General features: G+C 36.0%; 1 pseudogene; it reads left to right on the top strand.

Moving 5' to 3' along the window:
* The first annotated feature begins 27346 nt into the window (after positions 1 to 27346).
* On the top strand, positions 27347 to 29322 carry LOC131808429 (Y-box-binding protein 1-like; annotated as a pseudogene).
* Positions 29323 to 72089: the final 42767 nt, after the last annotated feature.

The raw sequence follows: 72089 nt of genomic DNA, 5'->3' as shown, positions 1-72089 counted from the left end.
TTTGCTCAGATTCCTCAATAGCTTTCCATTTCTTCCAGAATGAAAGTCCAAATCTTTTCTCTTGTCTACAAAGCCCTATCCACTGTGGCTTTTCACTCTTTCTCTGACAACTTCAACACCTCCTCTCCTGTTTCTGCTCCAGTCACACTGAGCACCTTCATATTCCTCCATAATGCTGGATCTTCTCCTTGCTTGACAACTTTGCTCTGGTTGTTTCTTCTATATGGAGCTCATTTTCTCCAGATACGTGGTTAGGCCAGTCTCCCTACTTCAAGTTTTTGCCTGGATGTAATTCTACCAATGAAATCTTTTATTGACTTTCATTCCCCCTTCACCTTATTTTATTTTTATTTCTTCATCATTATCACCATTCAATGTACTACATAGTTATATATATGAATATATGCATAATCACATACCTATGTGTTTTCTTTCTGCTTAGTACACTTTTATATTCCCATTACTTAGAATAAGGCTACCACTTAGTAAAGACTCAATAGATACCTGCTCAATGAATATATTTAATTCTACTCTTTAATTCTACTCTTTCTCTTACAGAGAAAGGTAAATTGAAATTCCAATGAGATGCCATTTTCACATAACAAATTGGCAAAAATCAGAAGTTGGTAAGATGTTCTGGAAACATACTTTCATAAATTACTGGTGGGAGTATAAAATGGTACAAACCATATGGAGGGAAATTTGGTAATATCTCCAAAAACACACTGGTACATGTCCTTTAACATAGCAAGTCTAATATCAGTTATGCAAAGAGGAAATGACATATGCTCAGGTTATTCATCATGTTGCTGTTAAAATTTTTTAAAAAAAGAAAACAGAAAAAAACTAAATATTAATAAAGAACTGATTGAACAAATTATATGATACATTAATACACTAGAATACTATATGGCTGGAAAAAATTATGAGTAGTTCTCTGTGCATGGATTTGAAAAGCTTTCCAAAGCATCTTGCTAAATTTTAAAGAAGCGCAGAGCAGTGCATGCTGTAATCTAGCATTTGTGTAGTAAAGGAAACTAAGCAAATATATATTTACATTTGTTTGTATCCATCAACTGTGGAAAGATACAGGAGAGATTAACTGGTGTTTGTAGTATGGAAGTAGCAGGAAAAGGAAAACAAAGGTGAACAAGAGATAGTTCTCTTTATATTTTAATTTTTTTGGAGTTTTGGACCATGTTAAAATGATATATTTAAAAATACTGAATATATAAACAATTTTAAAATTACTATAAGATCATATAGACTAGAAACCACAAGAGAGGAATAGAAAAAGATTGACTTTTCAGTCACATTCTAAAGAGTAACAAAAAACCACAGACTGGGCGGCTTATGAACAATGACAGGCTGGGAAGTCCAAGATCTCAAGCATCAGTTTTCTTCAGAACTTAAGTCTATTAAACTTTTGAAAATAGATCGTAGAAAATCAATATGTAAATGGACGAACTCAGCCATATGGAAAAACACCCACCTAAGTAATTATTTCTTAGAAATAGGCGGTCTTAATCAAGAGATGGGGGTGTACTTTCTATCAAAATATGACTACATTAGCATGTTTAAATTGTGACTAAGACAATGCTATTAATAAATGAAAAGGAAAAGGATAGCCACTGAAGGTCAATGGTTGATTAGAAACGGAAATGCCAGAGTCAGATTGAGAAGCTGGCAGTTTAACCCACAGTGGCTCATGGTGGAGGTCCTCTGGACAATGGTCATTAGCTTGTGGTCTGCTTAGCATATGTACTGACTGTGGAGATGGATGCAACAAACTGTTAAAATCTGAAGTCAAAAATCCATAGAAAGAATCCCACTTCACTGTGTTACTTTAATTAAAAACAACTTTCTAATTATTATCAGATGCAGCTTTCAGAAAGTGAATAAAGGGTAAGGCTCATTTGAAACATTCCATTTTATTTTATGGTATTTTTCTCCCGGTGGAAATCAATACATGTACGTTTTGTTCTCTGGATGTTTTGGTGAATGTAAATCCATTTCCCTGCCTTAGATTATCTTAGGGATACTAACAAATGCTAAAAAACCCATGAAACTGAAGGCTAGGTACAAAACTGATGTCATATCAGAAAAGGTACTGCCAGAAGGAATTGTCTGGATGACCAGCTAGTGACATTACTGATGTTACCTTCTATTACTGTACTCCTCCTCCTCCAATGATGAAACCAAAGGTAATTTGCTAGAGGAACACAGGATTGAAAGAATGAGGTAAGTGAATAAACATCCATAATGTTCCAGTTGTTTTTAAAGTTACTAGGATGAAAATGTGAAAAGTTTTTTGTTTTCCAGAATAAGTAGCCGTCAAAAAAGAGAATTGTGTAATTCAAAAAAGAGAATATATTATATCCTATTCTGTTAATATAGAACAACCATGAAATGCACTGTCAATTACTTACCAAGTAGGGCACCTTTCATAAAAAACTGAATTCCCTCCTTCTCAATCACTGTGCAAATAAAAATTGATAAGAAAATCCATGTCTCCTTCTGTTAATGATCACTCTTGCAAAGAGTATTCCATTAGGAAAAAAACAACACTTCCCACACAGCATCACTTTTTTTCCCCAAAGTATGGGTATGGTGACTAATAGCTTTCTTTTAAGTATAGAATCACGGAGGTAGAGAACTTATAAGAACATAGTTCTAGAAGCTCCTCATCCCTAATTATTCAAATTATTTTTATGGAGTTTTATTTTATTTCTCTTAAACCATTTTCTTTTAAATATTTGGCCACGAGAGTTCTTTTTTGCCTCATATGGTGAATTTTTTAAAAAAATTAAGTATTTACTGAATACTAGAGAATGGAGTAGGGTAATGGAGGCCTCTGTCCTAAGTTCTGCTCTGTCTCTTAAAGCTACTTGACATTCTGGGCCATTTGATCTCTTCTTCCTCCCAAACTATAATCTACTGACTGTTGCATACCTTTTGGTTTCTTTCTTTCTATTATTCTTATGCTACTTAATTACTCACTGTTGCAGGCAAAAGATGCTACCTTACATATTATGTGGAGAATTAAATAAGGTAATAGTTGTAAACATACAAGGAAGTGCTCCTTATTTTCTGTAACAAGTATGCACTTCACAAATATTACTTCAGATAATACTCAAAATCAGCTTCCGTATCTCTGTATTGCAGAGGAAATACCAGCAATCACTTCTGACCACAGTTAGTAAGAGGCAATCTCATGTTCAGAGCTCATTTCTATTTTTTTGTTTGTTTGTTTTTTGGTTTTTGTTTTTACTCCATGACATATTCCTCCAAGAAGCAAACAAGATTGTTGACTGGCTTTTCTTTTTCTTATTGATCCTTTCCATACTACTCCTTTCCAGCCCTTCTGAGATGGGTGCTCTGGGGATGAGTTCCAGATTCCTAGGTACCAACCCTTATCCATGGATTGCACTTCAACCTGGATTCTGCAAAAGGAGACTGATTAGATGATCTATCACAGTCTCCTTAGCCACCATAACAGTGGAATCCAACTCTGTTATCTTTGCTTCGGTACCCCAGGAATAAATTCTAAGAATGATTATAATGCAGGACGTTTATCAGGAAGTGTCTGTGTTAGTTCAGGGAGTTTTGGTGGGATGCCATAGATTGGGTGGCTTATGAACAACAGATAGGCTGGGAAATCCAAGATCACAGAGCTAGCATATTTGGTGTTTGGAGGAAGCCCATTCCTGGTCTGTAGATAGTCATCCTTTCCCTGTGTTCTCACAGAGAGTAAGGGCCAGATTGTTCTCTGGAGTCTCTTTTATGAGGTACTAATCTCATACATGAAGGCTCTAGCTTTGTGACCTAATCTCACCTCCCACAGGCCCCAACTGCTAACACCATCTCATTGGGGGTTGGGATTTCAACATAGGAATTTTGTTCAACATTTAGTCCATAACAGTGTACTTGATGACAATAGGAAAATGAAGAAAGCAGGATTCATTTCAGGGGGAACCTGTTGTTCAACATTTAGTCCATAACAGTGTACTTAATGACAATAGGAAAATGAAGAAAGCAGGATTCGTTTCAGGGAGAACCTCAACTATGATGCAGTAGCAAAAGCCTCAGCCCATTCCACAGTGAACCTTGGGGCTTGACTGGCCTTTCAGAGTTTTCCCAATGTTAGGCAAGAGGTCAGGTCCTTGCATTCCCACATCAGAAGTCATTAGATGTAGGCTACCTGGGAAGAGGCATAAGTTTGACAAGGTATATCCCTTTATCCTGAGGCAAAGCCTGGGGAGGAACTCAGCTATAAGCCATCAACAGAAATCATATCTTAGTGGGTGGGGAGAATGAAAGCCTTGGCCCGAAGAGTGAATCTTGATGGCACACAAGAGTATTCACTATACCTGATCTCTCTTCTCCACTGTGGTATGCCTGGGCTCCTGCCTAGATTTTATCTGTCTCTTTGCCCAGAGTCATAGTCTAGTTGTATCCTTTATTTCTCTAATTGGTTCAAGTCCAGCAGTTGGTGATGTCTTTTTTGGAAGGAAGCCCATGAGGTCTAACCATAAACTGGTCATATATATTGGGTTTTTCAGGATACTTCACCCCATTATGAACATATTAACAAGAGTTTATTAGCTATTCTTAAATTGACTGCTCATTCACTATACAATTTGAAAATAGTCAATATTGACCTCTCTGCCTCATGTCTTTACTGAGCTTTGGCCCAGTCCACATTTCTATAAATTTTGTGGATTTCAGCTTTGGTATATTACTTGTAAACTGGTCTTTAACTTTCTGGGACTCACATGTTCACTTGGACATGGATTGGGAAGTGTTAAAAATCTCCAAAAGTTGTGATGCTGGACATGTATGATTTGATATTTTTATCAACATTTGTTACTACTTACTTTAATATTTTGCAAGATTAAAAGAGCTTTTTTTTAAACACAGGCTACAAGAAGGCAAATCTCTACAAAAGTCATCCCAAATGATAGACCATAGGCTCTAAAACACTGCGAAGACCACTATGCCTATGTAAGGCATTAGAAGTTGACATAGAGGGTCAGGATTCAACTAGCAAGTATTTCTTTATTTGCCTTCCTTTCTAACACACTTAGTTCCCTTTTGGCCATTTCTTTCCCTTGAAAAAATCTCACTTCTCTTATGTAAATAGGAAATCTGGCAGAGTATTTCAAATATGAATACTGACATTTGAGAGAAAGGTTTAATTGGTTGGGTGCCATTATCACTGATGGGAGAGTTGTAGAAGGAGTGGGGTTGGTTAAGAAGGATAAGATGATTCATGAACTGTAAATAGCTGTGAAGAATGTGACCATAAGGCTTAGTAGAAGGGCTGAGGTATTGTTTTTATAACATATTTTTGGCTTTAATAATTAAGTCTTGTGAGGAAAAAATTGCTGGGGAGGAAAGTCAGACGGTAGGGACTTAAGGACAGAGCCAGTGGAAAGAAGATGGCAAGAGCTGGCAGAGATGGCAGGAGAGAGTGTGAACTCACTCTTCTAAGACTAAAAGAAAGAAAGACAAAGGCAAAGAACAGAGAGAAAATGTGTTGAGGTAGGGGACAGTGACAATGGAAAATATAAATGCTATGTGCAATAATATAAAAAAGAGAAGAGGTCAACTCAACTTTTGAGGTTGTGAGATGAATTAAAAATGAATGTGGGACTGCAGAAAAATGAAATTAGACAATTTCCTTATACCACACATGAAAATAGACTCAAAATGGATGAAGGGCCTCAATGTGAGAAAGGAATCCATCAAAATCCTTGAGGAGAACACAGGCAGCAACCTCTTCGACCTCAGTTGCAGCAACGTCTTCCTAGGAACATCGCCAAAGGCAAGGGAAGCAAGGGCAAAAATGAACTATTGGGATTTCATCAAGATCAAAAGCTTTTGCACAACAAAGGAAACAGTTAACAAAACCAGAAATCAACTGACAGAATGGGAGAAGATATTTGCAAACGACATATCAGATAAAGGGCAAGTGTCCAAAATCTCTAAAGAACTTAGCAAACTCAACACCCAAAGAACAAATAATCCAATCAAGAAATGGTCAGAGGACATGAACAGACATTTCTGCAAAGAAGACATCCAGATGGCCAACAGACACATGAAAAATTGCTCCATATCACTCGGCATCAGGGAAATACAAATCAAAACCACAATGAGATATCACCTCATACCAGTCAGAATGGCTAAAATTAACCAGTCAGGAAATGACAGATGCTGGTGAGGATGCGGAGAAAGGGGAACCCTCCTACACTGCTGGTGGAAATGCAAGCTGGTGCAGCCACTCCAAAAAACAGCATGAATTTTCCTCAAAATGCTGAAAATAGAACTACCCTATAACCCAGCAATTGCATGACTGGGTATTTACCCTAAAGATACAAACATAGTGATCCGAAGGGGCATGTGCACCCGAATGTTTATAGCAGCAATGTCCACAATAGCCAAACTATGGAAAGAACCTAGATGTCCATCAACAGATGAATGGATAAAGAAGAGGTGGTATATATACACAATGGAATACTATGTAGCCATCAAAAGAAATGAAATCTTGCCATTTGCGACGACGTGGATGGAACTAGAGGGTATCATGCTTAGCAAAATAACTCAATCGGAGAAAGACAACTATCATATGATCTCCCTGATATGAGGACGTGGCGATGCAACATGGGGGGGTTAAGGGGTAGGAGAAGAATAAATGAAACAAGATGGGATTGGGAGGGAGACAAACCATAAGTGACTCAATCTCACAAAAAAACTGAGGGTTGCTGGGGGGAGGGGTGGGGAGAGGTGGGGAGGGGTAGGGAGAGGGGGTGGGGTTATGGACATTGGGGAGGGTATGTGCTGTGGTAAGTGCTGTGAAGTGTGTAAACCTGGCGATTCACAGACCTGTACCCCTGGGGATAAAAAAACATTATATGTTTATAAAAAATAAAAAATAAATTAAAAAAAAATGAATGTGGGAGTGATGCCTAGACAGCTTAGATTGTTGGGCATCCAACTCTTGGTTTTGACTCTGGTTGTGATCTTGGGGTCATGGGATCGAGTCCCACATCTGGCTTCATGTTCAGCATGGAGTCTGCATGAGAATATCTCCCTCTGCCCCCTTCCTGCTTTCTCTCTCTCCCTCACTCTCTCTCTCAAAATGAGTAAATAAATCGTTTTAAAAATGAATGTGGGGATAAGAATGGATTTTGAATCCATGATTCAAAATGGATTTTGTTTTTCAAAATGGAAATGCAATCTTTTGCTATACAAAAATACCATGACAAAAAAAAAATTGCATTTTGACCCAGTAAATCTCAGTGATTTACAAGAAGCCTACATTCTATGGTTCTAACATTTAAATGAGGTCATCTGAGAATTAAGTCTGAAAGCCCTAACCATACATGTGTGGGGCAGGTAGCAAACAGCCATGTTACAAGGAGAAAAATGAGATTTGAATTGTGATCTAAAAGAAAAAGACTACATGGTGCACCTGGGTGGCTCAGTCGGTTAAGACTCTGCCTTTGGATCAGGTCACGATCTCAGGGTCCTGGGATCGAGCCCCATGTTGGGGGCTCTCTGCTCAGGAGGGAGCCTGCCCCCCCAATCTGCCTCTCTGCCTACTTGTAATCTCTGTCAAATGAATAAATGAAATCTTTAAAAATAAATAAATAAAAGAAAAAGACTACAAATTCAAGTCCAATAAGATTACTGCACACTAAAACAAAAATATCAATACTTTGTAATAATAAAAAGTAATCCTGAGTTTCCATGATACTACATTCACATAGTTCTGGATATAGAAATAACAATACTCTTGACATAAATAAAACAGGAGAGGGCAACACATTTTCAAGAAAAAGTATACTTAACAGAGGCCAACTCTGAGATGACCCAGATATTGGAATTAACAGGAAAAGACTTTCAATTTTACTATTTTTTTAACAATTTTATTTATTTATTTGACAGAGAGTGACAGTAAGTGAGGGAACACAAGCAGTGGGAGTGGGAGAGGGAGAAGCAGGCTTCCTATCAAGCAGGGAGCCTGACATGGGGCTCAATCTCAGGACCCTGGGACCATGACCTGAGCTGAAGGCAGATGTTTAATGACTGAGCCACCCAGGCACCCCAGACTTTAGACTTTAAATAGCTATTAAAAACACTCGGAATGTGGTAAAGCATAACATGCTCATAGTAAATAAAGAGATAAATCTCACATAGAACTAGAATCTATTAAAAAATAATTAAATACAAAATCAAGAACCAAAGAATACAATATCTGAAATTAAAAATTCACTGGATGGGCTTACCAGCCCCAATAGAGTGGGTGGTCAATAAATTTGATCAATAGTATTTTCTGGGTTTTTTTTTTTAAGGTTTATTTTATTTTATTTTATTTTCAGTGTTCCAAAATTCATGGTTTATGCACCACACCAAGTACTCCATGCAATATATGCCTTCCATAATACCCACCACCAGGCTTACCCCCCCAAAAACCTCCGTTTGTTTCTCAGAGTCCACAATCTCTCTTGGTTTGTTTCCCCCTCTGATTTCCCCAACTCACTTCTCTTCTCCATCTCCCAATGTCTTCCGTGTTATTCCTTATGCTCCACAAGTAAGTGAAACCATATGATAATTGACTCTCTCTGCTTGACTTATTTCACTTAGCATAATCTCTTTTAGTCCACCCATGTTGATGCAAAAGTTGGGTATTCATCCTTTCTGATGGAGGCATAATACTCCATTGTATAAATGGACCATATCTTCTTTATCCATTTGTTTGTTGGAGGGCATCTTGGTCCTTTCCACTGTTTGGCGACTGTGGCCATTGTTGCTATGAACATTTGGGTACAGTTGGCCCTTCTTTTCACTACATCTGTATCTTTGGGGTAAATACCCAGTATTTACAGGGTCATAGGGTAGCTCCATTTTTAATTGCTTAAGGAATCTCCACACTGTTTTCCAAAGTGGCTACACCAACTTGCATTCCCACCAACAGTGTAAGAGGGTTCCCCTTTCTCCACATCCTCTCCAACACTTGTTGTTTATTGTCTTGTTAATTTTGGCCATTCTAACTGGTGTAAGGTGGTATCTCAACGTGGTTTTGATTTGGATCTCCCTGATGTCTAATGATGATGAACATTTTTTCATGTGTCTGTTAGCCATTTGTATGTCTTCTTTGGAGAAGTGGAAAAAAGACAGCCTCTCCAATAAATGATGCTGGAAAAACTGGACAGCTATGCGTAGAAGAATAAAGCTCCACCATTCTCCTACACTATACACAAAGATAAACTATAAATGGATAAAAAACCTCAATGTGAGGCAAGAATCTATCAAAATCCTAGAGAACATAGGCAGTTACCTCTTCGACATCGGCCACAACAACTTCTTTCAAGATATGTCTCCAAAGGCAAAGGAAACAAAAGCGAAAATGAACTTTCAGGACTTCATCAAGATCAAAAGCTTCTGCACAGCAAAGGAAACAGTCAACAAAACAAAGAGGCAACCCATGGAATGGGAGAAGATAATCGCAAATGACACGACAGACAAAGGGCTGATATCCAAGATCTATAAAGAACGCCTCAAACTCAACACACACAAAACAGATAATCACATCAAAAAATGGGCAGAAGACATGATCAATAATATTTTTTAATCTTAAGAACAGTTAAAGGAAAAACTTTTTTAATGTATAGAAGCTTAAGGACCCATGGAGTATCAAAATGCTAAATATATTTGTAAATGGAGGCCCTGCCAAAGAGAGGTAAATGGAGAAAAAAGGCATTTGAAAAAATCTAACAGAAAAATTTCACAATTAGGTGAAACAGGAAAATCCTACCACTTGTGACAGTGCATACACTTCTCAAGGACATTGTGCTAAGTGAAATAAGCCAGACACACAAAGATAAGAATGAGGTGACTGAGTTAACTCTCAGTATGTCCCAGTTTTTTAAATGTTATTTTATTTAATTTAATATTGAATTTATGTTGAAGTTCTGTTGCAATCCCCTGCCTATTTGATCTTCATATTCTTGGTGCCCATGGAGACCAAAGAAAGGCAAATGATAGTAATCCAGTATCTCTCCAGCATTTAAGAGACTTTTGCCTCTAACTCATAATTCTCAACTACTAAAATCAACACTTAGAAAACAAAACTGTCATGAAAAAAATTGATGAGAAATGAACACTGTCTAGTTACTCTAACCTTACAGCTATTTTTAATATTGTCTCAAAGGACAGATCATATTCTTCGGAATTTCTGCTCCCCTTTCCAAAGGTTGGTAATTTGTTGAACCTTACTCAAAAGTGAAAGCAAAAAGTTATTTCGTTATCATTTCCTCTGATATTCTCAGTCAGGATTTTCTACCTAGACACTGAATTGGTTTTCTTCAAATGGAAAAGTTTTTTTATTAATAGTTCATAATCAACAGCATCTTTTAACATGTTTAAACAAGAGCATGATTCTTTTTCCTCTCATGGTAGGTAGGTAGGTATCATATGAGACCTACTGATTAAATATTATATGGTTTCAAAACACGGTGAATGCTATTGACTGAACCAGTTTAATTAGGACATGATGTTGAAATGACTGAAATATTGTTAGGATTTGATTTAGTACCTCCATAAGGAGCGGCAAATATAATCTGTCAGAATGGGTTCACACGTAGACCCACAAAACTGGAGAGGCAGAAGCATCCAGTACTACAAAAATGATAGAGCCTGACTGTAATAGGGATGTTTTGTTGAAAAGTTTTATGAAGGAAGCTGATGACCCTTGATTTTATCCTGAAATCAACACTGAACCATTGAACGTGTCATGTAGAAGAATAGTTCTTTAGGGAAGAACAAACAAAAGCAAATGGTATGAAATACAGATATCTGTTAATTTTTTAAAGAATCCTAATTCAAAATTTACATTTTCATATCAAAGAAAATGTAGCTACCTTAAATGTATGAAATTTTTACTTCAAATCAAATCTTTCCTATGGAAGGGGGTTGGGAAGAACTTAAGTAATGTTATTTGATCACAGAAGTAGTATCATCTTTCACGGTCCCCAGTGGTCTCCAGGAAAATGACATTAGCAAGAGCAATGAAAATTACCCTAACTGCCATTTGTGCCAAAATAAAACCAGTTGCAAAACTTATTTCCACAGAAGGGCCTATTGCTTGGTCTAGGTCTCCTTGTATATTTGTCCTTTGAGAACCCCAGCTGAAGTGATACCTTTGGAATCTGACTACATTTTACCATGCTATTTAAACAGAATATAGTTCAATGCAGCAATGAGTTAGGCAGTTTTGGACCCATTCTTGGAAATATTAACATACAATCTGATAGGCAAACCTGTTTATAATGCCATTTTCCCCTTAGTATTTCTTATTTTGAAGCACATATATTTAAGTGATAATTTTAAGCAATTACTAGATAAGATACGTCATCAAGAGATTTTCCAAATCATAAACATCACCCTTCAGAGCTTCGTATCTTGTAGTACTATTTTCAAAATACGCTGGGAGATCCCTCAGTGATTTTTAACAAAGTCCTCCACTTCTGACTTTGAGGAGACTGTGAGAGGGAGGGACGGCCTCCAACTTTCACCTGTGTATTTTTTTACTAGAAAAGCTGGCATACTTTATATTGGACCACCTCTATGTGAGATTACTTTTGAAGAAACAGACCTTCTCCCTTAAAAAAGAAAAAACATTACTTTTTCTCCTTTACAAACTTACTGTCTTTTTTTTTTTTTTTTAATTGGAACTTTTTTTTGAGCTGGCACCATTGACCTAGTGTGCTTTATTTAAATAACTCATTTAATTTCATGTATTCTCCAGGGAGTCAGTAAAAACGGAGTGAAATGTTTCTTTTATTATTGTCCTTTTCCACAATAGTAGGAAATTCATCTTCTCCAGACCTGTCACCACTACTTACAGATACTAACAGTCGTGTCGGAAAGAAAGGGCAGACAGGATAAAAGAGGTGTTTGGTCTGAAGAGAAGATCACTGTGGCTGGCTGTAACTCCAATTTAATAAGACTGTTTTTGCTATTTGAATTAAGAAAAGAGTCTTTACATCTAGAGCCCTTGTCCTAGTAATGTAAATAGCAATGTCTCCAAGAGGTAAAGATGATTCTCGAATGACATTAGGTAGAGCATGTAGGATGTGTGAGTGGCAAAAACAAAAAAGAAAAAAAAGATGATCAAATTCAAAGAATGGATCCTTTTGTTCCTTTTGAGAAACACAAACTGAACTAAAGAACAGAGTCAATAAGAAGATGGAGTTTTATGAGTATTTAGCAAAAGGGGAAGTTGGCAGCTTGGTAAAAGATGGCTCCAATAAACGAGAGCCCTGCCACGTGGGGATGGGGGAGGCAATATCTGAGGCTTCTTATTAAAGTGCTGCAGTTCCAATACAATTTGGTTTATGTGCTTGGCAAGATATCCAGGACTCTCAAAATTTAAAGAGAAGAACATTGAATGCCATCCAAAATATCAATTCAAAATTTTTTTTTAAATTTACTTGATCTGTGAAGAAAAATTAGATATTCAGAAGTTTTAAATATATATATATATATATATATATATATATATATATATATATATAAAATTTGGCATCTGTTCTTCTCTCAAGTAATAGCTTTGAAGAAAACATAATTCTGTGATAAGCATAATGTGCCAGAGTGAAGCAGAGATTGTCCTTGGAAACTGAGTTTAGGCATCCAGAGAGGATTTTCAGTTTTGTAAGGACAGAAACCACACAAAATAACTGTGCCTTCCTTTTCAGAATAGACCCGGTTTTCTCTTTCCCTCTGAGAAGTTTCAGGATTCTCCTATCAGTTGACCCCCCCATGTCTATAGTGGTTTATATGGACTATGGGTATGCATACATGCATGCAAATGTACATTCATAAATGCATCATATTCTAAAAAAATGTTCTGGATCTTTTCAAAGATCCAATTGAACCCTATATGCATTGCTGATAATGTACACGTTACTGTATAGTTATTGTTGTAGAGCACATAGCTATCTCCTAGGACAGTTAGAACCAGTTTTGCATTCTTCCATTTCAAAGATTATCCTAGGTCAGCCTTCATAAAATAATCTCTCCTGGGAATTCTGTCTCTTCATCCACATACCTTCTCTACCTTATCCAGTAGAAGTTCCTCGATCCTCTGAAAACACATCCACACAAAAACACACAGCTCCCTTGAGGTCCTCCGGTGAAAGCCATGGAGCTCTGCACAGGTTTGGCACATCATCAAGGTTTTGACTGACAGGTTGGTACCCCAAGCTAGCTGTGTTTCCCAGGTAGTGCTGCACAGAAGGGGTGCATAGCTCTGGTATTGAAACTATAAGATCATTTTTCTAAGGATGCCTGTGGTGATATAGGATAATACATATTTGTATAATAAAATACAATTTGCCCTTGAATTGGCTAAATCATGCCTCTGAAAGTAGTTCTTTCATAATATTTCTTTGTTTGTGTCTGTTATTGCTGGGGGTGGAAAGGGAATGAAGAGGGAAGGATATGTCTTGTAACAATGTTCTGGGAACCCATCATTTCTCTATGGGTACAGCCCTTAGGCATGTAATTTTTCCCCAAAGGATAGTTCAAAATATAATGTTTCAAAATATATCAAAAAGTTCCTCTGAACTAACAAAGAGAAAAACCTTGTCAAATGATGCATAAATTGCATCTAATTCATCAAATTCTTTCATAACCCACTTTGGGGTGGGGAAATCACCAAGGCCTAAGTACTGGGGAAAAAAAGGGGCCGTCGCTATAGAAAATAATAGTTTTTAATGATACCCTTTTTTTGGGATTGGTCTTTAAACTTTAAAGCACACAACATTTTCAGTCATCTAGGAAACTTAAATATGTCAATAAAGTCTTTGGTTTTTCACAGAAATCATTTTGCTAATATCTGTAGACTTACCAAAAGCCTGATTTGGAAGCACATGGTTATCTATTTTGTGTGTGTTGAGTTTGAGAAGTTCTTTATAGATCCTGGATATCAGTCTTTTGTCTGTACTGTCATTTGCAAATATCTTCTCCCATTCTGTGGGTTGCATCTTTGTTTTGTTGACTGTTTCCTTTGCTGTGCAGAAGCTTTTGATCTTGATGAAGTTCTGAAAGTTCATTTTTGCTTTTGTTTCCTTTGCCTTTGGAGACATATCTTGAAAGAAGTTGCTGTGGCTGATATCGAAGAGGTTACTGCCTATATGCTCCTTTAGGATCGTGATAGATTCCTGTATCACATTGAGGTCTTTTATCCATTTTGAGTTCATCTTTGTGTACAGTGTAAGAGAATGGTCGAGTTTCATTCTTCTGCATATAGCTGTCTAATTTTCCCAGCACCATTTATTGAAGAGACTGTCTTTTTTCCATTGTATATTTTTTTCCTGCTTTGTCGAAGATTATTTGACCATAGAGTTGAGGGTCCATATCTGGGCTCTCTTCTCTGTTCCTCTGGTCTATGTGTCTGTTTTTATGCCAGTATCATGCTGTCTTGGTGATCACAACTTTGTAGTAAAGCTTGAAATCACGTAATGTGATGCCGCCAGTTTTGTTTTTCTTTTTCAACATTTCCTTAGCAATTTGGGGTCTCTTCTGATTCCACACAAATTTTAGGATTATTTACTCCAGCTCTTTGAAAAATACTGGTAGAATTTTGATTGGAATGGCGTTAAAAGTATAGATTGCTCTAGGTAGTATAGACATTTGAACAATGTTTAGTCTTCTGATCTAAGAGCATGAAATGGTCTTCCATCTTTTAGTGTCTTCTTCGATTTCTTTCATGAGTGTTCTGTAGTTCCTCGAGTACAGATCCTTTACCTCTTTCGTTAGGTTTATTCCCAGGTATCTTATGGTTCTTGGTGCTATAGTAAATGGAATCGATTCTCTAATTTCCCTTTCTATATTTGCATTGTTAGTGTATAAGAAAGCAACTGATTTCTGTACATTGACTTTGTATCCTGCCATATTACTGAATTGCTGTATGAGTTCTAGTAGTTTGGGGGTGGAGTCTTTGGGTTTTCCATATAAAGTATCATGTCATCTGCAAAGAGAGAGAGTTTGACTTCTTCATTGACAATTTGGATACCTTTTATTTCCCTTTGTTGTCTGATTGCTGTTGCTAGGACTTCTAATACTATGTTGAACAAGAGTGGTGAGAGTGGGCATCCTTGTGTTCCTGATCTCAATGGGAAGGCTGTAAGCTTTTTTCCATTGAGGATGATATTTGCTGTGGGTTTTTCATAGATAGATTTTATGATGTTCAGGAATGTTCCCTCTATCCCTATACTTTGAAACATTTTAATCAGGAACGGATGCTGGATTTTGTCAAATGCTTTTTCTGCATCAATTGAGAGGACCATGTGGCTCTTCTCTCTTTTCTTATTGATTTGCTCTATCACATTGATTGATTTGCGAATGTTGAACCATCCTTGCAGCCCAGAGATGAATCCCACCTGGTAATAGTGGATAATCTTTTTAATGTGCTGTTGGATCCTTTTTGCTAGGGTCTTGTTGAGAATCTTAGCATCCATATTCATCAGTGATACTGGTCTGAAATTCTCCTTTTTGATGGGGTTTTTGCCTGGTTTGGGGATCAGGGAAATTCCGGCTTCATAAAAAGATTCTGAGTTTTTCTTCTGCTTCAATTTTTTGAAACAGCTTCAGCAGAATAGGTGTTCCTTCTTCTTTGAAAGTTTGGTAGAATTCCCCAGGGAATTCATCAGGTCCTCTGCCCTTGTTTTTTGGGAGGGTTTTGATCACTGCTTCAATCTCATTACTAGATGGTCTTTTTAATAAATCAGGTCTAGAGAGTATTATGATTTTCCAACATGTAACATAGGGTATTTCTTTTGGGGGCTGAATTAGTTTTTGTTTTTTAAGATGTTGTAGGTCCAATCTCTTTGTTAACTTTCTATATTACTGTAGCCATGTAAGACATATTTATGTTTCTCATATGCATTGAGCTTGTTCAGAAAGAATGAAGTAATTTACCTGAGTTGTTTCAGGCAGGTTCATATAATCCATTCTCTTTAATGGCTTCACAGAATGTTAGTTACCTTTCTCTACATTGTCTCATAGTGTGAAATACAGCGTTTCCTACACCTAGGTTAATCCTACCAGTACTTTTTTCCAAAATCAGTCATGATCTGGCACCAAATTAGGGTGGTCGACTTTTTTAAAGTATCAGTCAGGCAGTGCGGGAAAGGCAGAGGAATAAAATCGCCTGTCTAGTCATAGAGCAGAGTCCTGCATGATCAAGTTATCTCATTTCCCATGGGCTTCACATTAGCAGCACCCTGTCTGTCCTGTTAATTTATCACCAGCGCCTCCCATCTCCTAGGGCTGGATCAGTGTTGGCTAAATATATAAGTAAATGAATAAAACTCTATTAGGCATGTATGTATCCTGCAAGGAAAGCACTGGGAGCAGTTTAAAGGACATAAATACCATGACCGAGTTTAAGAGTCATGTCCAGGATGAACATGCTTGATATTCTATCATTTTAGGCATAGAAATCACCTTCAAGCACACAGGGGCAAGTTAGGCAGCACATATTATTGAGAACTCGGTGCATGTTTCACATTTATCTAGATCATGGGTATATATAAAAGAATCGTAGCTATAATTCTCTACCTCCAACCTCTTGGTTGTAACTGGCTAAGGAACAAACTTAATTTATTTAATTAGAAAAATTAAAACTCTCCATAAGGCTTTATGACATTATTCACAAACTTGAATAAGCATTAAAATCACCTGGAGGGCATGCTATAACTGTGAATGCTGGGCTCCATCTGTCAGAGTTTCTCATTCAGTAGGTCAAAATTGGACCAGAGAATCTGCATTTCCAGCAGGTTCCCAGGTGATGCTAATGCTGCTACGCCACACTCCGAGAATCATTGCTCTATGGTTCACAACTCTGGTTGCCTGTTAAAGTCATCTGAATTTTTCTTAATTAAAAAATATGTATCGATGTCTAGGCACTGAACCTACAGATGTATATTTAATTAGTTTAGGGTAAACCATCATCAATTTGATTATGTCAGTCCACTGAAGCATCACTGTTCTAGAAATATCCAGAATTACAATTTTCATATTCAACCTATAGATCACAGAAACACCGTTCAAGGTCAATAGGCCCTTGGCAGTGAGCAGTGCATTTTACCAGTCAATTGATCTTGTTTCCTTCTAGCATAATTTTTAGACTTTGAGGAAATAATTCCTTCTACCATAATTTTTGGACTTTAATTTGAGGAAATAAGCTAGGACATTATCTTCTTTTCAGTTTCCATTCTATTCTAACTTATAGTAACAAGACTGGAAAGGAAAATGCAAACTTACATATCTAGGTATATTCCCTTCAGGGTTCAATGACCTTTTGAGCAAAGTTCAGTTTTGTTTTTTCCTTTTTATTAATAATTTCAATTAATAACTCCAGGAAGACCAGCATCATCCTCTTAACTTTCTACACTCTTAGCCCAGAGTTTTTGATGTTCCTCATAAGGGCAAGGGTTGGAGAGCCTATTGTGACCACTTGCCCGATGCTATATACCCACTGCAACCCAAATAGTGTCAACGGTGAGAACTGATGCAACCTTGTCCAATACATTTGCATTCAGTGGCTCACAGATAACTTTACCAGCCTAGGTACCAGTAAATAGTACTGAAGGATGGCACAGTACTCTGTGCTCTGAAGATACAGTTCTTCTGGATTACATGGACATAGTTAAACATTTTACTTAAAATGGACCTGCTCTGTCAATGTGATTGGGTCAGGTAGGGCCTCCACACCTACATAACATGCTTTGTTAAAATAGCCTTCATTCAAGGACAGATAAGGTTTGCTGTCACCTTTATACATTTTAGTTTGAGGTTCGTTTCTTGCAGGAAATATCCATCTGGAACCTTTCAATCTACGAGAGAAGGTCTAATAAGGTGGATCCTAAAAGAGGAAGAAATCTGGATTCCTTTTCCTCGAGGTGCTCATTGGCCCCACACATATTTTTTACGTACACTCCAGCTATCACCCCTGTATACCAGGGAGATTTCAGAATAAGAGCTATGGGTAGCCCCAAAAGTTGCTGTCATGTTCCTTTTCACGGGGCAATGAGCCTTACTAAAAGTACTGTCTATTGGCATTACTAAGTGTGGTCATTCAAATCATTATTTTCTTAGTAATCAAAATCTACTCTAGGCTGATAAAATTTCTATACCATATAGCCACAAAAGGACTGGCATTTTTTTTTTTTTTTAATTCTTCCTTAAAGGGAATTTGTTTTTTGAGCTGGAACTTTCTTCTCCAAACATCCCAAGGAAAGAGACTATGTTTTATTCATTTGATATTTACATTCGCTCTCCTAGTCTAGCATACCATGTGGAAAGCACTGATTGAATGTTAAACTGAATTAAATTCCTCCCATTCATTCTATTTCTACTTACACAAAATATGTCTCCCTGGTGTTTTTATCTTTCTCATTGGAGATACATAAAATAAATATAATAACTCTCAAACATAAAAATTCTTCAACTGTTTGATGGCAGCTATTTTCTTCCTACCCTTTTGGTATTCTCTACTCCAAACTAAACATCTTTAATTCCCTTAACTGTTTTCTTATGTTAGAGAATCAATAATTCTTACTGCTTTGCCACTTGGTCTTAGATCAGACATTCTTTAGCTTAAGTCCATGAACACTTGGGAAATTCATACATGGATTCAGGGATGCTGTAAACCTTCTGAAATTGTATATAAAATTCTGTGTATATGTATTTTTTTCCTGGGGAGGTATCTATTGCTTCTTTTAAAGTCCTAATGAATATTATCTATGATCTCCCAAAGATTAAGACTCACTGATAGAAAAGTTATCCAGTTTGTCATTGTTGACCCTAAAATGTGGTTCCCAAACTTGCATATAATGCTGCAGTACAACCAGAGAGAGCACAGAGGAATTGGTATTTCTCTTGTCAAGACAATATTTTTCTATCAGTGAAACTCAGGCTTCCAGGCACCTCTAATTGTCATTTAATAGTCCCAGTTAACATTAAATTTGTTTGTAAATAAAACTACTAACTCTCTTACCAGCATACACATGAACACATACACACACTTGTACACACAAAACTACACAAGTTGGTTTTCACTAACAGTGAAAACTTTTATATGTCTTTTAGTGTGGAATACATATTCTATGTTTATACCTGTCAAATTCATCATGCTGACTTGGCTTTTCATAGTAATAGACATTTTCTTGCATCTTATTTCTTACATTAATTAACCTTTCCGGTTTCTAGTCATTTATAAATTTGATAACCATGTCTTCTCTCTCATCTTCCAAGTTGTTAATAATACTGTTGACAGCTCTGTACCAGTTCATAAAAGACATCCTTTCCCATTGCTATGAACCCATTAAGATCCACACTCTTTGGGAGTTTTTCAGCAGAGTATATTGCTGTGCCAGTAAATACCTTCCCAGTATTTCAGAAGAGATAACATGAAAGATTTTGGTAATGCCTAAATAAAATTAGGGGCTTTCTCTATAAAAACATGCAATCTGCTAATCCTGTCACCACAGAAAATAAGGTTAGTTTTGACAAGTTCTTACTGAACACAATATAATCAATTAATATCCAGTTATTGACTTTTCAAATTTTTGGTTGGTAATTCCAGAACATCACCAATTTGAAATAATCACTGGAAGAAGATCCTCATGCATAACAATACATTAATCCATAATCACTGCGCGCATAAAATTTAGCATTTTAGAATAGTCTAAAGTTTGGGAATTTTTACCTTTCAAAATGGATTATCTTCAGAAATTTTTTTTTTTAAGATTTTATTTATTTATTTGACAGACAAGTAGGCAGAGAGGCAGGCAGAAAGAGAGAGGAGGAAGCAGGCTCCCTGCTGAGCACAGAACCCGATGCAGGGCTTGATCCCAGGACCCTGAGTTCATGACCTGAGCTGAAGGCAGAGGCTTAACCCACTAAGCCACCCAGGCACCCCCAGAAATTGGTTTTTAAAGCAACAAATTTTCTCTAGGATATAGAAACAAGCATTTTAAAAAGAATGATAAAAATTGACCCACCTTAGTATAAGAGCCTGTTGTCATTCTCCCAATGGCAGAGTGATGATTCTTTATAATAAACACTGCCACACATATCATGGCATAATGTATAGAATTGTCAAATCACTACGGTGTACACCTGAAAAGAGTATAACACTGAACGTCAGACATACTTTAATAAAACAAAACAAAACAAAAAACTACAACCTATGATCCTTATATAGATATATGGATATTGAATTACTTATGCAAAACTGAATATCATGATTTTATTATATTTTCTTAAAAATGAACATTTTTTCTTTGGTTGAATGGTGCATGACTAGAATAAGTAGAAAAAGGAAGCACTTATGAATTACTTACCAAATCAAATATTTTCATTTATTTTAATATCATAGTTGGTAAAAAATAATCATAAAACTTTAAGAATTACCATATATATAAATAACAGATGTCTTATTAATTTTAATAGTATAACTTTAAGATATATTGATCGATTCTATGAAGTGATTTATCTACAAATGTTAATAGTTTTCTAGAACTAAATATAAGTTAAGAGTATAATTTGATTTTTGGCCTGTCATGCAAGTGAAATAAGAGTAGATAAATAATTAATAAGAGAAAATATGAAACAAAATGGAACACATAATTATAAAAATACTTGTTATTTATTTAAAGATCAATACATTGTATCAAGAAAATTTTCTACATTTTATAAATATAATAGCACACAAAAACAAAATTTTAAGGAATAAAATAAAATCAGTTTTGAATTTTTTCTATGAATTTTAAAAGTTTATAAAATATGTTTATAATCAAAACACATTTAATTGCTGCAGAAAAAAAAGCAGTGAACTACTTCAAGAATAATAACTTGGTCCTGAATAATATGTAACTTTATTTGATGAGATAAAAGACATACTTCTGAATAAAAGGGCTGCCATCCAGGTTCCTAGCAAAGGTGAGAGCTAGAGGTATTAAGAAAACAGGAAATAAATCATGATAGCTTAATTACATACAATATGTTTCACATGTTTATCATATAGGAAATTATTTGAAAAACTGGAAAATTATTTGAAAGTTTGGAAAAGCTGAGGGCATTTAGATCAAATGATGTTTAAAGGTCTATTGAGCACAAGGACCCTTTGAACCTGAATTTGTTGAGTTCTTTTGTTTTTTTAGCTATTCTAACTACTTAGCTAAACTACCACCTAATAAAAATTTAAAATTTTATTTATGGTTCCTCTCTTTTATCCCAACTATTATATATAATTTTTATTCCACTTTTAATTTAAGCCACCTTTTAATATTTTGTAACCCAATTTAAAAAATTTTTCCTAAACAGGTATACCTTAATTTTTATTTAACTAGATTCTAAAATAGTGTACTTCATAAATTTTATGAAGATTTTGGGTAAGATTTCAGAAACAGGGTTTAGAAACAGAATCTTACAAAGTCCTTTATTTATACACAAGATTAATTATGATAGAATACAAAAAGCTGTTACCTTTGAGTTTATAAAAGCCAGTGTCCTTTTTCATGACTGAGAAAATCGTGATTTTGAATTAAGAAACACTGTATAGTGTATCTACATAATAACATTTGGCAAGAGATTAACAGAAACATTTTTGCTATATGAGGATGATTTATAGAATGTTTGTGTTTAAATTTTTATTTTATACTAAATAAGATTTTTGGTTAGGCTTATGTAATTCTTCAAATGTGTGGGATGCAGATTAATGAGCCAGGACAGCAAAGAGATTCAAATTGCTGCTAAAGAACTCTATGATCTATAGAACATCTTTCCTGCCCACCTAGTCACATTTAGCTTCTGTACAGGGAGAAAGAAAATATAGAAGGAAGACAACATCCGTCAATATGCTGACATTGCTGGAACCATGCAAATATTTTGTAAAGAAAAGTCATACTTGGCCCCTTGGGTTTACTTTCTCAGGAAAGGCAAATACAGATTTTTTTTTTCTTCTGAAATGTATGTTTCCAAGAAAGTATAGTACTTCTTGGAATTAAACAAAAATCTAAGGAAGACACAATTTGCATATACCATGTAATGCATATGTGTGTGTTTGGTGATGACTACCTCACCCTGTGACACAGAACCACTGTATGTGATGGATCAGTACTGTTCATATCAAAATGAAATCTCTGCCCTGAAAAGTACATACTCTCTTCCTCAAAATAGTTACCTAAGAAGCACATTCCTTCTAATGTTTAAAATCTTATGGGAATAGACTCAACCTTCAAATTTCTTGTTCAGTGAACTTTGTGCTGTAATAGGGGAAGAGGGGAACTGGAGAGATAATTTGTGTGCATGTGTGAGAGAAGACACTAATGCATTCCTATCATAAAAATTGGGAAAGGACTTTTGTGTATTTCTGACTGGGTAAAGGAAGAGGTCCTATATTAGTGCTTAAAATATAAAAATATGGAAGGATTCTTATTTTAATGATTTTGTAACCTGATTTAACTATTGCACAGTATTTACAGATTAACTACTAGCAGTTTTTCTTCATTATTACACGGTTTCTGAATATATGCAAAATGCCCAAGGTTTCAGAATATAGGCAAAGTATTAACTTTTAGGTCAGAATGATCATGTAATTTTCTCCATGGTATGTATAATCTTGGAATATAATAATATGGGATTTCCATTTCCCACCATCAGGCTCATGGAAATTAGAATCTTTGTGGGATGCCCAAGTATTCCACTGCTGGAAGATCAAGAAGGACACTGGTGCTTCCAAAATATATAACGACCAAGAACTATAAAATTCTAGGTTGGTGAACTTAGAATTTCATAGATATTATGATCGCTTTTGAAGCTTGTCCCATTTATTCAGAATGTTGAACACTGTATTTATAAGCTATGGATTCTAAACCATCTTCACCATTTACAGTATTTAGTCTGGCAATATTCCAGCTCAAGTGAAATAAACTCTCCTACGGGGTATTGGAAACACTTCCAAGGATGATATTTTGAATTAAACAGAATTAATAGCATTTAGAATAAGTAGATATTTGTATTTTTATTGACTAAACTTCATAGACAGATTTAAGTTTTCTTTTTCTGGATCTTCATTTATTAACCTTTTAAACAAAAAAATCATAAGCATTCATCTTCATTTATTCATCTTTTTTTTTAAAGAATTTATTTATTTATTTGACAGAGAGAGATCACAAGTAGGCAGAGAGGCAGGCAGAGAGAGAGGAGGAAGCAGGCTCCCTGCCAAGCAGAGAGCCCAATGCAGGACTTGATCCCAGGACCCTGAGATCATGACCTGAGTCAAAGGCAGAGGCTTAACCCACTGAGCCACCCAGGCACCCCCATTTATTAATCTTTTTAACAAATGTTTTTACCTCAGAGAAGATCTTCCTTCCTTCCTTCTTTCCTTCCTTCCTTCCTTTCAAGGAAGAGAGAGAAAGATGGAGAGAGAGGGTAAGGGGAGAGGCAGAAGGAAAGGGTGAGAGAGAATCTTAAGCAGGATCCGTGGCCAGTGTGGAGCCTAACGTGGGGCTCAGTCTTACATCCCTGAGATTATAACCTGAGCCAAAAGCAAGAGTCAGACAATTAACCCACTGAGCCACCCAGAAACCTCTTCTCAGGGCAGATTTTTAAAAATTATAAATATTCCACCTGTCTTAACAGAGTTATTCCCTGAGCTATCAGCATCCTCTAATTAGAAATCTATGTATTTGAACAAACATAGGGATAGTTACACAGTGACAGCTACTGGTGCTCCCCTCTCCCCAATTTTTAACACAAATTTTTAAAGTGTGAGGGGTATCAGGATTTAGATGGAGTTAACAAATCTCTCATTCTGAATGAAACTAAATGACCATTAGCTTTTCAAATTTTTTAATTGTTTTCTTTCCCAGCCAGCATGCCAACACCAGTAAAGAGCTCTCTCTCTCAAATCATGTCTCTGGGTAACTTTCAAAATCAAAGAAGGCAGTGAAACAGATTAAACATCTCTAAAATCATTTGTCTTCAAATATTACAAATAAAGATTTTAAAAAGTCCATCTATGCTACTGAATTTTAATTGCAGCTTTTGTGAGAACATCTCTCCCACTCTTCTTTATTGAAAATGGACCATTTTTACTTTGGCAGTCAAATTAGTTTTCTTTTCTTTTCTCTTTTCTCACTTTACCTTAAAAAGTGTTTCCATGGAAAAGTGCTTTCCATCTCCCAAGTCTCCAACTTATGAACAAATCTATGCCTCACAACCTGGCTTTTAAGTGGGGAACTTATTATATTAAAAATGTCTATCTTTTAGTGACATGCTGGTGTCATTATTTATAGCAATAATAAGTTCTAACTGCCACTTTTCAGCACTAGGTTTAATTACAGATCTTAGAAGGCACCATAGAGAGAATTTATTCTAATAGTTACAAGCACTTAAAAATAGATTTCTAAGTCCACTTTCTCAAGAAAAAAAAAAAAAAGTCCAGCAAACCCAGTCTAGAAATACCTAATAGAGTACTTACTGCTGAGTGGGAGTGAGGTTGGGCAGCAGGTGGACAAACATTTGCCCAGTCACTCTCCATTCTGATCCTTAGAATCCTCTGAGGGGTATCTTTGGAGGCTTTGTTTGAATGTATCAGATCTAGTCTATCCACTTCATTTAAAGATATAAAGTAGAGTAAAAATGGGGAGGGTTGCCTGGGTGGCTAAGTGGATTAAACCTCTGCCTTTGGTTCCGGTCATGATCTCAGGGTCCTGGGATCAAATCCCACATTGTGCTCTCTGCTCGGCAGGGAGCCTGCTTCCCTCTCTGTCTCTGCCTGCCTCTCTGACTGCTTGTGATCTCTCTCTCTCTGTAAAATAAATAAATAAAATCTTAAAAAAAAAGGGGGGGCGGGGAATAACTCACAGAAGTCAACACACAGGTCAATGGAAATAAAGATGTGAGTCTGATCTACGGAATCACTTAATTATCTTGCCTTGAACAGTGTTGGCTTATATACTGTTTAAGCAGTTAAGTCACACAATGAAGCTCAAGTGTGCTTGTTTGTGTACACTCTGTGAGCCCGTCTTCACAGTTCTTTTTTGGAAAAAGTGGTAGAAATTTTATTAGGTGGATTTCAATGTATAAAAAATAACTGGCCAGGGGCGCCTGGGTGGCTCAGTGGGTTAAGCCGCTGCCTTCGGCTCAGGTCATGATCTCAGCGTCCTGGGATCGAGTCCCGCATCAGGCTCTCTGCTCAGCAGGGAGCCTGCTTCCCTTCCTCTCTCTCTACCTGCCTCTCCGTCTACTTGTGATTTCTCTCTGTCAAATAAATAAATAAAATCTTAAAAAAAAAAAAAACTGGCCACACGAAAGGTATCATTGAATATTTCCACTTTAGGTCCTAATAGTTTTGATTAGCTTTCCCATAAAAATAATCTGCTTTTTGTTAAACCCATCATAAGGACTCACTTGGGAAAAACTTCTCTTCTAAAAACAAAGGAATGCTGGGGTGCCTGGGCAGTGCCGTTGGTTAAGCATCAGATACTTGGTTTCAGCTCAGGTCATGATCTCTGGATCATGAGATCAAGCCCCACATTGGGCTCCACGCTCAGTGGGGAGTCTTCTTGAGCTTCTCCCTCCCTCTCTCTCTCAAATAAATAAATAAATAAATCTTTAGAAACAAGGGAATGCTATCTTTTTGTTGACTGTGAAATAGAACTATTTTGAGATTCCAAGGCCTACTGTCCAGTTGTTGTTGGACAGGAACAAAATAAAAGCAAGGGCAGGGAGAGATTCTAATTGTTTTGAAATTTTTTTTCCATTACAACTTTTGGTTTTGTCTAATAGGCATTCTTGTTTTGTTGTTTTTCCTGTTGCTCAAAGTGGAGTGAATCATAGCAGCTTGCTTGCTTCCATTAGAGGCTTGAGGTAGGATTTTCAGGTTTATTGAAATGTAGCACATGAGAAAATCCTCAGGAAATGCCTTTATGCTGGTTTAGCATTAGCGCTAACAAATGGACTCACAGAATTTTCTCAGTCTTCGGTTTTCTCATTAGGTACACTGGTTGGTAAGGAAAATATGGTTGTTTTTTAATATAACCAACAGGGAAATTATCAGAAATATCTGTTAAAATGCAGTTTTCAAGAAAAAAAGTATATTGATGCTGCCAGTTCTTCAAAAATTATGTCCTACATACCTGTAATCCCCATCTGTGAACTGCTTATATTCTGTACATTTGTTGACTGCAATTTAAAAACAGAAATGAACTTTCATAGTGTCTGAATGAAGTCAGTCATTTATCAGGACAAGTCAATAAGTGATATTAGTTTATAATATCACTAAAATATTATATATTTACAATGAACAACCAGAGGGAATATTATGACTTCAAATTAATAATGCTTCCATACTGCATTTTAATGACATACTACTTTTGATAGAAGTTAACATTTGCAGATAAAAATTACAACAAAATTGCCCACATTTTCAAAGTGATCTTGTTAGGTATTTCTTAAATTTGAATAATTTAAAAATTCCTTTTAAAGAAAATGACTTTTAGCCATTCTTAGATAATATTTAACTTGTTAAATATTAAATAATATTTAACTTTAAATAAATATTAAATAATTTTTAACCTGTACAAGTATAAATAATTGTATATGACATAAAGCTATCCTACGTGCTATACATCTATTAAAAAACCTACAAAACCAAAAAGTAAAATTCAAACATTAAAAGTTTTTTTTTCTCTCTCTCACTATATAAGTATGGCAAGCACTTTTGAGGTGAAATGTTAACAACATACTTACTTTGTAGAGATTTAAGAGATAGATTTTTCCCTTTTCTGAACTTCTGCAAATCTTCAGTTGGCTGACACAAATTAACACTCACTTAATTGGAAAAAATAATTTATATATAAAATCTATACCACTTCTTTTCTGATCTAGAGCAACAATGATTAGGATATTATAGCTCTACTACATAGCACCAAAGAATTACAGGCATATCTCAGAGATACTGTGGATTTATTTCCAGACCACTGCAATAAAGCAAATCTCTCAATAAAGCACGTCAAAGGGATTTTTGGTCGTTTCTCAGTGCATACAAAATTTATGTGTACCCTACACCATAGTATATTAAGTGAGCAATAGCATTATGTCTGAAAAACACTGTACATACCTTAACTTAGAAAAAAAAACCTTCATTGCTGTAAAATGTTAACCTTCATCTGAGCTATCCGTGAGTTGTAGTCCCTGATGACAGATCACCATCACAAATATAATAATACTTTAAAAGTCTGAAATACTATGGGAATTACCAAACATGGAGATAGGAAGTGAGCACATGCTGTTGGAAAAATGGCACCAACAGACTTACCCCAGGCAGGATTGCCACAAACCTTCAATTTGTAAGAAATGCGGGATCTGGGAAGCACAACAGAATGAGGTAGGCCAGCACACCCACAAATGAACATGTGTTTGAATAGCACCTATCGGTTCAGAGCAAAGAAGCGGTCATCTCTGAAAAATACTTAAATTAGTCTTTTTACGTTTTGTGATTGAGAACACAGAATGGAAAAATTGTTGTAGAAAGCTTGTAAAATCCAAATAATACATTTGGCTCCTCTAGGGTTTGAGACACTCTAGTCTACTCTTGCTGAAATCTTGAATCTTTATGATTTTTTAATAACTTTATTGTGATAAAATTTATACCAACAAACTGTGCCCATCTAAAGAGTACATTTCCATAAGTTTTAAGAGGTGCATATATCTGAGAAACCACCATCACAAGATATGAAGTTGTTTCCAACAACTTCAGAAGTGTCCTTATGCCCCTCTGCAGTCTATCCCAATCCCCCACCCCCACCCCACACCAAGTCCTAGATAACCACTGGCCCATTTTCTATCACTATGGATAAGTTTGCATTTTAGAGTTTTATTCAGGTAGAACTATTCAATATGTACTATTTTGTGTCTGACTTGTTTCACTAAGAATAATGACTTTGAGTTTCATCTAATGATCAGTTTGTTCCTTTTAAGATTTTATTTATTTGACAGAGAGAGAGAGAGAGAGCAGGAAACAGCATGAACAGGGGGCAGGGAGAGGGAGAAGCAGCCTCCTTGAGAAGCAGGGAGCCTGAGAGGGGGGCCTCATGACCTGAGCAGAAGGCAGACATTTAACTGCCTGAGCAGTTTAACTGCCTGAGCCACCCAGGTGCTTGAGTTTGTTCCTTTCTCTTTGCTGTGATTTTATCTTTGCTATATATCTAATAACACTACAGCTTGAGAACCTTGGCAGATAACCTGGAGACACATGGTTCTGAAGCTGTGAAAAAGGCCCAATAATGGTTCCATCAGTTCCATGGGTAGTAGGAGCAGTGAGCAGACCCCAAAGATCCCAGAGCAGCCCCGTTGCGGCCAGGGGCAGTTACCCCTGTACCACAGGAGAAGGTGCCCCAGTCAGTCACCATCCCCACAACCTAGACCAACAAGGATGAGACCCAACAGCCACCACAACCCCTGCCCTCGGCGCTGCTAACACCAAGCCTGGCACCATTGGCAGCAGCGAAGGTAGTGGTGGCCAGGTGGCCTCACATCACTGGTGCCTGCCTGGGGTGACAAGAAGGTCATCACAAGGAAGGTTTTGAGAATAGTCAAATGGTTCAGTGTAAGAAACAGATAATGGTTTCATCAACAGGAATGATGCCAAGGAAGTGTATTTGCACAACGGACCACCATACAGAATAGGCCTAGGAAGTTCTTTGGCAGTGTAGGAGATGGGGAGATGGTGGGGTTTGATGTTGCTGAAGGAGAAGAGAGTGCGGGGCAGCTTCTGTGATAGGCCCTGGTGGAGCTCCAGTGCAGGGCAGTAAATGTGCAGCCCACTGTAACCATTATAGACCCTCTCCACATGGCTAGGGTCCTCCACACAACTGCCAACAGAACTTCTAGAACAGTGAGAGTGGGGAAAAGGAGGGTTGAGAAAGTGCTCCCAAAGTCCATGCCCCACAGAGCTGCTCTCTGGCAGTGGAGGGTTCCCACCTTACCACAGGCAGAGACCCTAAATTCTTGGGCCACAGTCCTCCAACCTTCCTGTGCTAGGAGAGGTGATGGCGGGAGCTGACAATCAGGGTGCAGAGGAACAGGTAGGCCACTGAGACAATATGTATCAGGGTACAGATCACAATTCTACAGGGGCCTCCTGGCCAATGAGAGCTTAAGGAGGATGGCAATGAAGAAAATAAGGAAAATCAAGGAGATGAGACCCAAGGTCAGCAGCCATCTGACCTACGTTGGTAGGTACCATAACATATTCAATTACCTGCACAGATGCCTAGAAAACCCTAACGCACAAGAGTAAAGCTTGAGGGGCGCCTGGGTGGCTCAGTGGGTTAAGCCGCTGCCTTCGGCTCAGGTCATGATCCCGGGGTCCTGGGATGGAGTCCCACATGGGGCTCTCTGCTCAGTGGGGGCCCTGCTTCCCTCTCTCTCTCTCTCTGCCTGCCTCTCTGTCTACTTGTGATCTCTGTCTGTCAAATAAACAAATAAAATCTTTAAAAAAAAAAAAAAGGAGTAAAGCTTGAGACAAAGCTAAGAGACAAAAGCAGCAAGCATATCCACCAACTGAGAATTCATCAGCTCCCAGGCTGAGCAAGGTAGGACTGAATAAATTCCATTTTACCATCTCCACAACCATCCAACACGAAGACATGAGTATGAAATTCCAGCAATAAGAAATGAACAAAAGATTGAGGCTGACGGCCTTAAATGGTTGCTTTTTGCCCACTGACAAGATAAACAGGAATATCATCATCACCTATGCAGCATGGTTTTTTTATTATTTTTTACCTAAAGACATCTATTTTTGGTAATGACAAACATTTTTTTTTCAATATACCTTCAAAGGTTTATTAATTGTTTCATATCTGGTCAAATTGAGAGTTTTAAGAACCTCATTTTTCATTTGTAATGAAAGTTTATGACTTTTTTTTTTCCAAAAAGTTGACAAACAACAAGCATCTGTTAATAAGGTCTTAAAATAATTGTCAAAAGGAAAAAAAAAAAAGGGACCAATAATTGCTGTTAATAGAGGAGGTCCTCAGAAACCACTCATTTTAATCTTGCTAAGTCATTGGATATTATGGGAGATTACACCTATCTCAGTTTTGTCGTTGAGAAAGCACCATTCCTTTTGTCACTGTAGATGTCTTTCTTACTAAGAATTCAGACTAAGATCAGAACAGTGAAGTTTTTTTTTCAGTTGAGTTAGAAAAAATAAACTCTCACCAGAAATATTTTTCTCTTTATTATTGATAAGTTCTCTCATCACTTAATAAAATTACTCTCAGATGAAGACATGCACATGTATTTCATACTGGAGGTTAAAATCTTAATATCATTTATGTAGTCCTTTGCATGGCAGTGCAATATTGTGAAACATGACTGTGAAGCCAGAGACTATGGAATCTTAATAATTGATAAGAAAGATTATGATTGTTCCCTGATCTTTAAAATTTTTGTCAAATCACTCAAAGCACTCTTACTGTCAGTTGTAAATGCATAGAAGAATGCAAAAAACAATAAAATTAATATTTAGTACACTGTAATTTATAATGCCCACTCACATATAAAAGTGTTGGATTCGCTCCCAACATTTTGGTTTTTTTTCTTCTTCTTCTCAGCCCTGAGAACTAAAGTGTTTTATTTCTTTGTAAAAAACTTAGTAAGGAGGAGAGGGAGCCTGGGTGGCTCAGTTGCTTAAGGGACTGCCTTTGGCTCCGGTCAAGGGATCAAGCTCTGCATCAGGCTCCTAGCTCAGTGGGGAGCCTGCTTCTCCTTTTGCTCCTCCTGCTTGTACTCTCTTTCTCTCTCTCTCTGTTAAATAAATCAATAAAATCTTTAAAAAAAAAAAAAAAAACTTAGCAAGGGTCATTTGAACAACACTTGCCTTACTCTTCTTGTTACATAATTTATATATGAAGGATCTTTCATATATGAAAGGACCATCTATATCGAAGGATCTCTTCTGTGCCTTAGCAAGCTATCATACTTCTTTCTAAATTTGGATTCGCTCCCAACACTTGGGTTTTTGTGCTTGCAATGTTTGAAATACCTTTGAGAGTTCCATTAATGTGGAGTATTTTCCTAGCATCACTTACTCTGGACATGCTGCCAGTTCTTTAACTAATAGGTGAGTAGCGACCACTCATGGATGGATTTGGAGAGAAGTGACATGACTGCTCATGGATTGTGATGTGCTTGTTATTTATACAGTGATCTGTGGGCCAATGAACTTGCAGTAAAGCTGGTACTTTATGCAATTGTTCACAGGTAGTATACCATAATTAAAGTTTAAACTGTATTTCTGGGGAGTGGTATTATTTATCTAAATCACCATAACTAAAATTCATGCACACTGGAACTGAGCAAAACAAGGCTCAAGTGTGTGTGTGTGTGTGTGTTACATTTTCCTATAGTTCTCTAATAATCAAAAACTAAAACTTGAATTCTTTCTGCATTTGGTAAATAATCAGCACTGGACAGCTGTCTCATTTAAAATATACATCCACTCTTGATCTACTCTTCCTACTTTTAATTCTTTATCTGAGTCTGTCTGGGGGACTTGTCTTCATGACAGGTTTATACCACTTTATTATGACAGTTTATACTTGATGGCACACAGGAACAAAGAAATGGAGAAGGTGACCAAAAACCATGACAAATCTCTCATTCCAAAATTTAGGAAATTTACGTTCTCCTGAACTCAGATGCTTTAGGTAGCAAAAAACCATGATGAAATGTTTTGAATGAAAAATTCTACTTCTGCAATTAGAAGACAACAAACATTAAGCCCTACTTTTTACAATTAGAATCAGTTCTAACTTCTCTGTATATTAGGGAGCAAAAGTGTTTATGACATTGGCTTTCCTGGGGCCCCTGGGTAGCTCAGTCATTAAGTGTCTGCCTTCTGCTTGGGTCATGATCCAGGGTCCTGGGATGGAGCCCCACATTGGACTCTGCTCAGTGGGGAGCTTGCTTCTCCCTCTCCCACTCCCTCTGCTTGTATTCCCTCACTTGCTGTCTCTTTCTGTCAAATAAATAAAATCTTTAGAAAGAAAGAAAAAAAGAAAGGAAGGGAGGGAGGGAGGAAGGAAGGAAGAAGAGAGGAAAGGAAAGGCAAAGCAAAGCAAGAAAGAGAGAGAGAGAGAGAGAAAGGAAGAAAGAAATTGGCTTTTTTTCTCTACATATAGTTTACCTCCTGGTATTCAAATTCTAACTCTCAAAATATCGAGTTCTTTCTTAAATAATAGAATGTTATGTGCCCATTTCTGCCTATGAGAAATAGCCCTTTCTGCTCTTTTAATTGTGCTTAAAATGGAAAATACAAGACAGAAGATACAAACCCTCAATATTATTTGCAATAAAATCCTCTCATTTAAATGTATTTAAAACCAGATTCTAAATATTTCAGCTTTTAATATAGGCACATGCTGCACAAAGAATTACAGTAGAAAGTGAAGAGTTACATTTTTTAATCACAACCTTCCTTGACTGAAGGTGGTACAAAAATTGACCAGACGAAAATTGTCCTTCATTAGGACAGTCCCAGGTCTAGCAACGTCTTTTGCTTTGTATTCTATTTTTAAAAGCTGCAAACATATTTGGGCTCCTATTCTTCTTAACCTTGAGCTACTTTTAACCTTTAAAGAGGTATCTTGGCTTTAGACCGGTGTATGTAATTTTTGAAGTGTTCACTCTAAGTCCAAGTTTCCTTTTCTTGCCCTCAAGGAATCTTCTCTGTTTCCACACTAACAAAACTGAACAGTCTCTGGGGGAAAGACTGGGTTGGGGAGGGGGCTCTAAAATATCTTTCTGTATTTCAAACATTGACTTGGGTGACGTAATAGAGTATAACCATTAAGCATGTGAACTCTGCAGCCAAAATACATAAATCTAAATTCCAGCTCCACCAATCAGTATCTGTGAGACCAGAGAGAGTTACTTACTCTATCGATGCTCTTTTCCTCTGTAAAATGTGGGTGATACAAGTGTCTAGCATATGGAGTTTAAATGATGTGATGTCATAGTATTCCTCACATATTACATTCAATACATACTAGTTTTTATTAGTATTATTAATATTATGATGATGATAAAAATTTTATATTTGTTTCATTTTAAATCTTCCAGAGAATCTGAAATTTTAGGTTTTATCACCCCAATCAGTCACTTATAAAACATTCACTTATAACAAATAGGGCTATCCCCAGAGTTCTTGACTTTTCCTATAAAAATTGATATGGCTGGAAACAACTTAAGAAGTATTAGAAAGCCTCTTCCCATACTTGAAGAGACTTTAGTTTTCTGTAAAGCACCATACACTATAATTATTTTTGTGACCTGAATGTGACAATTCTGTTAAAAATAGTACAAGTTATGTTAAAAATATCTTCTTATTTCTGTGAGCCAGAGTCTTGGGAAAGAGTGCTCCCATTTCAAATAATTACTTCATATTGGTCATTCTGAATTCCCCTTAGGAATATAAAATGAAGACTTAAAAAAAATGCATTGCGTACTGATTGCAATGAAACATTTTTTTTCCCATTGAGAAACAAAGTTCACCATTTTGTTAATTTTTTGTTATTATGTAGAAAGTGGTGCTCTATAGCAGAACTAAAAGATAATGCATTACATCATTTATAAAAAAAAACAATCAGAAGAGGAAGGTACAGCCACTTCAAGTCAAGTTTCCTTTCCATACACTACAGTCATGAAGTCTTGTATTTTAGTTTTCCATCTATTATCTTAAGCATATCCAAGCTGCCCTTTCTTTTCAATTTCATACTGATGGAAAGAGAAATCATGTCAGAAGCTTAAAGATAAAACAGAGTATTTTTAAAGGAAGAGACAATGTTGTTTTGGCTGGACTTATATTTTTTTATATGAATTTGAAGCTGAAATCATCCAAAGTTTGATATTTAGAGTGAGGGAAGTTAGTATGGAATAATGAGACTCAGTAACTATATATATATATATTTGTCTAAGTATGTAATTTTCCAAAATAATATTTCAGATGTAACTTTCAGCTGAATATTTAAAGTCAGTTTGGTTGACTTTCCTCTTGGTTGTAAAATATTTCATAATGGACTTAACATTTTCTGATAAAATATCAACTTATATCATAAATATTTCATCAGCATCTGACATATGACAAACAACTTATCAGGGTTCAAGAAATTAAAAAATGAGTGAAACACACAATTCCCTCTCAGAAAGCTCAATCTTTTCTGCATGTGAACTTTTATTACAAAACGAGAAACCTTAAAGATTCTCTACTGAGGTTAATTTTATAGTTGTAATCTTGTTTCCTAATTATATACCTATTGTGATTAGTTTCACCTGTTTGACTCTGCCAGAGGCATCACTGTGTGGTCATCTTGGGAGTAGACTGTTCTTTGGTCTGCCCAGACATGCTCAAAAATTGATCAATGTAACATTTTATATTTCTCTTGATGACTTCAACATTTTTACATCTACTTGATTATACTCCACCAAGCCTTTCATTCCTTTTATTTTCCAGAAATATTTTATGTAAAGAAATCAATAAATAAGACATATATAATAAAAATATGACATAATTAAAATTGTGTTTGGTTAAGGATAAAATAATGAAGCCAGCAACCAAGGTCATGCTAATGGTTGGACTAGTGACATGGAGCATGACGAATGATCAGACAAGACATGTTGCAAATAGTTATTTGAATATTTCTATATTATTGTTTATATTATATAAATAATATAATGAGTAATATATATTATAAATAGTCTCAGAGATAATTTATGCTCTTTTATAGAATCACAGGTTATTCAAACTCATACCTTCCATTCAGATGATTTAAAAAAAAAAAAGAAAAGAAAAAGAAGAAAATAATTCAATTGTATGGAAATAAAAAAGTTTAGGAAACTCACCTTTTGGCATTCAAAGAAGCTTATTAATTTGCTAATATTAAGGCCTAATATTTCCTTTAACAAAAGTATTACACAACAACTATTCTGTGGTAAATATGCTCAAAAAGCTAAAACTAAATGTAGTTTCAGTGGAAAATGATGAAAATTAATTAGTATAATTCTATACAATGTTTTCAGACTTTTGTCTTCTTCTTTGTCATAATTTTCAGGATTCATCCTATGTAAGTACCTATAGTTTGAACATTATATCATCCTTACATATATTGAATACAGTAATTAAAAGAAATACTAACAAAAATTAGGTCTTAAATTCACTTACCTCTCTTTACATAAGTATCAGAAGACTGAAGAAAACAACCCTATTTCTATTTCTATAGGGATAGGAAATCCAGCTAGAAAGGAAGCCATTCAGGAAATGTTGATATTCTTAAGACAGTGGTCTTCCTTCTGTATTTGCTTTCAAATTCTGCTCAAAAGGAAATTTATGGTTTCTCCCAAAAGCCAGTTATCCCATATCCTCTCCCTAAAACTGATTCTCTTTTATTTTCAACAATTTTAATTATTTTTCCCCTTTCTTATATAAAAGAAAATACACATAGTAAGATTAAGACCTATGTAACAGCCCTTTCTGTATAAATATATATAAATATATTATAAGTATAGCCAAGAATGTGACTAAACACAAATTTTCCTGAAATTTTTTCTTGCGTGGTATTATTTTAATATGCAACACTTCAGTTTTTTATACCAAAAGAGATTTTAAAAATTCTCAATATGTTAAAACCTAAATTCATTATTTCTGTGATGATTATATTTGAATGCTCATCTTTGTTTTTCTAGTCATTTAAAGGAAAAAAAAAAAACACCAAAATAATACATACACCTGTGATATCGCAGAATATAAGGTAACTTCCTTTTGCATTTCTGTTGTTCTCCAATCACAGAAGAAATTCTGAATCTCAAATAAAATAGCAATGATAATAATACACCAATTTGAGTGATCTTAGAAGACTATCAGCTCCTTATGATGATTTATGAGTAGGCTTTTATAGGAATTCACTATTGACTGATCTATTGGTTTTCTACTGATAGGTTTATAATTGGAGAATGCATATACCTAGGATCTAAAATTTTAGAAAATCAAAACATAAAATGTTGAGTGTAGATGAATTTATCAATGCTGTGGTCAACTGAGTAAACTTTTCCTTCTTATTTCCATGGATGTTTAATTTATAAATATATAAATATCCAAAGCACTTTTTAATTACAATATGTTTACAAATGGAAAAATAACTATCTTCCAAGAATTATTTCAGATAAAAGCAAAGTTTCACTTGTAAATATTAACATAAAGAGCAGAAATTCTTCTAGTGTTATATAGGCAAATATCCTATATTAATATGAAAAGTTTAAAAATAAATTGTATAAAATATGCTCACTCTTACTTTCATGCTTGTCACTGTTTTCCTTATATTCTTTTCAATTAATAGTGTATTTTTAGAAAGTGGCTATAATAGGGGCACTTGGGTGGCTCTGTCAGTAAAGCTCTGACTTCAGCTCAGGTCATGATCTTGGGTCCTGGAATGGAGCCTGCCACTAGCTCTGCACTCAGCAGGGAGTCTGCTTCTCCCTCTCTTTCTGCCCTCCCCCCCAACTGTGTTTTCTCTTTCTCTCTCTCTCAAATAAGTAAAATCTTTAAAAAAATAAATTAAAAATAAAAAGTGGCTATGATAACAAAATATATGTATGTGGTTGTTCTGTGCTCCAAATAGTTTCCTTTAAAATTGTCTAAATAATGGTTCAGTGGATTTGTGAAATCACATTGTCTTGATGTCTAATAAATTACATAAATGTAAATAATAATACTTGTTCATCAAAAATCGATATTTAGATGTTAAACTTCCCACCATTTCTTACAAATCTAATTTCCTTTCAAGCTTCAGCAATTTTGAATCTATCTTCTCTTAGATGGTGATGAAATTTGACAGTTTCCTAACAGTGGATCTCCAGAAGGTAAGCAACATTATTACCAAGTATCTAAACACCCAGTGGTTTAAAAAAAAAAAATCATTAATTATAACTGCTCTTTCCAAAAAACCATAAAATATATAAAAGTGAAATGATTTAAATATGCTTGGTGATATATTGGGGCTCCTAGGTAGCTCAGTCAGTTAAGTGCCCAACTCCTGGCTTTGGCTCTTAGGGTTTTAAGATTGAATCCCACATCAGCTCTGTGCTCAGCACTGAGGCCACTTGATTCTCTCTCCTCCCTCCTCAGTCCTTCCCCTGGCTCAAGCTTAAATAAATAAATAAATAAACAAACAAACAAACAAATAAAATCTTTAAAAAAAAAAAAAGATGCTTGGTGATGTAATCCATTCTGGTTTTGTTCTTCCCTCTGAGGAAGTTTTTTTTCTATTCCTTGAATAGCACCTTAGAGTTGACTCCATGACAAAGGACAGAGTTATAACTGGAATATCAGGTTTCATTTAACTGAAGGGTTTTCTTTTGTGCTCTCGATTTTTCCACTGTAATGCAAATGTCAAGTGTTTTTTTGGTCATTTGCCCCCAAAACCCAGTGGCTTTAGAGTTGGGAGAATAATTATAGTCACAACAGTGCCTTATAACATGATTTGGTAATACTCAATTTTACCAAGAAATAAACCAGTCATTGGAGATCCTGCTGGGTCATTTCGATGACCTCACTTGAAAACTAAAATAAAGCCCTTTAGTAATGGACATATAATTGTAGATGTGTTCCTGAGAACATGTTTTTAGGAGGACTGCTATTCCAGAATGAAGTTGGCTCTTCTTGTTTTTTATGAGCAGTAAAACGCTTTTCCTAAAGTTGAGCAAAAATTTGAAGAGGTGATTTGTACAAAAACAAAGTATGTCTGAAGTCTCAAGTAAGTGTCATAAAGTGATGTCAACCAAGAAATTACATTTCCCATTTTATTTTCCTAATAATAGCTATATTTATAGAGAAGTTAGTATGCTCCAGTTACAAAGTAGAAAGAGAACATCAGAAAATTAATGATATCATTCACAAAAACTGAAAACAAGTCAGAAAAGAAGGACTCATTAAAATAATGCCTATATTTATCAACTCTTCTATTAAGCTGATATATATTAATTACTTAAAATCATTTTTTTAAAAAAGCACTGGCTTGAAAGTGAAAGGACCTGAAATTCTTCATTAATCTAAAAACCATGACATTTTTCACAAAAAATAATTTAAATCTATGGGTTTCAATATCTTTTTTAAGGACAATAGGGATATAATATGAACCTCAACAGAAGTATTCAAAGAGAACTTCCACAAATTCTTCTAAGATCATATCTACCAACCTACATGTATCTCTGTAGGAACAAAATATTCATATTCCTACACATTATATTTAACCCTCTCTTGTCTGTTTAGTTTCCTTTCCATCTGCTTCATTATCAATTTTTCATGTTTGCTGGATCATTTTGATTTAGTATAAAAACCCTGATACGATATATGCCATATTAAATTTTTTTTTCTTTTAATCACAAGTAGACAGAGAGGCAGCCAGAGAGAGAGAGAGAGGGAAGCAGGCTCCCTGCTGAGCAGAGAGCCCGATGCGGGACTCGATCCCAGGACCCCGAGATCATGACCCAAGCCGAAGGCAGCGGCCTAATCCACTGAGCCACCCAGGCGCCCCTGCCATATTAAATTTTTTATTTGTGCACACATTCTGCTCCAGTTAATGACCCATTTCTTTGCATCTTTACACAATAAAACTCTTTTTTTGAAAATACTGTCTCCACTTGTTATCTTTCATTTACTCTTTAAGCCAGTATAATTTCACCTTCTCCTGTACTACTCCAACAAATGGCTACTGTTAAGGTCAATAGTGACCAACACACTGCTAAATCCAATGGTTTTACTTACCAAGACAGTTGACCATTTATTCCATCATAAACTCTTTCCTCACTTGATTTTCAAGATATCAATCTCTCTCAATTCTCCTCCTACCTCCATTACTGCTACTTTCCTTCCCAATAACCTATAAATATTGGAAAGTGCCAGGATTTAGGTCTCAGACTTCTCCTTTACCTGCAGTTACTCCATAGGAAACCCCATTCACTCTTATAGCATTATTTATATGCTTAGGATTCCCCATTTTATATCTCCAAAGCTGACTATTCCTTTGAATTCTAGACTTTCATATACAACAAATTTGTCAACATGGTAGTTCAGTATCTAATATTTATTTGAAACTTAACATAAAACTATTAATCTTTTTATTCCTTTACCTTTCCCAAAACTTCCTCCTTACCTACCCTCCTGATTTGGAGTATTGATTCCTCTGTTTCTTTCATACACCATATCCAATCTATCAGCAAATTCTATTGTCTTGAGCTTCAAAATAGATCTGGAATTTCACCCTCAGAATTTCTACTGCTGCAAGCAAATTCCAAGCCATCATTGTCTCTTATCTGGATTACTGCAATAATTTATAACTAGTATCCCTGTTTTTGTCCCTGCTCTCTACTCTGCCACCATAAATAAAATCATGTCACTCATATAAAATCCTTTAATGAATTCCCTTCTCAGAGTAAATACCAACATCTAAACAATATCTTACAAGACACTACATGTTCTGGCCTACCCCAGCTACCATCCTGATAACTCATCCACTATCCCTCTTCCCTGCCCTGAACTCTGCTCTGTCATATACACAAAGTATTCTTGGAGGGCTGACACCCTCCAAGCACATTTATGGCTTAGTAGTTTGCACTGGGTCTTTCCTCTGCCTGAAATTCTCTGCTTTAGATAAGCTTGCAGTTCCCTTCTTCACACCTTTCAAGTCTCAAATGCTCTATTTGCAGTATACCCCTCTCTCTCTCACACACACCCCCCAAACTTCCTATTCTCTTGACCAATTCTATTGCATTACTCAGAGTTTTACTATTTCCTTACCTGTTTGTTTATTGAATGTCTCTTGTCCAAAAATAAAAGGTCACTGCAGGCAAGGACTCTCTTCCCTGCTGTACGTAACCCGGAACTTCTAAGAATTTCTGACATGAAGAAGGCATTCTGTAAACCTCTTGAATGGCTGAGGAGAAACCTCCATGTTTTCTTTCTACCTCAAAACTTAACCCATGATGTTTCCTAATACATAGGTCATTAGCTTTGACCTCTCTACAAAATTGTCTACCTACATTCTTCTAATTTCTCACTTTTGATATCTGCTCATTGTAGGGACAATTTTATATCTAATCATTAAAAAGAAATTTTAGAATTCAGTCTAAAGGTACAGAAATATCTGATTGAAATACAAATACTATAAATCTGTCTTATATTTAAATTCTAAATTAAATATTTTAGGTTTAAATGAAATTAAATTACTTCTAAATTAAAATACTTGCTGCATAAGTCAAACTCATAGAAATAGAAAGAAACATGGTAGTTGCCAGGGGGTGGTGGGTGGGGGAAATGAGGAGATAATGGTCAAAGAGTAAAATCTTTAGTTATAAGGTAAACAAATTCTGATGATCTAATTTATATCATGGTGAATATTGTTAATAATACTCTATTTCATATTTTAAATGTACTAAGAGAGTAGATCTTAATCTTTCTCACTAAAAAAATTGTATGTGAGATGATGGTAATGGACATGGTAATTAACTTGATTGTGGTAATCATTTCACAGTGTGAGTATATATCAAATTCATCAATCTGTATACTTTAAATATATATAAATTTTCTCAATTATACTCAGTAAATCTGGGGAAAAAATAACTGCAGTATAATGTATTTCAGCTGAACAATTTTTATAAAGGATGTTACGTTGCAGAATGTGTTCTTTCTAGAACAAGCAAAGAAATATACACATCTAGACCATCATTTTGATTTGGTTAGCATCTGGTCAAAAACCTTTGATGGCTCCCCACTGAGTGTAGCAGCAAGTCCAAGTTTCTTACACTGGTGTTTAAGGTTTTATTTAACCTGGAAAGTTATTTATAGGCTACCTTTTATGTTGACTCCACTTCTACCTCATAATCCAAGCTTCTGCCACTTCCCTATTACCCACACATATTATGATAGTTCACATCTCATTGTCGTTCTGCCTACATGATACTATCATGTATAGTAAGTTTTGGAATCATAGAAGTAAGTTTGTATAATGATAAGTTTTTTCTGAATTCCCAAGTAAAGCCCATCTCAACCAAGACACTACAAATAGTTTTGGATCTAAAACTATCAACTATGTGGCCTTAGCTAAGGAATGTCATTTAACCAGTTTGCTCAGCTATAAAATGAATATCTACTTTATCACTCTGTTACTATTTTTGAAAATAGAAAGTGTTCAATAAAATGCCTGAAACAAGTAGACACAAAAGGCTGCATACTTTCTTTATTTCCTTTTCCCAGTCATTCAACGCTATTGTCTATACCAAAGCTCTATCTCTATCATACAACTTTTAATTTATCTGTTTTGATTAGTTTTTTGGTTTTGATTAGTTTAACCCTTGCTCTTGAGGTTATTTTTTTCTACATTACACATACACCCTCCCTGGGCACTAATCTACTACTGTTTATGAGTTTTAAATTTTTTTTTTTTTTTTAAGTAAGCTCCATGCCTAGAATGGGGCTTGAAACTCATGACCTTGAGATCAAGATCTGAGCTGAGATCAAGAGTGGATGCTCAACTGACTAAGCCACCCAGGTTCCCCTGTTTTTAAGTTTTGGGCATGTGATTTGAAGTTTCAAAATTGTTATAAGGCATTGTAAAGAATAAAGTAGCTCCCTATGAGCCTGGTCTATCAAAAGGGGCATTTATTGTGATATAGCCATCAATCATTGTTTAATTTTCTGGTTAACATTACTAAAAATGATTTGGGGTGTTATGATGGGATGGTAATAACTTTAGTGCAATTAGTTTCTGATATTATTCACAGAAACATTAAATAGCTTGCATAAGATTATTTTCTCTAAACAGTATGTTTTAAAATAGCATAATCCTAATTTAGAATTACTGCCCTTTTCTTTAAATCAAAGATGCTTAAAACCTTTTCATTAGCTGATCTAGATAAATAATTTATAAGTCAAGTTAAAGTCAGAGCTCTATGTTGAAATTAGATTTTCTCTGAAGAAGTAAAAAACAACAATTTGGAGAAGGTTAACTCTGATTAGGTAAAAAGAATTTCTTCCAAATGATGCTATTTCTGTCACATTATCCAAAATTGCACATTTCCTTCTGGCTTTATATATTGTGTTTTTAATCCCTGTTGGGGCGTTTTGTCCATTAAGTACTTTTCCTTCAAGGTACTGAGGAGTTGTTCCTTTTAAACACAATACAGCAAATAATTTGTTATCAAATGTCCTGGTTGTTTCCTATTTTTTTTAAGTACTAGATTTTTTTATATCAATTGAATCTGCAATCATAACTATTCATTCAGGAGAAAAGGAGCCTGCAGATTGAAAAATAGACCAATTTAAAGGAAAGTTCATTTTGACATTTAAACCTCAAGTAAGAATTAAACTTTGCCAATAGTATTGAATTAGAAATAAAAATTTTGTTTTTAGGAGAGAAAAGTAATATTGGTAGGCTACAATTAATTTTAAATAAGATAAAATTTGTACTCTTTCATTTATCTTTATTTTCTATAATATTATTTTAAATATATATTCTTGCATCTTGTCTGAATGTCACATTGCCAAGACAAACTAAATGTGTTTCAAGTTTGGAAGAAATATTATTTTGAGTACACTGAATATTCTGAAGAATTTATTATCCATTTTATTTGTCATTACAACTCTTCTGCCAAGGTTCTTTTCCACAAGTTCCAATTTTCTTGAAAAATTCCCATATATATTCCCAAATCTATTGTATAATAAAGAAACCTTTGGGAAAACTTAGAAAAATGCTGAAATGATTAATAAAACAAATAAGTCAACAGCATTAGTACTAGGTTTATAAGCACATTTCTAAGGTTAAAATACCTTTAGATGGGTAGACAGATAGAAACAGAGCTAAAGATACAGATACATATATATCTACTATCTATCTTTACACTTACTTATTATCTATAAATCTATCATCTTCTGTAATGATTCCTGACATCTTTATAAGAAAGATATCTTTTTTAAAATGTTTTTAAAAACTAAATTAAATAGGACAGGAAATGGCATACCATCTGGATCTGACCAAATCAGGTTGGTCATAAAAAGACCTGTTAATATTAGGTATATAAATACTTTCCTTGACCAAGAAATTTTTCAGTAAGCAACATGCTTAAAACTGTATTCCACTTTCATTAAATCCCATTTTAGAAAAAATAATGTTATCTTCCTTCTGAAGAGATGCTGAGGAAACCTTTTCTGAGGGACAGAACTGAGGGAAATGGATTTCCTTCCAACAGTTCTGCCTCTGACCTTCTCCTTATTGTTCATTTCTTTATTAATAGGAAATACTTAGTTAAATACTCTCCCTGTCTTATAACTGAGAATACACTGAGACTATACCCATAGGAGGAATTTCTAAAGTAAGATTGAGGAAGCCAAGGAGGTGTCTGACAGATCCATCCCAAGGCTCCTGAGGAGGCTTTGCACTGTGTAACTCTATTTCATATTACATCTCCTCTGCCAGGCTTCTCCATTTTCTGAGAGTAGTTCATAGTAACTAAAGAGTCTGTTATGGTTTTAAATTCAGAGCCAAGTTCTCTAGAAACAGTGAATATAATCATTCCACAATAGATAGAAATAGATAAATATTTTTCTTGTATTTTCCCACCAAATATTCCTATGTGGCTATTTAATTTCATATATGCTTCAAACTGATCTTCCAAAAAATATAACCAGCACTGTGGATAGATTCCACTGCATCCTACTGGGCTAGAATTGGAGAGTCAATCAAAATGGTGTATCTTCAACTTTCTAAAATCTTCTAAAAACTGTGTATCCCAATAAAATTCCAATCATATATTTTCCATAAGACTTTGTCCATGGAAAGGATTTCATAGTAGGACTCACAATTTATTCTTTTTAACATAGGTTAATTTTTCTTTTCTGTATCTTTTGGGGGTATTATTTATTATTGGATGAAAATTTTAATTGGAAAATCTATTTTTTAATCAAAGGGATTCCAATATTATTTAAATTAATTGGTTTTATTATTGATTCTTTTTTATAATTAAGAAGGGTAATAATTTGTGTTATGTCTATATCTATGCTAATCAATTTAAAAGAAATACGTTCTCTTTCTAGATTGTTATCCATTGAGAGAAATAAGTGTTTCTAAAGAAAAATAAAGCCTGGTGAAATAAGAAAGGCTAGCCTGAATATATTATTGGGAAAATAAATGGGAAATAAAAGAGTATAAAACATATGATAATGGTTTATATAAACCCTAAACTTGTGGTTTACATATAGCGGTTAACAGAACAAAATGATATTTTTAAAAATTATATAAATTGATAGACAATATGACTACATTATTATCTATTGCTGAGTAACAAATACTCTGAAACATAGTAGCTTAAAGCAAAAAAACACTTATTATCTCAGTCTCTGTGGATCATGAATTAGAGCATTTATCTGGGTGCCTCTGGCTCAGAGTGTCTCAATAACGTAGCATTCAAAGTATTAGCCAGAGCAGCAATCATCACAAAGCTTAACTGTAGCCCTTGATCTATCTGTCCTGGACTTCACTCAGTCTGTTGACAGACCACAGGTCCTTACTGGCTATTGGCTAGGAACATCAGTTCTTTGCCATGTGATTCTCTCTGTAGGGCAGCTCATAACATGCCAGCTAGTTTCTTGAAGAACAAGTAAGCCAGAAAGTGAGAGACAGAAGCCCAAGGAAGGGAAAACAGTAATTCTGCAACCTAATTAGAAAGGTGACTTCCCATCACAGTTGTCCATTATTTGTTAGAAGCCAGCCAGAAGGCATCACTACCCAAAGGCAGAGATCACTGGAGACCATCTTGGAGCTACCTAGCAGACTCTCTCTATGAAAATAAAGGTGTTATTATGAAGCAAATTAAGTGTTACAGAGGCTTAATTATCTCAAATTTAAAGTTGCTATAAACATTGTTTGGTTGTATTAGGTAATACGAGCACAGTGATATATAACAGTGATATATTTAGCTACTTCCTTCTCATTATCCAAGAAAGCAAATCTGATGCATGAATTGGGAAAACTACTGTCAGCTATTGATTGATAAAATTAGGCAATTAGAATAAAAGCTAAAAATGAAAGAACGACTATATTTGACTTTCTCAAAATCTGATGCCAAAATCTTTTGAGAGAAGATAGCGAGGAGACCTGGTTTCTTTGATCCTAATCCCCTGTATTTATTATGTTATTTACTTTATCTTGAAGGGAATGAAACTAATGTATATTTTTCCTCTTTTTGTATTTGAAATTTAGTTAGGGACACTGGATGTTTTGTAAAATATTTTTTAGTCATGGCTAGTGATTAATAATATTCAAAATATGGGTGTAATTATTGTCAAACAGGTACTCTACAATTTTAAAATCCCATGAACACAACCCCTCTCCCAACCGCCCCCTCCCACACATGCTGAGAGCAGAAGACACTGACAGCTGAGATGATCTTAATACAACCGACTTCCCAAGCAAATAATGAAAAAAAAATAAAGGAAACAGAGGAACTACCTATGTGTTTTTATTATCATCAAGCTAAAGAAATGAAAGTATATTATTGATGTCTTTTGTTCACATGGGGAAGGAAGATGTAGTCATTTGATAAATGGAAAGGAGACCACCTCAATCATTTATATTTGAAAATTTAATAAAGATGTCCTCTGAATGATCATAGAAATATTGCACTCAAGAAATGAACACTAGAATCTGAAATCTAAAAATTCATTCCATGGGATTCCTGGGTAGCTCAGTCAGTTAAGCGTCTGCACTTCTCTGATGTGGGTCTACAGTAAGGAAGCACTGCTCAGCTCCCATCAACTAGGAAACTGTTGTAAAAAGACAGTGATATATACAGTAAATTCAATGGACACATTTCTGAAGACCTCTCAGCACACAAAGTTGTGTGATCTGGGGGAATTTCTGTGAAGGGCAGGAGAATTTTTGACCCCCAATATGCCTTTATGGCATAAGGATTATTTTGAGCTAATAATTTTTAAGAACCAGCAGACACAAGAAGAGCTCTGTTACTCCTTTATAAGAGACATTTACAGGGTGCCTGGGTGGCTCAGTGGGTTAAGCCTCTGCCTTCAGCTCAGGTCATGATCCCAGGGTTCTGGGATCAAGCCCAGCATCAGGCTCTCTGCTTGGCGGAGAGCCTGCTTCCCCTACCCTCTCTTTCTGTCTGCCTCTCTGCCTACTTGTGATCTCTGTCAAATAAATAAATAAAATCTTAAAAAAAAAAAAGAGAGAGAGAGAGAGAGAGAGACATTTACATTTGTAAGGGGAACCTCCATATACTAGGTCCTCTCCCTCTCTGTACCAAGACAAAGATGGCCCTAAATCTTTAGAAATGGAGAAGGCAGGACTTAAATCTACATAACAAACCATATCCTTGGTGACTGTGTTTTCTGGGTACCCTCCCATAACCAATCCACTCCTAATACCTTTCTTTTGCCTTTAGCTAGAGATAGTACTTAAGGTGACAGACAATGTGGGCTACTTCGGGGGATGATAAAGTAATTCCTGGATATCTCCCATTTAAACAAGAGTATACATGTTATTAAATTTCTGCTTATTCTCTCCTATAAATTTGTCTTTTATTATGGGTGGAGGAGGTCTCAGCCAAGAACTTAAAAGAGTAGGGATAAATTTTTTTTTTTCTTGCCTCACACCCGCATGTGGGGAGTCTTAGAAAGAAGTGTATTTTCCAAAAGGGGACAATTTCACAAAAGTCAAATGAGAATAACTGCTAAACTTTATTAAGAACTTAATATATCCATGTTATATGTGTTATATTACAGAACCCACGGAAGTATAGACTGTTATTTTGCACATTTTACAATTAAAGAAAAAGAGACACAGAGAGCCTATATAATTTGCCTAAAGCAAAAAAATAAATGGAGGGGCAAAGATGTGGATGGAGGCTGTTAGGCTTCAGAATGGATACACTGCACTTTAGAAGCAGTGTCCTCTTTGTCTGGGATTAAATGATTAAACTGTACTCAAAAATTTGGGTTTCTTGGAATCCATGCCATTCCAGGATACATGCAAAAACATTCCCAATCTATTAATGCTAAAGTGATGTATGCACATACCAAAGATAAAGGAAGTTACTTCAATTGCTAGTCACAGCATATTAATAGTTGAGAATCCAAAATTATGTCTTGCCGGTCAAAATCATGGAAATCAGTGAAGGGTACAAATTAGAGCTTGTTTAGTTTTGTTTCCTGCTTATTGAACATTTAGCAGCATATCACAGACGGAAGTCCTTCAAGTCTTTATATATTATATATATATAGCCAGATGAACTGTGGAATCCCTGGGCCCTGAGGTATCAACCTGTCCTGTCCAAAAGATGTCACCAGAAGCTCTTGGTCTCATGAGAAAGAACTCAACAATAGACACAGCACAGCAGATGAGTGACACAAGCAGGAAGATTTATTAAAACAAAAGCACACTCAATGAGATGTGAGAGCAGGCCAAGGTCAAGAGAGAGATAGAGCTGTGTCCCCGGGGCCGTGTTTCTATCTTTTACGGACAGTCATTAACAAGGGGGAAGAATGCTCATTATTTGAGGTGAGGATTTCTTGGAAGCAGGGTTTTACATTTTTTCTTCCTTATTTGTTCAGGGGTTTTTGGCCAACTTTGTCAGCCATCTTAGGACTCTCTGGCTTCTTATGGCTTTGTTTCAGAGTGCTGCCAGGACAAGCCTCAGACTTACCCTGTAGCTGGCCATGGCTTCCTTTTTGTTGGTTTCCAGGCATCCTGTTAGAACCTAACTAATTGCCTCCATATATGTGTGTGTGTGTGTGTGTGTATCTTTATTTTTAAAGATTTTATTTGTCGGAGGAGAGAGAGAGAGCACAAGAAGGGATAACAGAAGGCAGAGGGAAAGGGAAAAGGAGATTCCCTGTTGGCAAGAAGCGCAATGTGGAGCTCAATCCCAGGACCCTGGAGTCATGACCTGAGTTGAAGGCAGATGTTTAACTGACTGAACCATCCAGGTGTCCCTATATCTTTATTATTATTTTTTTAAATAGACTTTGTTTTGGGGTGCCTGGTTGGCTCAGGAGGTTGAGCCTCTGCCTTCGGCTCAGGTCATGATCTCAGGGTCCTGGGATCGAGCCCTTCATCGGGTTCTCTGCTCAGGAGGGAGGCTGGTTCCCCCCTTTCTCTGCCTGCCTCTCTGCCGACTTGTGCTCTCTCTGTCTGTCAAATAAACAAATAAAATCTTTTTAAAAGATTTTAAAAATCTTTTTAAAATCTTTTTAGACTTTGTTTTGTAAAGGAGTTTTGGGTATAAAATATGGTGATCTTGCATACACACTCTGCCCCACATATGCATTGCCTCCCCCGTTATCAACATCTTCCACCAAAATGGGTGTATTTGTTACAATTGATAAACCTATATTGACATATAATTATCACCTGAAATCCAGAGTTTACAATTAAGGTTCACTCTTGGCTTGGTATATTTTATTGGTGTGAAGAAGTGTATAATAACATGTATCCACCATTATAGTATCATACAGAATAGTTCCATTATTAAAATAATTACCTGTGCTCCATCTCTTCTCTTCCCTGACTTTTGACAAACATTGATCTTTTCACTCCTTTCATAGCTTTCCTTTCTAGGATGTAATTAAAGGATTACATCCTTTATAGGATGTAACATAATTGAATTGTAACAGGATGTAGACTTTTCAGACTGACCTCTTTCATGTAGTAATAAATAAGCACTTCAGTTTTCCATAGCTTGATAGCATATTTCTTCTTAGTGTTGAATAATGTTCCTTTGTCCGGATGTATCACTATTTACTCATTTACCTATGGAAGGATAACTAGGTTGCTTCCATGTTTGGCAATTATGAATAAAGTTGCTACAAACATTTGTGTGGACATAAGTTTTCAACTCCTTTGGGTAGATACCAAGGAGTACAATTGCTAGATCATACGGTAAGAGTATGCTAAGTTTTGTAAGAAACTGCCAAACTGTCTTCCAATGTGGTTATACTATTTTGCATTCCCAATAGCAATGAATGAGAGTTCCTGTGGCTCCACATCCTAGCCAGCATTTGGTATTGTCAGTATTTTGGATTTTGTTCATCCTAATTGGTGTATAGTGGTATCTCATCATTGGTTTAATTTGCATTTCCTTGATAGCTTATGACATGAAGCATCTTTTCATGTGCTTATTTGCCATCTGTATATCCTTTCTAGTGGTGTATTTGTTAAGGTTTTTGGCCTATTTTTTAGTCAAGCTATTTACATTCTTATTGTTTAGTTTTAAGAATTCTTTCTGAATTTTAGATAACAGTCCTTTAATCACATGTATTTGTTGCAAGTATTTTCTTTCATATAAATTTTCTTCTTAAGGAAAAATTGCACCTATGGTTCTGCACTGATTTCAAACCATCTGTTTTAAAAGTAAAAACAACTCAACAAAAGAACTGGGAGGCATTGTTTAAAACAGCTTGTGGGGAGCAAGTCCAAAGATCATTATTATGTAAGGGCCTTGTTTCAATGGGAGAGAGAAGAGGAATGGTGGGGAAAAGCAGAGCATTTAGGTTTTACATATCCATTTGATTAGAGGCTGCTTAGGGAAATGGAAGGTCTTTGAATTCATACTGCCTCTAAATCTATTTCTCCTCAGTTGAAATCCTTTCATTTTAAATGTAATTGCCCAAAGTTAAGCTGTACTTGTAAAACATATGACTTGGAGAAAGATTAAATTTTATATTTGTGTAATCAGTTCCAGCATGCCATCAGAGGAGGGTAGGAATTAAAACTCTGAAGAATAATCATTACAGAACAGCACCAATAACTAAATAAAATAATCAACAGTATATATTGCCTGCATTACAGCTTCAAGTAAAATTATTATTTTTTTAATTTTATAATGTGCTTCTTTTTAAGCCTCCAGGTGCATGTACCTAATTTAACATTCTTGCATGTGTAGCTTTTTTCCACATGAAATTATTCTGATTCAATAGTATATGGCTTTTTCCTAGGGGGGACATCCTGACTGCATGGAGTAAAAACCACATCCTAATCACATAAGCATATGAAACTCTTCTGGATGCTGGAAACTTCACAGACTATAAAAAGGGCTACATTCAGTAATGTATTAAGGAGGAGTAAAAATAATTTTCCCTTCACCTTTCTGACTTCTTAGCTGAGATCCCTATAATAAAAGACATTAGAAACAATCAGAAGTTTATGAACATGTATACCTCTTGTATACTTGGGCTATGTATACCCAGGGAAAAATGAGTCACTCCCTGAGGTGGCTTGGAATTCAGGTTTAAATACTATGATAGGGAAAAAGGGGAGATGGTGTAGGACTCTCAGGGCAAACAATGTTTAGGATGAATGGGCCCTTACAAGGCCCTTACAAGAACAGATTGGAGGAATGATGGTTTGTGACAAAGTTTGTCTGGGTGTGATGTTGACCTCTAGTCTCATTCCCTGTGATGAGTCAATCTTCTGTGGTTGACAAAAATCCCAGGAAGGTCTACGACAGTTGAGTTTCTTTTGGAGGATATTTCTTCAGGCAGATGGGGGGAATTCAAGATTCAAGATTCAAAGATTCTCCCTGCATTTGTTATTTTTCAAGTGTTTACAGCTCAAAATAATATACCAAAATGGCATATTTTGGGGTGGCACATCTTGAATTCCTACAGTCATATTTTGGGTTGACATATTCTGCTACTTTTCAATATTGCTAGTTTTACTTATTTTTCATCCCAAATCAGTTACAGGAAGAACTCTAGCTGTGCTTATGCAAATGTTTCAAGTGGGAGAGGGGAAAACAAAAAAACAAACCTGCTTTAGTTATATAGATAATAACATTTTAAGCCTGAAGAGATTAAGAAAAAAAATTCATGTTTCTATATCATATATTACTAATTCAGATTCTGGGTGCCCTTGGGTGACTCAGTCATTTAAATGGCTGCCTTTGACTCAGGTCATGATCTCCGGGGGTCCTGGAATGGAGCCCCTCATTGGGCTCCCTGCTCAGTAGAGCCTCTGCTTCTTCCTCTGCGCTTTCCCCTGCTTCTCCTCAATCTCTCTTAAATAAATAAATAAAATCTTTAAAAATCCTCTATAAAAAAAACTCAGACTCTCAACACTGAGGCTTGAGATTTTCAATTGTGTTTTCCTAACACATACTGTCAAGGCATTGAGTAAAAAAACAAGGGGGCACATATATTTTTTGTTGGAGAGGAAGAATTTCTTGCTCCATTCAAGGTCTCTCTACCTGGGCTAAAATCAAATTGACATGGAAAAGATTAACAGGAAGCCTGGGTGGTTCAGTGGGTTAAAGCCTTTGCCTTTGGCTCAGGTCATGATCTCGGGGCTGTGGGATCAAGCCCTGCATCGGGCTCTCTGCTCAGCAGGCAGCCTGCTTCCCTTCCTCTCTCTCTGCCTGCCTCTCTGCCTACTTGTGATCTCTGTCTGTCAAATGAATAAATAAAATCTTTAAAAAAAAAAAAAAAGATTAAGAGGAGAAAACTAAATTCAGTTTTGTATGGACAGGGAATCCACACAGACGTGAAATTATAAAGACAGGCAAAATGGGATCTATATCTCTGAACTAAGGAGAACGGGGTAGTGGGCCCAAGACTTCAAAGGCGAAGAATGTAACTCATAGAGTAATAAGAAGAGCAGATGTTTGATAATTAGATGCTTGCCCTGCCATTACAGATGGGTCATTTAGATAAACTTTATCTCTGACAATAGGTTTACACTGGAAAAGACCCCAATTTAGATTCTTCTATGCAGTTAAGGGAGGGGGAAAAGTTTCTCTTGAGCCTGCAGGATTTCAATTACCTTCACCTCAAAATAGTCCACATGCCAAAGTGGCACATTCTAGGGGATGTGTCCCGAACCCTTTCAACTGGAAATGGCCAAAGCAAATGAATAAACGAAACGCCAAGGAAAATAAAATTTTTTTTCCCTTAAAGTCTTAAAAAAAAAAAAAAAACCCATGTTTTAAGTTTAATATAGCCCTTCCTCCTTTGTTAATTTTTTTTTTGTCTGGGTCATTTATGGATAAGAGACCATTTAAAAGTTCTGTAGAGTTAAAACCTACTTAAAAATATTTTGCATTGGAATCTGTCCCCAGAAAATAGTCTGAATACAATCACTAATATATTGCTCTTTAAAAGAGAACACAAGCCCTTCCTTCAGAAAGTAAAGTTGTTTTCCTGGTTATAGTCCATAACGTGTAAATTCAGCATATCTATATCCCTGCCACTCCCTCCAAACTCCCCCCTTTTCCCTCCCACTCATACACACTGGATCAAAGACACACATCCACTCGCTGAAGTCTCTAATTCTACAGTTAGTCTTTTAAAGCTTATAACTTGGCAGAGGTAATCCAATTAATAATAGAGCTCAGTGTGAATGGATTACAGATTTTTCTCCTTACAGGAGAGGCATTGATCAGGGATGATGACAAGCACTAAGCGACCACACCAAGATTAATGGTTTGGAAAGGGGAACTGGATGCTGACAAAGATAAACCCTGCACTTCTCCGTTTTGAGTAAGATCAAGGGTGACTTAAAGCCATGTCTTCTATAGGTCCCAATTTGTTCTGGAATTAGTTTTTTTTTTTTTTTAAAAGATTTTATTTATTTATTTGACAGACAGAGATCACAAGTAGGCAGAGAGGCAGGCAGAGAGAGAGAGAGGAGGAAGCAGACTCTCACTGAACAGAGAGCCCGATGCGGGGCTCGATCCCAGGACCCTGAGATCATGACCTGCGCCGAAAGCAGAGGCTTAACCCTCTGAGCCACCCAGGCACCCCTGGAATTAGTTTTTTGAAGAGCAATCCATATTTTTGAGTATCTGCTATGCGCCAGCCTTGTTCTTTTGTGTTTTGACCCAATTTTCATAAGTCTTTACGATATAGGGGGTACACTTACTACACAAATGAGCAAAATGAAAGCTCCAAAAGGTTCAATAACTTATGTTCCATTATTCTTCTAGAAAGTTGTACTATTAAGAATCAAAATAGGTCTATCTGCCTCAAAAAACTTGACTATTTTATGCCACCTATAATTCCTCAAACAGGTAGGGTAGGTATGAATTGTATTAATTGAGGAACAAAAGATAAATTTCACTGTGACTTCTGATACATTCTAGCAAAAAGCTCAAAAAGCACATTAGGGAATAGATTTATGAGGCCTCAGCAGAGTTCTGCTGAATTCATCTGTCTGGATTTCCTGTGGTCAAAATAGGCTTGAAGCTCTATTAGTACCTTCCTTTGGTTTAAGCACTAGTTCCTTCTCCCAGGCAGTAGTATCCTATGAATGTGATCTCCTGTTCCTTGGGCATAAAGCCAGCACACTGTGGTTCACTCCCTCTCCATGCTGAGACAATCACTAGCACCATAGAACTTATGAGTACAATTACCGCTTATCCTGAAAAATCAACTACATGATTCATGATTTATGTATGGATCAGGAGGGGTGTAGTAATACATGAACAATTACCAAAGATTCATGAGATTATTCATAAACACATGACTTCTCAAATCCTTCTCAGTATTAATCACATCATAAATAAATTGAATCATATACGTGTTAAAAGCTTTAAAAAGTACTTCCATATACATGTTATCTATAAATGTCACTTGCTGGAATCGATTTAGTAGTTTTTATTCCATTTTATGAATTTCCAAGTTACATAATACGTAGACTTTTAAGAGCTGTGATAGGATGGTGTTCCCATTACTGCCACAAGTTCTTCTCATTAATGATCTGTTAGAAATTTTACTTGGCCTTTATAAAATCTGAGCATTATAAAAGAAAAAAAAAAGCATGGTAAACCACAGGTGAGCAGAATGCAATTTAACAGTGTGTGTTCACCTTTTGTGTTCTTTGTAAGCCAGAATTGATTTCAGTAATTATCCCAATTTTCTAGGAGCCCTGGCCTCTAGGCTATTTCTGCTTCCACAGCCAGCTTTTCTTTAGGTGTTCTTGGAACTCCAGCTTTAAAATGTCAATGATCTGCCCCCTACTTCAGAGTGATGTTGCCTGGATACAGGAGTTTATGTCCAAAAGCATCATATGTTCTTCAGGACATTCCTTTTAAAAATAAAAGCAAAAGCCTAGGTACATTTTGCCTTCAGGAAAAAAAAAATCAGAAAAATGCTTGCTTTTGAGAATGGGCATCATTCAGATACATTTTTTAATCTATTACTTGATCAAATGCATACCTTCCCTCATCCAAGAGACATACCCATTCCTCCAAGCACTGCTGTCTCTTATCGCCCATAAAGCCTTTCCACGTTTACAGGCAACAAGGCCTTAGCACTTGGCATTGCATAGGTTTGTACTAGTTGTACACTGTGCTTGCTTCCTTTCTATTCTCTTGTGAGGGTTATCCAGTCTCCAATATTATATTCTAAATTCCTTTATGACAAAGATTAAGTATTTTAAAATATAGTTCTTATTATTATTTAGCTATAGCAAGGCCAACGGATCATGATACAATTGCCATGACTAAGGTAGTTTGTTATAGTATAGATTCTAAGAGAAGGCCACACCATGGGGTGCTACACTGGGGAGAACCAAGAAAATATGGACAGGAGCCTTTATTTTGGTTTTCATGAGAAGGAATGGGCAAGGCAGCATAAGTAAACCTAGCACTGGCTAGTTCGAATAATTTCACTGGGTGGTGGGGCATAGAGGCTATCTCCAGTTGTCTGGTACTTGGCCTGGGCTGTGATTAGGGCAGGGGAATAGTGACCCAGGATGTGAGAGTGTAAAGGAGTTGCTAGGGCTATGTGGCTCTGCCTTGTTTAGTTTGCCCAAGAAAGGAGTGGACGAGTGGTTTGCTAGGAATTAGCTAATGCTGGAAGAAGCCATCTCTCCAAGGTCAGCAAGGCTCCAAGCTGTCAAAGCATCTATAAGTAAAAGCCATGGGTAATACACTCAGGTTTCTATATTTTGACTTCTTATAATGCAATGCAAAACAATAAATAGACTGAAACACAGTCTGAAAAACAAAATCAACTGTCTATAAGAGAGGTATTACTCTACAGGTTGCTGTGTTACTGTTTTGTTGTTTTTGTTGTATGTTTTTAGCGCATCTGAGATCATTAGCATGGGCTAGCTTGATTAATATACTTATAAAATTAACAAAACCACTATTACCTCTTAGCTACGTTTATTGTCAACACCCTCCAGCCAGAGACCACCAGAAGCACATGTGTAGTTAAAGGAGATGGGCTTATTTCTCATGGCAGTAAGAGATAATGTACCATGGGGAACCGTGGCATGTCTCGGTGAGAGAGTTTTAGAAAAGATTTGGACTTCGGTTAGCTGGTTGATTCTGGAGAGAGTCCACAGCAATGGGAATTTGCTCTGGATTGAGTGCTGTCTGAGAGTAAGGGCAATTCTCCATAAATCTTATCTGTAAGGAGGGCAGGCTGGAAGGAGCTATCAGACAAACAGTAAAGAGGCTGTAGTCACTCATGTTACCTCAGAGAGGGAGGGTCCAGCATGGTTCTCTGTGGGCTGGAAATGCGCATGTTTCATCTGTGACCAGACACAATTACAGAGTTGTCTTATTTTTATCCTTGATTCCTCATGGTCATGGAGACACCTTGTCTTGATGTAGATGTTCTGTGAAACTGTTTATGCTCAGCAGGAGGATATCAATATTTAACTGTGAGTGTCAGGCCAGCTTCCGGATAGAAGAAGCTGCTCTTCTGCTTCTCACTATTTGATATATATAAATGTCAACTTTCATTATTAGTGAATATTTACATATTCACAGTCACTGTGAACTCTGAGTTAACATGAACACTGTCCTAGTGGAAGTAGAGGGTTAGGTTCCTGTGAGCCACTAATCACATTTTCATCAACCAATCATTACATAACCTTGTTTTATGGTCTTTCTGCTTAAAGACACCTTATTTAGTAAATACTGAGGATCCGTTAACATTGAACTCCCAACAAGGCTGTCTAACACATGCATCTTCTCTACATGGCCCGTCACAGCCTTCTTGCATTTAGTAACATGAGACAATACTTCACCACCACTTAGGGGCCATTTTAAAGAGTAACATTACCAACAAAAAGTACAAATATGGCAAAAATGCGGGACTACCTAGACCATACCTTTTACAGTGTGGGAACTGAAATAAGAAGACAAACATAGATTTGTTCCAACTCTAGGGATGGGCAGGTGCACATCAGATGATTCAAATTTTTTGCTGTTTTGAGCATACCCAAGTGTGACCATAAAGGAACCACGAGTATTGGCCTTGGGGTTACAACTAAATTTCAGTGAGTAGGCATATTTACAAATATGGAATGTACATGTAGTGAGGATAAACTGTATACATTCTCCCTAGTCCTTGAAGAATTCTTCAAGGTAGTACTGCACTAAAATCAATCAATCAATCTGAGGCAAAATGACATATGTCATTTGCTTGTGGTCACAAAGTTAGTTGGCGGCTCAAGAATTTAAACTCGGGTCCCTGTGATTTAAAATAGTGTTCCTTCCATCACCCCATACAGCTGCTCTTTGAAATGAGAATGCAGGGGTGCCTGGGTGGCTCAGTGGGTTAAAGCCTCTGCCTTCGGTTCAGGTCATGATCCCAGGGTCCTGAAATTGAGCCTGCATCGGGTTCCCTGCTGTGTCAAATAAATAAATAAAATCTTAAAAAAAAAAAAAAGAAATGAGAATGCATTCTCTTTAAACATTAAGGACTTTTCTTAAATTTAAGAAGGACATTGCAAGCAACATTTCCAATATATCAGCATATTAGTAAAATCAAGTAATTTGGTAGTAAGCCTAATGTTCCTTTCTTAATTATTAAGTAAATAGGAGTTATTGCAATTTACTCAGCACATAATTCAGTGCCTGCATGTGTCAGGCAATGTTCTGTAATTATAGGCGACTATAATTAAGGGAGTGGCTAAGTTCTTTCCTTTCAGAAGCTGCAGGAGGCCACCAGTACTTATTTATTGAAGAGTTTATTATTTGACTCTGGAAGCAAGGCTAGAGTCTTGGATACTGCGTGTTAGTTTTCCCCCTGAAATGGGGTAAATTCTGATACAAACATGAATCACAGAACTATAGCTGTCTCTCATTATTTGCCTACCAAATATTGAGAAATTGGAAGTCCGGACATTTGGCTACATTCTCACAAGGTATGATCCTGAAAAACAGAGATGGTTAAAGACATCCCATCTCCTCTGTGTTCCAGAAAAGAGTTTAACCACCACCTTTCCCCATATGATTTATATAAGACTTGGGATGCCCCCCTGTTCCTCTATGACAAGGCCAGATAAAGATTCTCTAAATTCCATTCTTTGCTTTATAAAAGATTCACTGAACTATTGTCCCCACTAATCCATCTGAACAAAATGGTTGTGAACTTGACCAAACATCAGTGAAGCTTTTCTCCTGCACACAGGACCCTGAACTTGGAGCTACACTCAGCTTTAGGCATCTGAGTAACAGATGCTTCCCCAAAATCACTGACCATGAAGAAAGACATTTCCTGATCAACTGCCTGAAACCTGTTCTTTCTAGCCTTGTTTACTCCTTCTGATAGAAGAAAAACCCTTTCCTACCAGATCTTTCAGATGCTTGCAGTTCCCACAGCCAGAGCTCTCTCCATATTGCAGTGGTCCCAACGTCACCATTAGAGGAATCTTTTTGAATGAAGTCTCTCCTTTAAAGTCTGGATTTGTTTTTCATTTGACATTTTTTATGTCATAAAACTCTGACGATAAGCTAAAGTGGAAAACAAAAAAGACTGTAGTCTTTGGAATATTCTATTTTCTAGGTACAGACCTGGGTAAGTATGACAAATGACACTTTCCTGAAGTTCTCTTTATTCACCCTAGTAAAGCTGAAGTTGAGAACTAAATGCACTGACTTAAGAAGCCACATTTCAGAGGAAAAAATATATCCTCTTTCATCAATTTACTGAAATATTTTATGTAAATCGAAGTAGGTTTTAGCCTGGGATTATATATCTGAATTTATGACTTATTGTAAGTAATCTCAGGGAAGTAGAAATACTGTTTCAATTTTTAAACCTCTTAAAAAGAATAAATACAGGACACCAAACAAATTGATGAAAATCTTTTGGTGAAATACTTAAAGTGAAGGTTTTCAGTGTGAATGCTAACATAAATAACATTTGACATAAAAGGAGTCTTCATGTATGGCCCCATTCTAAATTATTAAATTGACCTGAATACTGGTACTGGGTGGCAAGGAGTCTATGTAAGGCACAAATTAAAACAAAGGTACAAAGTAAACTTTGTTTCCTCATGAAAAAGCGATAACATTCAAATAAACAAGATAGCTTTCATCTTTGTTAGAAGGAAGGATGATAGTACTTATGAAGAGTTTAAATTTTCAGACACCGTGTTGACTACTTTCATATACATAACTTTATTTAATGCTCTTATCTTATGAGGTAACGATATTATACCCCAAACTACTCAAACACTGAGAAGAAGACGTTGAAACCAGACTTTCCAAGTAGAAACTAGCAGAGACAAACTATGGACATGAAAGACTTCTGCTATTACATCTAGAACTTTTGTTGAACATTTCTCTCTCTACCAACTTAAATGAAAACAGACTTAGAATTTTCCACAGTGCCTGATGAGTGGAATAGCTAACATTTTACTCACTCAAAAAATGGATTTTAAGGCAGGAATTCTGCAAATAAGAGGAAAGGATGGTCAACAACTAAAATTGGTTTTTTGTTTACTTAAAGAAATGAGTGTGGTGAGCACAGATACTCTGTAAATGAAAGGTACCTCAGATATTAAAGTAAGGAAAAAAAAGATGGTTCTCCAAGTCAAAGAGAAGTTATTATTAGGACCTTCTTCCTTGTCATTTATGTGGTTCAAGATTCCAAAGCCTTTACATGATGTACACTCTAGCTCAAGAGAGGAGTGTGGCCTTTATGGATTATAAAGAAAATTTTATCTGTTTGATTATCATGGCTGTCATTTTATTTCAAATAAATTTTTACCAAAATAAAGCTAATTATGAAAATATTTTACAAAAATTTTCTCTATAAAATAGGCACAAAATAAGGATGCTAATGTAAATCCTCAGAACGTATAAAAAATTCTCAGGGAATTTTGATGAAACTTTAAGACACCTGATGCTCAGATTTGTCTTTGTTAAAATGTGTAAGTACTTCATATCTTTCTTTAGTGTCCTCAAATTATGATTTCCTTCCTTATTCCCAAACTTGTTCTCTGGCAAGGACTCAGTCTATTGTGGAAAATTATATTACTTAAAGAAGTTATCTTATTAAGAAATTATAATAGTAAATGCAGAATACTTGCCAATAGGGGGGAATTAAAAAAGCATGTTTCATTAAGGTGGGGGAAGGATTAATGGCTTATAAATTAGTTTTTTGGGAATATTAAATTAAAATAGAAAAGTTAGTGAGATATGTGGTCAGTTCTAACCTTTTCCAAGCTTCAGAAATAATGGTCCTTTTTCAGAAAGACAGCGTCAGGAACTACACCTATGAATAAGCTACTAGGAAATAATGAATTACTGAAATATAATATGTATAAATTATTTGCAAAATTACACATTGACATGCTGCTTTAAATAAAATAAAATATCAAAAGTACCATGTCCTCTCATGATTTTTTATAATCAATGTATAACCCAATACTTACTTTATCAAATCATTATTGACTCAAGAACGTTCAAGGTCAGTGTTAAATTTAAAAATTTCTAATAATGCTACGAAGTGTTATTTCTCCCTCACTTGTTGGTCCTCTTAATATCTTTGAGAGAGGTATGTTAAATATTTCTCACTATGACTGTAGAACTGTGAATTTCTTACAGTTCTTTACTTTTTGCTTTGCATATTTTCAATCTACCTTATTGGGTTCATACAGATTTAAAATAGCAATATCTTGGGGCACCTGGGTGGCTCAGTGGGTTAAGCGGCTGCCTTCGGCTCAGGTCATGATCTCAGGGTCCTGGGATCGAGTCCCGCATTGGGCTCTCTGCTCAGCAGGGAGCCTGCTTCCCTCTCTCTCTCTCTGCCTGCCTCTCCATCTACTTGTGATTTCTCTCTGTCAAATAAATAAATAAAATCTAAAAAAAAAAATAGCAATATCTTCCTTTTGAAAATGTCCTTCTGTACATCTAATGGTGCTTCATGTTTTAAAGATTACTTTGTTTGATACATAGTATTTATTTTGGTTAGTATTTTCATAATTTTTCCTAATACTTTTAGTTTTAGGTGTTCTGGATTACATTTCTTTTGTAAGTAGCATATATATTTTAATCTACTTGAAAAGACTTTTTTGGCTAATTGGATAGATCATCTAAATTTAATCTTTTTTGTTTTTTTCTCCACCATCTTTTTAGCTTTCTATTTTGTCTCATTTATTCATTGTTTGAAATAAATAATACATTAATTTTTTTCTATTTCATCCTCTTTTAGCTCATCAGATATAAATTCTTATATTTTTATTATACTTCTTACCCCAGAATATGTCTCCTTGCCTTATTCGAGTCTAATATAAGTTGATATCTTACCACTTTCCAGTGTCAGAATCTTAAACACTTGAATCTTTCCCTCCTTTATCTCCCTGTGCTGTTGTTATCATTCATTTTAATTCTACATTTATTTCACCCCATAGATATTGTCTTATAAAGTGAATATTCAGTTAGATTTATATAGATATTTATCCTTTATTTTGTTTTTTAGTTCCTCCTACTCTCAATTTTTCTCCATGGGATTATTTCCCTGCAGTCTACAGAATGTTTTTCAGCGTTTTCATTAGAGCAGGTCTACTGGCAACAACTTTGTCAAGCTTTTGTTTTTGCTGGAAATGTCTTTATTCCTTTCTAAAGATAAATTTTTAATTTTGGAGTAATTTTAAATTAAATAATGGTTAAAAGATAATATAAACAGTTCCCATATACCTTCTTCCCTCACTTTCTATAATGTTATTATCTTATATTACCATGCTATGTTCACCAAAAGTAAGAACTCAAAATTATGCTATTATAATTATATTTATATATTCATTAATATATCATATATAATATATGATAAAATATAATTAAATATATTTATGTTTGTTAATTATAATTAATAGCATTATAATGCTATTAACCTCCAGATTTTATTTGAATTTTACCCGTTTTTATAACAATGTCAACAAAAGAGAAAAACATAAAAAAATAGTTATTCCTCAAAAAAGTAGAAAAAGAAGAAACATGGGGCAAAGAAGAGTAAACAGAAAACAATTAGTGAGTTGATAGACTTAAACTGAACCATATCAATGACACACTAAATGTAAATGTAAGTGCCTGTATACTGCATCACTCTGGTCATATACATATTAGAGACACAGACTCAAGGCAGAGCTGAAATATACTCCATCCACTCTACTGTAGAAAGTTAGTCACTCAAAATTAATGATCTTCAAATGTTTCATTTTTAAGTTACTTTTACTGAGTTCCTAACTTGTAGAGTTGTTAATATCAAAGGTAATGTTTAGAAGGTTCCTAATGCTAAGCCAAACCTAGAGGAGGCCCTTCTGCTAATAGCAGTTATCATCTTAAGTTTTTTAAAAAATTTAATTTTAGAAAATCACACAAAGTATTACTTTTAATTCCAACTCTAGACTGTGACACTCAACCATCTGAAAAATTCATTGAGGAAATCTGAATAACCAGTAATCAGCCTAATGTATTCAGCACTACAAATATTCTATTGCATGAAATCCTGGCAGTATTATGAGGCAAAACTTGTAACTTATGTTTACCCATGAAGGGAATGAAGATAAGAGCTGTTAAATACTTTGTGTGAGGGTACAGAGTAAATACAAAGACAAAATTCAAATCCTCTTTTTTTTTTTTTAAAGATTTTATTTATTTATTTGAGAGAGAGAGTGAGAGGGAGCAGGAGAAGGGAGAAGATCAGACTCCCCATGGAGCTTGGAGCCTGATGTGGACTTGATTTGGGGATTCCGGGATCGTGACCTGAGCCGAAAGCAGTCGCCCAACCAACTGAGCCACCCTGGTGCCCAAAATTAAAATCCTCCTTTGTCTGATTATAAAGCCTATGTTCTTTATCTTACTACTTGACAACATGACAACATTACAACTTGACAACATTACAACTTGACAACAACTAATTCATAATTAGTATCAGAGGAAACAAAGTAGGGAAAAAATGTAAAAGGAGACGATTATAATAAGTTTTAGTCTTCTGATTGAATGTCTTAGATATTTTTCCCCCAATTTCTGAAGAAAAATTAAAATTATAGTCTTTCATTCTGCCTCCAATAGAATAATCTTTTCATCTTTTTTTTTTTTATGTCAACTCTTTATTCTTTTACTGAAAAGGTACTGAGAAATGTAGAATACAGTAAGGAATATAAACCAATTTTAATTAATCCATTTGTATTTTTTTTAAGATTTTATTTATTTACTTGTCAGAAAGAGAGAAAGAGAGAGCACAAGCAGGGAGAGCAGCAGACAGAGGGAGGAGAAGGTTCCCCACTGAGCTTAAATGCAGGACTCCATCTCGGGACACTGGGGTTAGGACCTGAGCCCAAGGCAGACACTTAACTCACTGAGACACCCAGATAGCCCCATTTGTACTTTTCAGATAAAATAAAACTAGACCAGAATTCACTCACTTTAATGCTAAACGAAGCAGGGCCTTGTAGGGGTGGAAATCATACACACAAACTATTTAAAAGGAGTACCTGGGTGGCTCAGTCAGTTAGGCTTTCCACTCTTGACTTGGGCTCAGGTAATGGTCTCAGCATCGTGAGATGCTTGGGATTCTCTTCTTCTCCCTTTGCCAACCATGCCCCCTGCCCTAATTGTGCTTTCTCTCACACTCTCTCCAAAGTAAATAAATAAATAAATCACTGGGCCCTCATAGAATAACATACCTCTGGAAATAAAACTTCATTAAAAATTTAAAATGATCACATATAGTGTCTGCTCATAAATAAGGCATTGCTAGTCTGAAAAATCACACATTGAGTTTATCCCCAAACGTAGGTCTGCAATCTTTTTTGGAGGATATATTTCCTACCCATGTCGATACCATTTTTAGCAGCAGGTAAAATGCTAAGATTGGTTTTTCTTTTTTCAAACCAATAATAAATTTTAAATATTGTACATTACTGCAACTTTGTGCTTGTATTAGAAGAAACAGCTGCCACAAACTTCCTTATGAAATATGAAGAAAGCTGTTGCAATGTGCCAGTCAGTTCTTAACATGTAAACATATTATATACTGCTTTTCCTCTTAGTCCAAAAATGTGAGCCAGATGTTACTCTCCAGAAAAATACAATATGTTGTTGGTGAAAATGGGTAATCAGTATTTGGAAGGTATCATTAAGAAATACTACATTGTTTTCCAAGGATTTTTTTCATGTCATTATCTAAATATAAAGTATTATGCTTTAGACTATGCTATTTAACTTAGTCCAATTAAGCAAATATTTATGCAAATTTTATTTTGGAAAAGGCATTCTGAGAATCTAAGGAAATAGACATAGCTTATCAATATTTAACTACGTCTGTAATTATTAAAGTGCCACTGGTATGTCTCTTCATATCAAAAATGATACAGCTGCAACCAAGCAAAGAAATATCTCAGGAAAACATTTATGTACAAGTATTGGCTTTACATAAAATATGAAATATAATGACAGTTAAATTATATTAATGAAGAAATATTACTGTTAAGGCCTATCCTCACAGGAAATTTACCAACATCCATTTTTCTAACTCTACAGATAAATTACATTGAAAAGCAAATTATAATCAGAATACTTGGTAAGCATGAAATGAGAGGAAGTAGAACTAAGCAGAAAATGAAATATTTAGTGGTTTTGGAATCTGATCATCTAATGAATTCATATGATTTCATTTTATAATCACCCAAACTGAATCAGTTAAGCTTATAAACATTTGATATCTATAATAGTAGGAACTAAAATATTCAACTTGTTTAGGCTCCAAAATGTACATTGTATACATAAATGGTTTTAATATTCTGTGAGCTGTTAAGCACATACTGATAATAATGATCATAAGATACAGATATCAGCAATGCTTACAGTTTATCAAAAAGTATATAATGGGAAAGCAGAGGTCAATAAAATACACAGTTGGGCATTTAAAACATGTCTCCAGAGAGAATTTCATATTGTTTCTAATCAAATGGGATTTCCTTAACTTTCTTTTTTTAAAGATGTATTTATTTGAAGGAGAGAGAGAGTAGCATAGGAGGAGGGGCAGAGGGAAAGGGAGAATCTCAAGCAGACTCCTGGCTTAGTGTGCAGCCTGATGTCAGGCTTGATCCCAGAACCCTGAGATCATGACTTGAGCCAAAATCAAGAGTCAGACAAGTGACAAGTGACTGAGACACTCAGGCATGCCTTTTTGATATTTAACTACACAACCCAACAAACAGAAAGAAAGGATAAGGTAAATAATAAAGTACATTTTTCTAAGGTATAGGCAGAGAGAAGTTTGCTTAACAAATGATGATTATTTCATATTTTACAGATCTATAGAGCCTAAAAATTCTCAGTGATAGCAGAAAATAAGTTCCACAGGGAAGAAACTTTAGCTGTCATGATCACCCCTACATTCTTTATACTTAGAATTTTGCCTGACAAAGTTGCTGCTTAAAAAATTATTTATAGAATGAATATATGACCGAATATATAAAAGTACTTTTGAAACACTGTTGCCAAAAGTTACAATGGATTTGTTAAACCTTCACATTAAAGTAACATTTTAGTCACCTGTTTTACCATATTGATTACCCACCTGCTATATGCATGGTGAGTGGGCACTGGGTGAGCAGAAGAGAGAGATAGGTGATACAGCGCTGCAGAGGCCATGTAAAAATTTGGCTTTTATCCTTAGTGAGGGATAGTCATTTGGATTGTTTTGAGCCAAGCAGTGGTGGTACGTTACTGTGTGATGATACTCTGGCTTCCCTGCAGAGGGGCCACCAGAGGAAGGCAAAAATGAAAACAGAACATCTGGAGGCGTACTGCAATAATGTAGGTAGGAAATGGCAAGTGTTTTGACCAGTGTAGGAGTGGTAGGAACCAATAACCAAAATCTGTGTATAATTTGTTTGTAGACCTGACGGGATTTGGTGATTGGATGATGCAAGGTGTACATGAGAGAGTTATAAAGCATGGTCCTGAAGATTTTGGCTTGAGCTAATCGAACCAGGGAGTTGCCTACCATGGAGAGGGAGCAGGTTTAAGGGAAATCAGCATTTTGGTTTTGAACTTGTTAAATTGTAGATGAGTGCTTGAGATTCAAATGGAAATGTCAAGAATTTGAGAATTTGGATCTCAGTGAAGTAATCTGGGCCAAAGATAAAACTTCGGGAGTTCACAAATGCATTGATGGTGTTTTAAAGACTTGACACTGGAGGTACTCCAAAGGACTGTATGAAGAGAGAGTAGTTCCAAGGCCCAAACTCTGAGCAGCTCCAATATACTGAGTTCAGGAAGATGAAGGAGCTCCAATGCAGGGAACAAAAATAAGAAACTGGAAAAATCAGGAGAAAACCGAAAAGAAAGTGGTGTCCCAAGGGAAGAAAGTTAAGGAAGCGCTTAAAGAAGGATGACGTGATCAAGAGTTTTAAACGCTGATGTCAGATCAGATCGGCTACTAGAAGGTCTAACAAATTAGCCATTGTAATGACAATCAGAAGAAGGCATTAGGGACTATGAGAAGAAAGGTTTTGCTGGAATGGGGGGGATGAAACTCCAACTGGAATGTGTTAAAACAGGGTAAGAGTAGAGAAATTGGAAAAAGAAAATAGAAATCAATTATTTGCAAGATTTTCTGGAAAGGAAACTGGACAGATTGTGTATTATCTGGAAGGGAAAGTGGGTTGATCGGTGGGGCTTGTTTCAAGCCATCCCAGGTGCGCAGGTCCCCCTTTGCAAGAAAACAAAAGCTTTGGGGAGTAAAATGCTATAAACTTCCACACAACTCATGGGTCAGGTTGTGTTTCATGGCCAATTCCCACAGCAAGGGAGGTTGGGAAAATGACTGCTTAACCGGGAACAGTTTTCCTGAACACAATCGAGATTCTACTAACAAGGAACAATGGGTGAATATATATAGGGAGGCAACTAACAGTGTCTGTTAGAAACCCCTAGGGAGTATCAGATATTGTGCTTAATCATATGCAAGTTTCTTTTCAAATATTGTCACTGATACTAAATAAGGGTGCATTTTTTGTTCATCTTCTCAGTGCACTTGGTTGGCTCTACCTCCTTTTATATTATTGCGATTATATTACCATTTTCAGGTCTAACCCTTCAAGGAATTTAGTTTGGACTCACAGACACAGAGGCCATATGAAAACAATTAGGGACACCCATGATTTCTCACTGCCATTGCTCTTAAGGACTCTACTTCCCTTCTGATTGCTTTGTTTCATCTCTCCTAGCGGATGATGAGTTGCCAGAGCTTGGGATGCGGATGATTTCTTCACGTCTTAAGTATGACATTTAAGATTCATTATAATGTCATTTAAACATATGCTGAATTGTATAGCTCTAAAGGGTGTCTCAAGGACAGAGACATGCCCTCAAGCCCAAGCGAGCAGAATGTGGGACAGATGGTATCTCCATAAGTCCAGCTCCCTAATTACCTATGAAGTTTCACTCAGGACAGGTGATTCTATCCCTAAAGTTATCAAAACAAGCACTTAGGTTGTAGTTCACAGGGGCAAGGCAGGGTCGGGGAGAGGGGGGGAAGCACTTTCATAGGGTGATTCTACATAAAGAGGAAATCCTTTAGCAAATATTTGTACGTTGGTACAATTCTCAAATCCGTACATTTGGTCTGAGCGAGCAGTAAGTAAGGTACTGTTAAAGAGAACATTTCCAAAGATAGATGCATTATTACTCATGTTTCCCAGTCTCTGAATTTATGTACATCCCTTCTCAGAATCTGCAGTGTTAGTGAGTAAGAGGGGAAGGATGTGTTCAAATGTAACCCCTAACATGCTCTTAAAAAGACAGAAATATTTTTCCTGAAAGTGACTCACTGTTTCAATGTGACTGTTTCCGCACTCAGTCTCAGAAGATTTCTGCATACAGTTTCCCCTGTGGGGAGTAAAGAGAGTCTTCAGCCTTGGGTGGAGCTTGTGCTGGGCTTTCATTTTCAGTATTTCACCAAATTTATAGACTGCCTACATTGTATCTCCTTACAAGAAACTGGGAGTATAAAAGTGAAAAAGACACTTGTGTTGCCCTAAAGGAGTTCAGATTTTGAGGGAGGGAGCCCATGAGATGCATGCTGAGGGCACAGGGTTATGGAGAGGTCTCTAGGTACATGGGAGGTAGTCAGTGCAAAGGTAAAACAGGAGACGGTGCATGGATTAAAAAAAAAAAAAATAGCATTTAGGACCTTATCAGAGACCACAAACGCATAATTCTCTCCTCTTTGTTTCACTATATATTCCAATATAAATTTATAGTTTCAAGGATTAACTCAAGAGCCAAATAATACATCTATGAAACTATTCTCTGATTTAACTGTAAAAACAATTGTCATTCTTTAAACTTTATTATTTTCTTGTGGTTTTTAATAATAGTTCTTGTGTCTATTTGCATTGGCTTCCACTGAAGCTGGAAGTATTGTCTTATATGTTTATGTATTCCATGGTGTCTTAACACAGGTACCCAGTATGAATTATTTTATATGGTCCCTCCTGGTCTCACCCTCTGCCCTCCATTTTCCAGAATGCTTGATTGTCCCTCCTGATTATTATATGGGCTGCAAACTGTCATTTGTTAACTCTTCTTTGTATTTCTTTCTAAGGCTACTGTTACTTTCATACATGTTGACTAGAATTCCAATGATGCACATATTTTGAATTGCTGAAATCCTATGACGGTATAAAATCAATTCCTTCAATCTGAAAATGCCAGTACTAAAAAAATGCCTTAATTTGTACTGGGCAGGGCTCTCTCCTCTAAGTAAATGTAAATGTCTATTTTGCAGTTAACAGTTAACAAGGTGATACCCAAGTCTTGTTTGGAGATGCTCCAAATCTGAAGCTTCGTTTGGAGTTTTAAACTCTCTTTCTGCTTTACATTTAGTATTTATGAGAATTAATAACCTGATGTTTCTGGTGTTTCCCATGAAATACTGATTTTCACATGATCTATAACTGATTTTCTAGATCTAAAACTGGATTTTTTTTTTCTGGTTGATTTCAGAGATCATGAACCTGTTGATGACTTCATATTACAAATCTGTAATTTGTTTCATATAGGAAGAATTCTCAAAATGATGGCAATAACTTCAGATAAATCAATAAACCTTTGGGGAAAGAAGTGAGTCTACTATGTGTACATGTGTTTAGAAAATACATCATCCAAAAGAAAGAAAAGGAAGTATTCAAATATATGTTAGTAAATATTTTTATGTTTGTATGTATGTATATATGTGCTTATATATGTATATACATGTGAATATGTACACATTTATGCTTGCATGTATTTTAATATATATGTTAATATGATGCTTTTGTATTCCTTGGAGTCAACTAATTTTGATACTTTCTTGGTCATTCTCATTCCCTAATAAACTTCATTATCTTCACAAGAATTGGTGAGAAGTTATGTAACAATGGTAAAATAGTTGAACATATTCCAAGACCTTCCCTGGAATGCGGAAACAATCATATACATCTTCTACTACTTCTTCAAGTAGCTCAATGGTTTCCATTTCCACATGTACTAGGAATTTTTTTCCTGGAATTGCAAAAGGTACAGTATATGGGACAGATAGAAACTCTCTAAGATCAACTCCTTAATTATCTACAAAATATTTTTAAAGATTTCATTTATTTATTTGAGAGAGAGAGACAGAGAGTGCACAAGCAGGGGGAGGGGCAGAGGAAGAAGCAGACTTTCCACTGAGCAGGGAGCCTGTGGTGGGGCTCAATTCCAGGACCCTGAGATCATGATCTGAGTAGAAGGCAGACGCTTAAACAACTGAGCCACCCAGATGCCCCCCTACAAACTTTTGTCTAAGTTTTCCCAGCCTGAATCCGAAGTCCCAGCACTCTGACATTGGAGTGGAATAACCATTTAGTGTGTGTATGTGCACATGTCTTGGGACATTTTTTCTACATTGTAGGATGTATAGCAACATCCCTGACTCTTAGCAATATGATAATGGCACCAATATGGTGCCAGTAGTACCATACCCTGAATCTATAACAATTAAAAATGTTTCCAGGCATGCCTGAGTAACTCAGTTAGTTAGGCATCAGACTCTTGATTTTGGCTCAGGTCGTGACCTCAGTGTTGTGAGATGGAGCCGCAAGCTGTGCTCTGAGCTGAGCTGGAGTCTGCTTAAATCCTTTCTCTCCCTCTCCCCCTCAGATGCCCCTCTGTTTACACTCTCTCTCTGGATAGAAAAAAAACAAAACAATACAAAACCCAGAAAAACTAAAAAGCCTCCGAGCATTGCCACATGTCCCCTGAGGGTAATACATCCTGGTTCTATTTCTTGCCCTGAATGATCAGATTCTCACTTTGGTCAGGTCTATACTGTTAACCCTGGGAAAGTCATTGAAACACTTTTTTTTTTTAATGTTCTTATATTTAAAAATGAGCATTTCATACTTATCACCTATGTGTTATTGTGGAAATGAGAATTAAAAATAAATCTCCTAGTAGAGATGGATGTGGATGTAAAAGGTATTACTCATGGTTCTTTTTTCTTTTTTTCCAAAAAGAGATGTTTAAAACAGACATTAAATACTATTTAAAACATAATTAACGCCAAAGGGTTACTTTTGCCTGAAATATGTATGTAATTGGAGTGTTTTTCACTTGAGTCTTCTAGCCCCATAATGCTAAGATACCTACACACTGCTGCCATCCTACCTTATGGGAACCCACAGCACAACACTCAGCTGCCGCAGCTGCCTTCATTTCACAGTAGGGAAAGGCAAAATAGCACATGTCCTGAGGTTGCGCAGGCAACATGTGGAAAGCCCCCTTGAGCACAGCCAGGAAGAGTTCCAACGTTCCACCCCATCGTGCAGGATACTGAGATCCCCACACACTCCCCTTCACATCCTAGTCTTAGCATGCTCAGCAGTCCCTGAATTATGTTAACAAATCAATTTCAAGCTACAAATGCTCTTGGTAAATAGCACAAACTACTGCCAGTTGACTGGCTCTGTGACACGCCACAATATGACAGGCATGGAGTGAAGCAGGACACAGTTCATCCAGTTGAAATACTGGTTACATCTAACCTCCACTGGGGAAAATTTCTCTGCCATGCTTTATCAGGGCCATGCTGACCGCAGTGCCCTAGTCTGAAAAGTAAACAAACAAATCCCTTATCTTTCCACAAAACCCTTTCCAAGTCCATGAATTCTCTTTTGAAGAAAATACATGATTCCAAGTTTGAACTAATAATCTATATCTATGTATATGTCTATATCTATAAATGCATCTGTATCTATATCTATATATATGGTCCCATTTGTTCTCAGAGTTCCTTATGATGTCATCATATTATCCTGGTTGCTAGACTAAGAAATCCAGGCATCCTCTTCCACCTACCTCTTTCCTTCATTCCTCCCTCTCATCAGTCCACCCGATGGTTATTAAGGCTTTCTTATTCCTGTATTTAAGTATCTACTAAATTCACCTACTCCCTATATCTCACTACCACTCCACACCTTATTATACATATTACTTTCAAGGGGATCATCATAATATCATCCTCAATGGTCACCCAGCTTTACACCACACATGGAACTGTTCTCTAAATGTAGATATGTTCGTTTCTTGTAATGTAAATTGGATAGTATCTTGGTATGGTCAAGACCATTCTCAAGTGAGACAGACGAGAGTCCAGTTCCCTTTCTCCCCGTATCTACTGCAATGCCACATAAAATGTGCGAGCTCAAGAAATGGCTGCTGAATGTGTCCTTTTGGAACAATCTCCGTATTTGACTGCATTCCAGTAGAGGGCAGATTCTCACCCGGAAACTTTGAAATGAGCACTTTCCAAAAGAGGCTGTTTGGGTCTGAGTGCTAACTCTACTAACTTGTTCCATCATTCAAATGACACATAAGACAGGAAGGAAATTATGACAAAGAACATTAAAATCCACATGTGAATATGTTGTAGATAACTGAAGTTTATTCCGTCTTTGAAATTACAAGAAACATGGATCCAAATAGGATTCTGGTTCTGCGGTTTTGAGAGCATGTCCAGTGAAGTGGAAAGAGCAGAGAATTGGAATTAAAAAAAAAAAAAACCCTGGGTCCTGAGTCCCAGAGTCCTGTCCAAATAATTTGTCATCTTCGCTTAGATTCTTCATCTACAAAATGAGAAGGAGGAATGCTATTTATATTACTAAGGGAAACACTGAGGTACAAAAAAGAAGTGCTCAACTGTGAGCTACTACACATCCACCAACAAATTATACTTTGGGTCATTCTCAATTCCCTAAAATTTGTGCACAAACCCTGACAGCTTTGACAGTAACAATTTGACCCTAGATCTCCGGTTAGGAACACTTTCCTTATAATTTACACCACCATTGTCTGTTTGGCATATCATTTAATCCTCTGAAAAATCCTGGAGTGTTATATATTTTCATTCTCTCTAATTACATGAGGAATGAACATGGAAAAGAGGATTTAAACTTAATTGAAAAGGCTATATTTGCTTTCTTCATCTTCTAGTCTTCAAAAAGGAAAGATGGTTGGAAACAAACCATATCAAGAAAATGTCATCATCTTCACAGATACATCTGAAAAATATTAGGATTGAAGAATGGTTTACCATAAGTGGGGAGAAAATGGATTTTCCTGTTTTCTAGTGACACAATTACCTCAAATTACCACTGAATTGCAGTAAGTTT

The sequence above is a fragment of the Mustela lutreola genome, chromosome 9 (genome assembly GCF_030435805.1).
Source record: "Mustela lutreola isolate mMusLut2 chromosome 9, mMusLut2.pri, whole genome shotgun sequence".
In the NCBI taxonomy this organism is placed as follows: domain Eukaryota; kingdom Metazoa; phylum Chordata; class Mammalia; order Carnivora; family Mustelidae; genus Mustela; species Mustela lutreola.
Note: the sequence above shows the minus strand (reverse complement) of the source record. Positions and strands in the feature narration are given on the sequence as shown.